This window comes from Triticum dicoccoides, chromosome 4A (assembly GCF_002162155.2).
Source record: "Triticum dicoccoides isolate Atlit2015 ecotype Zavitan chromosome 4A, WEW_v2.0, whole genome shotgun sequence".
Lineage (NCBI taxonomy): Eukaryota > Viridiplantae > Streptophyta > Magnoliopsida > Poales > Poaceae > Triticum > Triticum dicoccoides.
The window spans coordinates 563,153,821-563,207,231 of NC_041386.1; the positions used below are offsets into that span (position 1 = coordinate 563,153,821).

The following is a 53,411-nucleotide window of genomic DNA, read 5'->3' on the forward strand; positions in this document are numbered from 1 at the left end:
CTGACGCTACTTGCGGACGCCCGACTGTCGGAATCCGCGGACCTGATCTCGTGGAGACTTGCGAGCTCCGGCAAATTCTCTGTCAAATCCATGTACAGAGAGCTATGCCACGGTCAGATCCCGGCGGCGGCCACGGGGCTTTGGAAGGCAAAGATCCCGCTCAAAATTAAGGTCTTCCTTTGGCAACTTTGTCAAGATCGCCTTCCTACCTCTATTAACCTCGCTAAACGCAACAGCCCCGCCTCCGGCCCCTGTGCGCTATGTGGGGTCCCGGAAGACGCTGACCACACCTTCTTCCTTTGCTCCCTGGCTCGTTTCGCTTGGAGCGCGGTCCGGGAGGCCGCGGGAGTGGATTGGGATCCACGCTCCCGACCTGAGCTCGTATCTTCCTTATCTGGGTTTCAAGGCGCGTCTCGTAGGATCATGTGGACTTGTGCGGCAGCTATGCTATGGGCTATTTGGAATACCCGTAACAAGTATACTATTGAGGGGGTGTTTCCCTCGCATCCCGCTGACGTTATCTTCAAATGCATCGTTTTCTTGCAGCAATGGGCATCGCTGGGAAGACAACAGGACTCTGATCTCCACCGCCAAGCTATCTGTCGTCTCCACGCCGTCTACTCTGAGGCTCGAGCTCCGTCGCCTGCTCAACTGGGTGCCGCATAGGGATGGGCAACCCCCTTTTTGGTCTTAGTACCTTCCGAGCCTGCGTGCTCGTTGCTTTTGGGCCGTTCTCCGCCTTGTAACGCAACTGTGCGCTCATTTAGCGGCCTATCCTCTTATCAGTCGTGTTAGCTTATGTTGTTTCGATCAGTGGTTGTGCTACTCTGCCTAAGTTTGGGGGCTTTATTAATTTAAAGCCGGACGTCTCTGACGTCTATGTTCTAAAAAAAAACAACAGAGTTGGCATTATTACACTTATAGCATAGGAGGTAAACACATAAATTGCAAAATCATATACTCCATATATTCTTGACTAAAACAATTTTCATGTATTTACCTCTAGTGACGCTTCTTGTTGGTGTAGTGTTTATATTTGGCGATGTTCATGTTGGTACGGGAATAATTGCACCTTATATACTTCACTATAACAACCTTGGTGTATTTACTTCCAGTGCCACGATTCTTATGTGTAAACTCTTCAAAAAAATCTTCTATATTAGCTCGGTGTCATTATTTTCAGCTCCTGCAGGTACCTCTTCACATGTACCGATATTTTGGAAGCTGGGTTATTTTCTATCTCTGAAGGTGTCATGATGGCATTACGATGGAGTAGTCTGAAAGCATTCTGAAAGCACGGCCAAGTGGATTGGCGAAAAGATGGACTATCTATTCAAGGTTCAGGATTGGTTGTTGCATCAAGGCAAGTCTTCCAAATAACAAGTTATCAAATATAATGAAAAAGAAATGATCTATCAAATCGATGAGCCGGGTGAGACAACAATGGACGGTAGGTCTTATGGTGGAGTTGCTTACGAGGTGCGCCTGAAAAACCGTTGGTGCCAGTGTGAGAGGCCACAGAAGTATCATTGGCCTTGCTCGCATTTGATGACCGCAACACGGGCGAGAAACTTGCCCGTATCCGATGGCACAACGGTGCGGTTGCACGAGTTCACATTGGAACGAACAAGGTTGATGTGGGTGCCTCGGTTCAATCCTTTCCTTGATGCCTCACAGTGGCCTGAGTATGTTGGGCCAGACATTGTGCCAGATCCCGCACTCATGGTGCCTATGAGGGGAAGAAGAAGAAAGAAGAGATTCCGGAGTGACATGGATGATCTAGCTGGATACACCGGAATGAAGCAATTTGGTGGTGGTCATTTCATGGAGGCACCGGAGAACAACAATTGTGGAGAATGCAACGACACAGGACACAACGTTAGGACATGCAAGAAACCTAGAACCAACACGGGCACTAGTCAAATACGTGGACGGAGGACTAGCCTTGGAGGTGGCCGTGGCCGTGGAGGAAGGACTAGCCTTGGAGGGGGCCGTGGCCGTGGAGGAAGGACTGGCCTTAGAGGGGGTCGAGGCCGTGGATCCGGTGGTTCTAGGACACGTCGGGTTGGTAGAGGAAGGCCTATCGGCGTGTTGCTCAATCCGGATGGTTGAAATAATGTGAATGGTACTACTTCTAATATGTTCATGTGTTGATATATTTGCCTCTTTACATGTCAATGTGTTCATATTTTGACTTAACATCTTTATTTGTTGTAGGCACGGCTTCATCCGGTTCCATGACGAGGCCATTGTGTGCTAACCAAGAAGGCATGCCGCACAAGTGGAACGACGCATCTTTGGAAAAGGTGAAGGAGAAAGATGTGAAGATTCCGCCATGTTGGTGTGGAGATGTTTGCAAGGTGAAGGAGTCCACCAACCGAAAGAAGTCATGGACGGACGGAAGGAGATATTTTGCTTTCCCCAATTATGCTTACGATTGTGCGCTTCCAACTAACGCCTATGACCTTCCACTGGTATGCTAGAGAACTAACATGTTACTCCAAAATGTGTGTCAACACTAACATCCGTTTTATATGCAGTCACCGCCTCCTCTATGCAAGTACTTCACCCGGATAGATCATGAAGTGCCAAAAGATGTCCAAAAGGACTAATATGAAGATTGTCTTAGGCGCCAGCGGCTGTTCGAAGAAAGGTTACAAAGAGGCTTGGAGGAAGAGCGTCGTCAGAAAGAGAGGATGGAGCGGAAGCAACGCGAGGAGGAGAGGGCACGCCAAGCGAAGCTTGCTCGTGAGGAGGAGAGGGCAAGAAAGCTTGCAAAAGCTCGCAATGCACAAGAGGAGGATGCAACAAGTGACAAGAAGGGGAAATGGCCATGTATGACTCAGTAAAGCCTTCGCTTCGGTGGACTCGTCATGTAATCGGATGAAGCCATGCCAAATTTATCATGAACTATTTAGTACTAAGGCAAGAAGCCATGTGTCGTGAACTTGTCGTAAATGAATTTGCCATTTGTATTGAATTTGGTGTGGAGATGTTTGCAAGGTGTCGTGAGAACTTCAGTTTGTCAGCATATTCTGTGATTTGTCATGATTCTTATTGAAAAACTGTTCTGTTGAGAAGAGGGATAGAACAGAGGATTGATTGCTCTGTTTCTAAGTTTTTAACCCTACCGCCACGGGACCTGGTGGTAGGTTGCTGGACCCTACCACCAGAGCCCGTGGCGGTAGGGGGGGGGGAAACTTGCTGTGATGAAGAAAATAAACCACCTGGCGGTAGGATCAAACCCTACCGCCACAGCCTCTGGCGGTAGGTTGCAAGATCCTACCGCCAGGGACCATGGCGGTAGGGGGTAAACTTTCTGTGACGAGAAAAAAGAGAACCTTGGCGGTGGGGTGAGAAGCCTACCGCCATAGTTGTGGCGGTAGGGTCAACCCCTCCGCCAGGGTGCTCGTTTTTCCCGTCACAAAAACCCCTATCGCCATGGCCCCTGGCGGTAGGATCCTGCAACCTACTGCCAGAGGCTGTGGCGGTAGGGTTTGAACCCTCTCCTCTCCCTCTCCAAAAGGACCAATATGAAGATTGTCTTAGAATACACTTCTATCAAATATTAGAATAATGATCATCTCGCAAGCACATACATAACTCAACTCAACATAGTTCATTACATCCATGAAGAACACATGTTCAAACTAATTAAAACATAACCCGGTTCGGATGACATCGGTTGAAACTAATAGCACAAGCTCAACGACACATCCTATCCTATATACTTAAAAAGTTCACCCCCACTATAGTATTTATCTTAACATGCAAGCTATCCACATTAGCATGTTGCCATGTCAACAATTCTCTCACACCTCATGCGTGTTGGCCTCATTTTTTTCCAGGGCACTGCTATGCGCCGGTGCGCCGGCGCAACGATTCAGCCGGTCAACCAATGACCGTACGATTTCTATGCGATACATTGACTGCTAGCCATCGGATGTGCTTCCTTGCTTCGTCCGTCTTCTTCATCCTCTTCCTGAAAATACTGCACGGCCGCACATCGAAGCGAGAGGAGGCTGCAGCGCCATTGACCCCGCCGTAATCTCCCGCAGGCGACCGAGTCCGAAGCACCGCTGCAGACCCCGAGCTCGCCGCTGCTCGCCGCCCTCACACAACCTACTCGCGCTCGAAAAAAATCGATCCATGGAGCTTGTAGCACGAATCCTCGCCGGTTCCAGCATGAAAAAGCCTCATCCACAGCATCGCAGCTGCCGCGGCGTCGTGGTCCTCGTCCCCGGGCAGCCGTTCGTCGCTGCAGCTGTGCTTTTGGAGTCGCCGCAGGTTGCAGCTCGCCATGAATGGACGTAGCAAAAAATATGGCCAGTCGTAGCAAAAATCTACGATGCTTGCAGCAAAATCATCGCTGTCGCCGTGAATGATCGCAGCTCCGCCGTGAATGGGCGTAGCAAAATAATTCGTTGTACGTAGCAAAAATCCATGATGGTTGCAACAGAATCTTGTCGCCGCCGTCGCGTGGTCGCAACTCAGCCGTGGATGAATGTAGCAAAAAAACCTTGCAGGTTGAAGCAAAAATATTAGTCGGTTCCAGTTAAAAGTAACGCCGGTTGCAGCAAAAAGTCATTAATCAAGCTAAAAATCTCATTACAAAAACCTCCAAATGGTCATTTGAAGCAAAATACTTGCCGGTTCCAGCTAAATTTAACAGTGGTTGCAATAAAAATGCCACAACAACAAACTTCAAAGAAAAAAGATAGTAGCAAATAGACTAGGTGGTTCCAGCAAAATATAATGCCGGTTGAGCGAAATTTATTGATGGTTCCAGTAAAAATCATTTTACGGGCTGCTAGATTGAAGCAAAAGGATTTGCCGGTTCCAGCAAAATTTACTGATGGTTTCAGCAAAAATCATCCTACGGGCTACTAGATTGAAAGCAAAAGGATTTGCTAGTTCCAGCAAAAATCATCCTACGGGCTACTAGATTGAAGCAAAAGGATTTGCCGGTTCCAGGAAAATTTACTGATGGTTTCAGCAAAAATCTCATCGGCAGAAAACTCCAACAATCTATTTGTAGCAAATAAATTAGCTAGTTTCAGCAAAAAGAAACACTGGTTCTAGCAAAATCAAATCTCAGCAGCAAACAAAAGCGCCAGTGCCGATCGCAGTTGTCCCCGTCGTCCACCGTTGAAGCTTCCTGGTGCACAACGGGGAGGAGGGGAGGAGTATGGCCTTGCCTATGGACCCCTGCCATGGCTGAAGAAAAGGTTGGGGGCGGACAGCACCACAACAGCGGAGGAGATAGGGGAACATGGGGAGCAGTTTCCAATCTAAAGCTTGCAGCGGTGGTGGTGCAGCAGCCCTGCGGTGCGCTTGGACATGAGCAGAGCACAGCACCCCGGTGGAATCTGAGAAGAAAAGACGAGAGAGATGGGAAGCAGCTAGCTCAGGGTAGAAGAAAAAAAAACGAGTAGACAGGAAGCTACGCGGTGTAGATAAGAAACGCCGAAAGCGGTGCGCGCGGAGCCCACAGTAGCATGACGTGGCACAAATCGGTGGCGTTAAATCGTGAAGGATCCAGTGACGCACGCGCAACCGGCGCATCGCTTCAGCCGGTCCGCCGGCACGCAACGATTCCCTTTTTTCCATCGAACCGTTTCCTTTCATAGCGCCTCTTCTGCATGCATCCTTGCTTGCTTCTCTACGGGCTCTCCGTTCACATTCCACCGCACGCGGCTGCATGGTTCACTCGCCAGCCACCACGTACGCGCGTAGCAGGAAAATAGAAGAACGCACATTGTATTCCATGCATTTCTTTCCATTGGATTTAAGCCATACAATTTTCAACTGGGCTCGCCCAATAGTTGGTACGCAGCCAGGATTAATAGGACAAAGAATTGGTCATTATATATGCTAGGCCACAACGAACTAACGCAGGCTACAACTCGCTTGGTCGTTCATGCTAACGCACGCTACAACTTAATTGGTCATTATGTTAGCCCATGTAATGCATTAGGTCTCTCACGCTTCATCATCTTCCCCTCTGCGAGTTAATCGCGGCCGCTCTCTATTCCGCTCGCTGCCGCTACAACCGGCACTCTTTCGATTCATCGCCATGAAACAGCAGTAATATTAATCACCCCTCATTACCTTGCAAATCTGAGTGGCCGCACCTTCGTCTCTTTTAAAAGACGTGGTCAACCACCCACATGCTGCTTGCATCCTACTCCCTCCGTTCGAAAATACTTGTCATCAAAATGGATAAAAAAAAGATGTATCTAGAACTAAAATACGTCTAGATACATTCCCTTTTATTCATTTTGATGACAAGTATTTCCGGATGGAGGGAGTACTATCTAGACGCTCTTTATGTTCATCGGCTCCCATTTTCCTATCCCGGAGTTTATGCTTTTCTAATCAATAGGCATGATTCCCCTGTGAACTCATTCTCGCTACAATTTCTTCAGCAGGATAGAGAAAGTATTATCTATTTCATTCGCAAAACGAATTTCTTCTTTTATTCTTATTGTTTGCCCTAATGTTTTGTTTTCTGTCATTGCAAGATTTGATCCGAAATGTGAGAGTTGTGGAATGGCGAGCAACTGGCATTTGATAAGGTGAGAGATCATGTCAGTTATTGTGAAGAGGTTGTGCGTTCAAAAATTCCGTCGTGCGGCTATTGATTTGGAAATTCTGGTAATTGTGCTTGCTTCGTTGCTTGTGTCAATATAACAATGACCTGCACATCCGATTATCTTATTAACATGGTTTGGGTGTGTGATCTCTTCATTGTTTGTTTCAGAGGATGTGGAGAGGAAGCAACAACGATGGCAAGAATAATTTCTAGGATTAATAGGACGATGGATCCCGTACAGTACTCATTTTTATGCTGCACACTTGATATTGCTATGGTAAATCACCATGACTCACTAATTCCTTTACACATTAGGCCATCGAGTATGATTCAGTATGATGTGAAGGCTTACATTTCACTCGGGAGAGGCTCTGAAGGAGATAATGGCAGGTCAGTTAATTTATTTCCTTTCATGAATCTATATAGTGATTTTACTAGAGATTTAGCGTTATTTTCTTTCAAGTTTTATGGTATCCACGTCGGACTGTAGGCTGAATTTCTTCTTCCAATATTCCAGTGTTAATGTGTCAAAGTGTTTCCTCTATCACTCGTGGCAGAATAGTTGGCATCCACATTTGAATACCATATCTACTGATATTTCTTTACAATTTCTTTTTTCCATTAGGCAAAATTAGCATACGCAACGTATGGACTTGGTTATCTTGCTATAATTTTCTGCACCTTTTTGTAGGGATCCATGAGGGGAGATCAATGCCATGTTTGAGCTGCCTAATATGTGCAACAGATGCAAAACATGTCTTGATTTGCCACCATGTTGCAATTACAAGAGTAGTAACTGATTTAGTACTATGTTAATGCCACAATTCCACGTTTTGAACAGGACAAGGTGACACTGAACAGTACACACTCAAATGTAGATTAACTTCGGCCATCTCATGCAGTCATGCTTTGTATACACACACACACACACGTAGTCTAATGAATAAGTACCAGGGCTTTGGAAAAAATAATTTACGTTATACGCTAAGGTTCTGGAGTCGTGCGTATGCTAATTTTGCCTAATGCATACGCACGACTGCATTGAACGGTGTCGCTCCGACATGAGCTTCTCACACGCTATGTTTATAGTCATGGATCGAATGTTCATCCTACATGAATAAATGGGTTTAAGATGACATAGAACAAAACAGAAAATAAATTCAGTAGAGTACAACACTTGGTTAGTTCAGTTGGATGTGCGCATGTGGCTGTTGCTGCTGTGCATGTGTGCGTGGTATGCCCCTGCCGCTGTGTATCGATGTGTGCTTGCTGCCGCTGATCAGTGTGTGTGTGCGGTTGCTGCCGCGTTCTCTGTTAAAACCGCCATGCACTTCTTTTTCTTGTGCTAAACAATTCATGATCACCACACTACTGAATTCTTTCCTGAACAGAAGCCACATGAACTTAGTTTGAGCTCTTATGTTGTTAAATGAAGCATGCTTTTTAGTAAACTGAACAATAGTCCTGATTTCGTAACTTAACAGGAAATTTTCAGTTATGTTTGTATTGTTCCAATCAGTTTTTTTTTACACTGCTATGTAATCAGCACGCTTATATATCAAGTGATTATAGCATCTTGATTATTTCTGTCATGACTATTTCCTTTTTCAGATTGCTGGTCCATGGTCTTCCTGCAGGAAATTTTTAGTTCTGTTTGTATTGTTCCAATCATTTTTTTACACTGCTATGTAATCAGCACGCTTATATGTCAAGTGATTATAGCATCTTGATTATTTCTGTCATGACTATTTCCTTTCTCAGATTGCTGGTCCATGGTCTTCCTGCAGGAAATTTTCAGTTCTGTTTGTATTGTTACAATCATTTTTCTTACACTGCTATGTAATCAGCACGCTTATATATCAAGTGATTATAGCATCTTGATTATTTCTGTCATGACTATTTCCTTTCTCAGATTGCTGGTCCATGGTCTTCCTGCAGATTTCAATGCTGACTTGAATCCTGTTAGGAGTTGATCAAGATAATCCGCTGTGTTGCGATGCAATCACTAATTAATTTGAGAGAGAACGGTGTGAAATCAGAAGAAACGAGATGTGACCATTAAGTTTGAGAGATGGCAAGAGAATGTGATATGTAGTGCTCTACATGCACCAATAATGCATTCACTTTTCACGCTTCTATGGTTGGCTCAGATGTGGTTATCGAAGAAGGAAAAGTTCTTGAGAAGGACTCTAATTGCTATGGACCACAAGACTTCAGATGTCACTCCCTATTGTATATTGCCGTACATTGGACTTGCTATCCTGTAAGAGGGAGATTGGGATCATTGTTCATCTAGAGGAGTCAATGCCAAATCAGAATACTGGGATGTTAATGATTGTAGGTGATGTTTTTCTCTTCCATGCCTCAATTGTCTTTAGTATATGTCCATATAAAGAAAATTGCAGTGTTCCAACTATTGAATCAAAATTGTTAAATTAATTGTTTTTATTTATATTATAGTTTGAGCTGAGGGCTTCTTACAATTTTTACTACTACTAATTTCCACTTCTACTAGATTCATTTGTCACATGAGTTTTTAGAGCAGGGTACTTGGTAGATCACTTTTCTATCTGAGAGTTGATTTTTTTGTTAGATGGATTGACAAGTATTCCCTCTGTAAACTAATATAAGAGCGTTTAGATCACTAAAGTAGTGATCTAAACCCTCGTATATTAGTTTACGGAGAGAGTACCAAAGTTTGATGCCAAGCAGAACTAAAACCTGCCCATGGATTACCTTCAGTCCCTCAATCCAATCAACAACATTGGGCAGAGAGCCCGAGGGACAGCCAGCGACCAGCGAGCGCGCAGGTGGCGCAAGAGGCAACAGGGAGCCGGTGGAGACTGAGTGGTGAGCGGCGATGGCAATCTCGAGCGATTGGCACCAGCAGCAAGCGGACGGGGTGAGTAGGTGCCACGATTGCATCACAATTGGTATCTTTCCTGATATACATGAGCCGGTGAATGAGCAACACCCAGGTGGCCCGTTCTCACAATGCAGGCAAGTGACCAACTTGTTAGGTTGATCTCTCCACCGAGTGGGCCCAACGGCCCATCGGGCCCTGATCTATTCGCGTCCTGATCAGGGGCGCCCAACCCTTTTATGGTTTGTGGGCCCCTGTGACCTGCGATATATAGAGAGGTGGGGGCCGGGGCACATGGTACGAGGTTCACCATGCCGTCAGTCTCCTCATCGAAATCCCCTTCCGATCTAGGGCAATCGCAGTGCTCACGGGAAGCACCACTGCCACCTCTCCATCTCAATCTCTCTGCCATCACCGGCCCCTACTTCACCATGGCCGGCGCTGGATCGAGCTCATCCGCACCCAAAGAAGGTAGGTTCACCGGAAAGATCTAGCCTACACGATCCAAGTGGGTCTATCAATGGTATCAGGCCATCTTGGTTAGATGATTTTCGGTAAAAAGATAAAACAGAGAAAGAAAAAGAGATCCCCTCCCCAAGAACCCTAATCAGAGGGCAAAGGAAAGTTCACCGGCAGAGGGCCTCGGGCCTCACCGGCAAAGTGCGCCGCCACTTCGGCCGCGCCATTCCTCTCGATCCCCACACGCATCGGCAAGCCGAGGTGCGGGGAAGAAGAACACAACCTCCCAAGGGGGCAAAAGGGCACCACCACCGCACCGCTTGACGGCGGCGCGCTCTCCAACGGGAGCTCGCACACACCGGCAAGGGGGGCAGAGGGGGAACCACTGCTTCACGTCGTCTTCGTCCTCGGTGACACAGAGAGGAGGCGGTGGTGGTTGGAGAGGGGTGAAACAAGAAAGGGAAAAGGGAGTCCGCTCGCGCGGCGCAGTGGTGGGCGGCCGGCGCAGCTGTGCCTCGCCCCTACTCCACAGAGAACGGCATCCACGTTTCAGCCTCACAGGGGAGCAGAGGAGGGCTCTGCCCGCGCCTCTCTCTCTCGCATGGAAAGAGAACGGGGAAGGGAGAGAGATAGGCACGGCGCCGCACGGTGGCAGCCGTCGCCGGAGACCAGGGCCGGCGGCCGGGCCGTCGCAGCCGCCCTGACGGGAGAGCTGCGGGGACAGGACAGAGGCGAGCGGCGCGATGGGAGACGAGGGGGAAAGAATCGGGCGAACCGATTAGGTTTTCGTCTCGAACGGAGCGTTGGGCAGGTTTTGTTCGGGCGCAAAGCCCGCTTGACCGTCCGATCAAAACCGACGCCGCCGATTGAAACCCTAGGGCAGAAGCGGGCTAGCTGGGGCAGTGGGCCGAAAGTGGAGGCCGGGCGCAGTCGCCGCTGGGCCGTGGCCAGCCGCCGCGGGCGCGCTGGGTCCAGGCTGGCTAGGGCGCGCGCTAGGCCGAGGCCGCAGCCGCACGCCGTTCCTGCTGCAGTTATTGTTCCTTTTAATAGTTTCTGTCCAGTTTTTTGGGCAGTTTTCTAATAGATTTTCTATGAAATTTTTTCCAACGAAATTTTTTGCTTAGAGATATGAAAAGTTAACAGAAAAGTTCTGAAAATGAAAATAAATAATTTTCAAAAGAAATGTTCATGAATTTTTATAAAGAAAATAATAAAGTTCATGAATTTTTTAAGGAAAAGTTTTTGTAAAGAATTAAAAGTTCATGAATATTTTTCCGCTGCGTAAATAATTAATGCTCTTTTACACAGAAAATAAAAGTTTATACAGTATTAAGTTTGTAAGAGCATGTTAAAGTGATTATTAAAATGAATATGATTATGTTATTTTTTATGACCAACGTTGTTTAATAACATGATCATGTTTTATTATTGAAATTTAAAGGTGCATTTATTTCTAATATTTTGCCCAATGGTAATATAGATTTAATTGCATACACAATTATATGTTTAATTTGACCAATGTTAGATTAATGCATATGATTGTTATATTGATGTCACTTAAATTGTGATTTCAGGAGGCTTTCACTTGATGAGTTGCCTAAAAGAAGTTCCGACACTCAGAGGTGACAATCACACTGAGTGGAGGAAGAAAGTTGAACTGGCATTTGTTTGTGCTGATCTGGACTGGGTTCTGGATGAACCACAGCCGGTCAGACCTACAGAACCAGTAAGAGAGACAACTGATGATGATGCTGCATGGGCTAAAAAGAGGGGGGGATTATGCTCCTTTGGAGATGTCCTATATCATAGACAACCAAAAGTGGGTCAATGCAAATAAAAAATGCATGGCCTTTATAAAGAATACAATTGAGAGCATCATTATGGGCTCCATTGCAGAGTGCTCTTCCGCAGGGGAGTTGCTGACAAAGATAAAGAGCCAGTTCACTGGCTCTTCAAAGATATATGCCACCCAGGTGTTAAAACAACTTGTGACAGAACAATACACAGGTGGTGGAATAAGAGAGCACATCCTCAGAATGAGGAATATGGCAGCAGAGCTAAAGCCCATGGATGAGGATCTGGAGATCAAACCAAAGCTTCTGGTCCACCTGGTCATGGCTTCACTGCCAAAGGAGTTTGAAACTTTTGTTGTGAACTATAATATGTCACCTAGAACATGGGATATTGAAAAGACAATTGCAATGTGTGTCCAAAAAGAGGACAGACTAAAAGCCTCACATGGTGGTACACTCAACTATGTGAAGGATCACAAGAAAAAGAACTACAATCAAAACAACAAAAGTTCTCCTTCAAAGCCATAAGGAAAAGCTCCCTATCAGCATTAGCGTCAGCAACAGTCTTTCCCAGTGGACAAAGACACTTGTCTCCACTGTAAGCAGATCGGGCATTACAAGAAAGACTGCCCTGTTTGGCTGAAGTCCTTAATGGCAAAGCAAGGTAACTACATTGTTTCCTTAGTTAATGAATCCTTGTACACACAGTTTTCGAAATCTACTTGGTGGATTGACTCAGGGGCAACTATTCATATTGCAAATTGTTTACAGGGATTCCATTCGACATGGACTACGCTAAGAAGAGAAGGAGGCATTGAAGTAACCAATGGAATAAAAGCGGAAGTTGAAGCTGTCATGGGAGCGCTTCCGGGAACTCTGTCTCCTCCGGTTCAGGCCTCCTATCCGCGGGAGCCGACTGGCGGCCCTCGGCCGCTTACCCTTCACATCCACGGTGCAGGACTACGCCGACCGCTTCCAGGCCCTGGCGTGCCACGCGCCGGGCGTCTCCGCAACTCAGCGCGCCGAGTTATTTGTGGGCGGTCTACCGGACCATATCCGCGTGGACGTGGAGCTTCGGGGACCCCAGGATCTCCAGTTGGCCATGTATTACGCCCGCGCATTCGAGCACTGCGCGGTGGCCATCCAGCAGGAATCACCGTCCCAGACTGCTGGGTCGCTACCCGGACCGGATTCCGCGCAGGGTCGGCCTGTGCAGGCTTCTGCGGCACCCCTCGCCGCGACCGCAGGGCGCCCGTTCCGCCGGCTCACCCCAGCTGAGATACTCGAGCGTCGCCGCCAAGGGTTGTGCTTTAACTGCGACGAACCCTACAAGCCCGGCCACGCCTGCCCGCGACTCTTCTACCTCGAGGTGGCAGACTACATTCCGGAGGACGCCGTCGCCGCCGACCTGGCCGCCCCAGATGTCGAGAAGGTGTTTGACGCTGGTTGATTACCTCGAAGAGTTCAAGCAAGCGCTTCCCCACCTTACAGCTCGAGGACGAGCTGTTTGTGCAGGCGGGGAGAAGTGTTATGGCCGGCCGGCTTAGGCCCGCAAGTTACCTTAGTTTTTATTTTCAGATTAGGCAAGTTATCTTAGGTTGATTCTTCTACAAGTTATCTAGGATATAAATATAGGTTGTAAGACTCTTTTTGAAGGCAAGCAATAAGAAGAATATTATCTCCTATTGCCCGGCTCTCTGAGGAGCCGGAACCCTAGCCGCCAACAGCCCTAGCTGCCGCCCTTCTCCTAGCCGCGACGGCGCCCTGCCGCCGGCGCGCCCGATCCTCGCCACGTCTCCCTCCATCCTTTCCTTACCACCTACGCCCTAGACCTGGTAGAGTACTTGATCCTACCAACCAGTCTAGAGCACCGGCAGGGAGAGGGGCAGAGGCACGACCTTGTGTAGGAAGTAGTCGAGGTCAAGATCACGACGATCTCCTCATCAAGCTCATCGGCTTGCGCTTGGGTCCCGTCCACCCAATCAGTAGAGGTGAGGGTCAAAGCTCGAGAGAAGTAGAGATGAGGAGGGAGGGAGGGATGAACTCACCGGTGCAAAGAAGGCATGGCCCAATGCACCGCGTGCACCTCATGGCCATCGGGCGTGGGAGGACCGTCCATGAGGCGGACTGAAAATTCTGAGATTCTAAAAGGTTCCGCATCAAAAACTAATCGTACAGACTGAAAATTAAGATAGTTTCACTGCTTGGTGCTGAAATAACAGCGGCAAATTAAGAAACTCGCATGCCTTTTCTGAGTAGAACAGCACCAACTGCAAAAAGAAAATAAATCCAGAGAAACAGAAGAAGCTACTAGCCTGAGTTAATTTGTCCACGCCGGACACCACCGGTAGCTGTGCTCCTTCACCAGCAAAGTAAAAATTAGATAAGGGTCCAATTAACATTTCACGGCCAAATAAAATAATCAGATATGTGGATCATACCTCCCCATGGTAGCTAGGGAGACCTTACTATTGAGCAACATCATGGCACGAAGGCGTCTCCAGTTTCTACACACTGCATGGCAATCAATTGGCAGAACACTGATGTACGGATTTATCAACTTTACTCTCAAGACATGAAGCGACTATAATACAACTACTTGTTGCCGATTAGAATCCAAAGTTCAGGTATCAGGCAGTAGTAAGCTAAGATGAACATCTAGGAAGAAAAAAAAAGGTCTCTCCACAAAGTAGGCACATCAAAGTAATTCATGAAGCAAATCATGCAAAACATATTAAGGTGTAGTAGTAAGACGCCAGAGACGTTCCTGATTTAGAGAGGATGTGCCTAGGGATATATAGAGAGAAGACATAAGAAGGGAGTGAGGGCATCCGCCAACGCCACTGTTCCTCGTTGTTGCTATGCCTGTGCCGATCTGGTGGCCGCACGCCCAGGCCTGCTCCGCCACCGCTCAACCAGACGAGCCCCGCTTGGGAGGAAGTGACAGAGCTCGAGCAGCAGCACGCGGAGGACAAAACCCTAGCAGCGGGGGAGGGTTGCTCGCCAGTGGGAGGAAGTGACAGAGCTCGAGCAGCAGCACGCGGAGGACAAAACCCTAGCAGCGGGGGAGGGTTGCTCGCCAGTGCTAGTTGCCCCAAGCTGAGACGAGCCGTCGGATGCTGCCTGAGCCTCACCGGCGACGAAGGGGACGCCGCACCTGAAACCCTAGCCACGGCTGACGGTCGGGAGCGAGCGTGGAAGGCTTGTAGCGACGGATTTGGATGGATGGAGGAAGGAGCGGCGCGAGGGGAAGTCGTTGGTGTGTCACCCGCCATCGGGACTCGCCGGAATCGGCTGGCGTGGGTGGCGGCAGCGGCGAGGGGTCGTGGGGGAGAGAGAGCTCACGAGAGAGGAGACGAGGGGAGGCTTGCGTGTGAGCGATGAAAAGAGCAGGGATCGATGGGCATCACATTTAACACTTTTTTTTCCTTCGGCACAGTAGAATCGATGTGGCATAGCCCAGAGGACGCTCTTTACGCGGCTGTTATTGGGTTGTACTAGGGGTTGGGGCGCCACCTTGTGGCACCTTCTGAAAGAAAGCTGCGGCGGTGTCAGGTTGGTTGTCGCCCATTGCAGTTGCTTTTTTGCAATCTTGGTAACACATGAAAATGACATGATATAAAAAGTTGCATTATAAATTTTGGAAGAGCTAAATAAATGACACTCAAATACAATACGATTAGGTCATCTCCAATGTGGATCAGTAAACGAATACCACCAACACGTTCGTGGACATCCGTTGAGTTTTGGTCATTCAATGCAATTTACAAAAGAAAAGACAGGACACCGATCATTAACAAAAACTAAAAACCAAAGAAAAAATAGGACACCGATCAAGGTCAATGACCCCCACGCCGGAGCCACCAGCCTCGTCATTGTTTGCATCGTCATCGTGCTGCTTCTGTGCCTCATCATCCTCAGCCTCAATCTCCTTGAAGAGTCACTCCCACCGCGCGAACATAAGTTGGTCGCTGCATGTGACGAAGATGGTGCAGGGATGGAGGCGGCCCTCGGAGCAAATCCATCACAACCCTTTGCGGATGCAGGGGAAACTGATTGACCTCCCAGCTTGTCGCTTGCCAACTAAAAGGGACTTGTTGATTTGTTCTACAAATAACTCAAACGAGCTTGCATAGAGGGCTTTAGCAAGAGTGAAGTTCAAATCCATCACATGCAAATATCGAAAAGATAAAACTCTAACACATGATAAATCAAAGGAAAAGCGGCAGGAAAATTCAACATATATTTTCATGTAAGCAAACGTCAAACACAATAGGCTGATGCGATTGAGTAACTTGAAGGTTGGTGCGTATCTAAAAAGTGTCAAAGTCACTATGCTAACTGATCCTCTTGTTCACCGGCTGATCCGCCAGATGCTTCGCAGCTGCCTGTGTGTCCCTGATGTCATTGATCTCCGTCAGATAAATCTGTCCATCTAACTGGAAGGTTGGTAGTCCACTTTATTATCTAGCAAGATATTTTTAGTCCTTTTCAAAGGAACCAAACCATATGCAGTTGACAGTTTATACAAATACATATCCATGATTATTAAGATGACATGTACACATTATTTTGTCTACCCAACAAGCAAATTTCCACGACAAGCAAACAAGGCAAGCACCAAATACTGCATGACCCATATCAGGAGAGGAGAGGGACCAAATAGCATCACATCCCTTTTATCTGCCAGCAACCATATTAGTCCTCGCACGCCACCATGGGGCGCCTCGTCAAAGGAAGCTGGGGCTGTGCCAGGTTGGCAGCCGCCCATTCCCATTGCTATTTTGCAATCTTGGTAACACATGAAAATGACATGTTATAAGAAGTCGCATTATAAATTTTGGAAGAGCTAAATAAATGACACTCAAATACAATGAGATTAAAACATCTTCAACGTGTATCAGCAAATGGATACTCATGGACATCCATCGAGCTTCTGTCGTTCATTGCAATTTATAAAAGAAAAAGCAGGACACTGGTCATAACAAAAACTAAAAACCAAAGAAAAAACAGTACACCGGTCAAGGTTGATGACTCCGCGCCTGTAACGCCCCGAGACCGACGCTCCAGAAGACTTCCAGCGACTCCGAGTTTCGTCGTGTGATTTGTTTTATTTGTTGCATTCATCCTTGCATCATGTGCATTGCATCATGTCATCATGCCATCATATCATTAATTTTTAAAACCTCAACTAAATAAATCGTATGGATTTTTTTTCGATCCATTTAAACCGAGGGAACTCACAGGGTGACTTCTCTTTATAACATATCCTCCAATATTAGGGAGCTATATTAAATATTCCACTATTTTGGAATCACCAAAACACACTTACAAAATAATTTCGTTCCTTTTCTGCTTCAAGTTTGGTCTCCAACCTTGCCAATATTTATTTCATCATTTTCCGGAGCTCCACCAAAAATCCAAACATTTTTGGACCTTCCCAAACCTCACTTCCTATTCAAATCATTTGAATTTAAATCAAATGAGTTTGAATTTAATCTTTCAATCATGGCCTTTCTATTTTTCTCGGAACAAACTCATTTTTGCGAGTCCGGAAAAATTATCCCCATGTCCCACTTCTTCCCCTAACCCCTCTTTCTTTTCTTTCCTATCTCTGTTTTGTTTTTATTTTCTTTAGAGAGGGAGAAGAGAGCCTTGCAGCCCAGCCGGCCTCTTAGGCCCGGCCAACCTAAGCCGGCCCAAGGCCCAGCCGGTGCCCCTCTAACCCTAGCCGCAGCGCCCGCACCCCATCTCTCCCCTCGTTCCCTGCCAGCGCCGCCTACACACGCATCGAGCAGGGAGACGAGCTCCCTGCGCCCGATCCTCTCGCGGCCGCTCCCCTTGATCCCCTCTCCTCCCTCCTTGCCCGATCTCATCTCCCTCGCTCTCTCCCTCCGCACGCAGCGCCCAGCGCGCAGCTCTCCCTCCTCCCTCATCTCCCTCGCAGCCTCTCTTCCTCCCTAGCGCCGCGGCCTCGCCCTTCCTCCTCCTGCATCGAGCGCCCCCGCTCCTCCTCGCCCTTCTCCTCGCTCCGCCTCATCCCTTCCCTGCGCCCGTGCCCCTCCTTTGCCAGCCTCCGCCTGCAGGAGCAGAGCCCCGAGGTCGCGTCCCCGCCGGCGACCTCTCCTGTTTCGCCGTCGCTCAGGCCCGTTGCGGTGCCCTGCGTCGCCGGAGCCCTGCGCCAAGACCTCCCCCGCCTCGGTTCGATCCTCCCCGCGCCTAGTCCCTCTGCTGCCCCCTGCTTCGTGCCTGCAGAAGTCGTCCTCCACGCCCGCAGGAGCGCCAATGCCACCAGGACGCCGTCCCGCGCCCAAGGCCCGGGCGTTCTAACCCTTGCACATCACTGTTGACCCGAGGAGACCACCGCCAAGTTCCACCAAGCCGATCGTGTACGTCTACCGTCACCGTGGGTTTTCATCAAGTTCGGCTACAGCACAAAGATACATGCAACTACGTGGATTCGCCGAGTACGACTACTCATGGGACCCGTCAAGTTCATCTACGGGAGCCCGAACGACTACATTCGATGTGGATTTCGTCAAGTACCCCTTCGGATATGCCAAGTTCGACTACATGATGCGTCAAGTACCTCTACCGTCGACCCCGTGGGCGTCAAGTTCCTCTCCGAACGTGTACCACGACTTCCACTACGTCGTGTACGACTACTTCCCACGACGACCCGTGAACAACTACTTCCACTACGCCCGAATACCGTGGATGCGACAAGTTCCTCTCCGGACATGTACGACTACCGTTGCCAAGATCGCGAGTACCTCTACCGTCGCCGTGAACAACTACTTCCCTCGACGACTCGAACCGCTCCGAAAACGCACGCTTCGAAGGTATAACCCCGAGACGCCGTCCGTGGACCGAATGTATGTGTTGTATGAGATGCACCCTATGTTGCACCGTGCCCGTTTGCTTCATGCACGTTCCTCCTCGTTCGCCATGCCGATGAACCGTGGGAACCCGGTAACCGGGATCACCCCACCATCTCTAGCATGTTCCGCACATCCGCACGCCTCCTTTTGCACCGGTATCTCCATGAGTTACCGGGGCCGGAATGTTGCCGTGGCACCATTTTTGTTTCGCCGCCGTGGCACCCTTTTTGTTCCGCCATGGTGACCAAATGCTTCATAACATGCTCATGTCAACATTTTCATAAAATTGCATAAAACTTGTATATGTCATCCGCATCATGATAACAACATTTAAAATGTTTAAACTTGTTGTTGCATTAAATTGCTAAATGCATATGGGGATTTATCGGATTTGTTGTTCTTATATCCGGCCTCATTTAAATTGTTTAGATGGTATAGTTTATATTATGCTTCACCTCTTGCCATGTTTAACAACAGTTAATATTGTTGGGTAGCTTAAACGAGAGATAACTAAATAATTGATGTGGTGTTTCGTCAACATGCACCTCGTTGCATATTGAGCTCCACTTAACTTGTAGTATTGTTTGTTGCACTTTGCCATGTCATGCCTCATTAAACCGGACATGCATCATACTTGTTTGTGCATCATGACTTGTTTATGCTTGTGTGTTTACTATGTTGTTTGTTTCTTTCCGGGTTGCTTCTCTCGTTAGCTTCGGTTTCGTTCCGGAGTTGTTAGGATTTGTTCGTCTACGACCGTTTGTCTTCTTCTTGGATTCGTTCTTCTTCCTTGCAGGATCTCAGGCAAGATGATCATACCCTCGAAATCACTACTATCTTTTCTATGCTAGTTTGCTCGCTCTTTTGCCATGCCAATGCTACGATGCCTACCATTTGCTTGTCAGCCTCCCAAATTGCCATGTCAACCTCTAACCCACCATGTCCTAGCAAACCGTTGATTGGCTATGTTACCGCTTTGCTCAGCCCCTCTTATAGCGTTGTTAGTTGCAGGTGAAGATTGAAGTTTGTTCCTTGTTGGAACATGGAGATGTTGTTCCTTGTTGGAACATGTTTACTGGTTGGGATATCACAATATATCTTATTTAATTAATACATCTATATACTTGGTAAAGGGTGGAAGGCTCGGCCTTATGCCTGGTGTTTTGTTCCACTCTTGCCGCCCTAGTTTCCGTCATATCGGTGTTATGTTCCCGGATTTTGCGTTCCTTACACGGTTGGGCTATAATGGGAACCCCTTGACAGTTCGCCTTAAGTAAAGCTCTTCCAGCAATGCCCAACATTGGTTTTACCATTTGCACTAACAACCTACCACCTTCCCTTGGGTTCTGCAGACTCAAGGGTCATCTTTATTCTAACCCCCCCAGGCCAGTGCTCCTCTGAGTGTTGGTCCGAACTAGAGCCCTGTGCAGCGCCCCCTCGGGGAAACTCGAGGTTTGGTTTTAGTTGTACGGATTGCTCATCTGAGTGTGCCCTGAGAAAGAGATATGTGCAGCTCCTATCGGGATTTGTCGGCACATTCGGGCGGTGTTGCTGGTTTAGTTTTACCCTGTCGAAATGTCTTGTTGTACCGGGATACCGAGTCTGATCGGAACATCTCGGGTGGAGGTCTATTCCTTCGTTGACCGTGAGAGCTTGTGATGGGCTAAGTTGGGACACCCCTGCAGGGTATTATCTTTCGAAAGCCGTGCCCGCGGTTATGGGCAGATGGGAATTTGTTAACGTCCGGTTGTAGAAAACCCGAAGTTGACCTTATTTAAAATACATCAACCGCGTGTGTAACCGTGATGGTCTCTTCTCGGCGGAGTCCGGGAAGTGAACACGGTGTTGGAGTTATGCTTGACGTAGGTTGCTATAGGATCACTTCTTGATCATACTTTTATCGACCGTGCTTTGCCCTCTCTTCTCGCTCTCTTTTGCGATTGTTAGCCACCATATATGCTAGTCGCTTGCTGCAGCTCCACCTCATTACTCCATCCTTCCTATAAGCTTAAATAGTCTTGATCTCGCGGGTGCGAGATTGCTGAGTCCCCGTGGCTCACAGTTACTTCCAAAACCAGTTTGCAGGTGCCTATGTTACCAGGCAGGTGACGCAACCAAGCTCAAGGAGGAGCTCGATGAAGATCTTGCCCTTTGTGTTGTTTCGTTCTAGTTGATCAGTAGTGGAGCCCAGTTGGGGTCGATCGGGGACCTTTGTCGCATTTGGGGTTCTTCTTTTATTTTGGTTCCGTAGTCGGACCTTGATTGTATCTGGATGATGTAATGCTTTATTCATGTAATTGTGTGAAGTGGCGATTGTAAGCCAACTATGTATCTCTTTCCCTTATGTATTACATGGGTTGTGTGAAGATTACCTCACTTGCGACATTGCTTTCAATGCGGTTATGCCTCTAAGTCGTGCTTCTACACGTGGGAGATATAGCCGCATCGAGGGCGTTACAGCGCCCAAGCCGCCAGCCTCGTCGTTGTTGGCGGCCAATGCCAATCCGTGAAGCACGACAATATAACTACAGCAGGAAGAGTGTCCATTCATAAAGCAAATCAAGCCTAATAGTTCCATAGATACTGATAGGTTTATATATAAACATAGAAGGGCCAGTCTTACAAGGTGGATCAATATATTCTGATAATGGAAGTCTTACAAGGTGGATCAATATATTCTGATAATGGAAGTCTTACAAGGTGGATCATTTTTCTCAAATCAGCTGAGAGGAAAGAAGAATATGTCAAACATGAGCAAATTATGAATAAAACCAGTCAATTTGAAGCATGATAGTTGTAGATTCATTCCATAATATTCGTTCCAGTTATCCGACATTATAACTATCAGAATCATGGGTCAGTTTTACAGCTAGAAGATTGTGATGCAGGAAAGGCAGTTATCCGATATTATCAATTTCAGTTAGAAGAACAGATAGATGGAATGAATATTCATGGAAAATGATAAGTAACAAAGAAGAAAAGGGTTAATTTCATGGGAACATAATAATTGTTACCACACAAGTATTACCCACCACGTTTTATCCAACAAGCTAACCAAAAGAGTATTTTGACAATGAACATAGGCAAAAAAAAGGAAGTATGTGACTTTAGGAACTCAGAGAGTAGGCTAGGAGCCTCATGGGCCACCAATATATACAGTGAAGTGGCTCAGTTCAGCTGATACATCTGATAGAATTAGACATGAGGCTGACCAAGCGTCTGAAAAACATGAACAAAAGCCAAATGAGTTCACAATGCTTGATACTAGTTCACAATAAAGCTTCTTCCAGCACGCATTGAATAATCATCTTGGGGCAACTTTAAGATAGTTAAACAATTCCAGGTTCACTTGTTGAAAATAAAGTAGCACAAAAGCTCAGTTCATGATCTAGCCTCTTTCACATAAAAGCCACAATGGAATCTAGAGGAGGGAGCCAGAGGAGGAGATTGGAGAGAAACATAACCTGTGCCGGTCGTCGTGGCACGCTACAGGTACATGTGGCGCTCAGAGTACGCTCAACTCGTACGGTAATTTCTTAGAGTATTCCAAACTCCTAAAATAGGTTCTCAAAACAATCCAAACTCCTACTGAACAATACATAAATCATTTGCTTCAGCATATTATGCATTCAGTTTGAGAAGAATTCAAAATTGTCATACAAAGTCTTGCAATTCTTCCTACTCTACTGAGTATATAAAATCAGTGATATTATTAGAAGTATTTTATTCTCTTTCTTTAGCTAGAAATTCCAATCAAGATCATCTCATTCCACTATGGATAATATATGTTGTGTTGTTTCCTTAAAGCAAAACAGAATGATTTAAATAACATTCTATTAGGTGAAATTCTAGTTCTTGCATTGCTATTGTTTGACTTACACTTGTGAACCAAGCAAGGAAGGAAGCTAGCTCATGGTGTTGGTCTCTTGCAACCAAGGCTAGTGTGCTTGACGAAGGCTCACCATGTATTGACCAGCTCAGCACATGCACAAAAGAATACAAGAAACAAATGACACTGCATGCCTTGGGAGTCTAGGTACAGTTACAGAATAAAGGACCGCACAACCAACAGTCAAGCAAACTTGGCCTACCCAGGAAGTAAGGCTTGGCCGGATCCCCAATGCTCATGGTGACATAATAATGCCTGCAGAAACAACACAGAAATTTGTGAACAAGCAAATCTTGAAAGAACTGTGAAAAAGCAGAGGACGCAAACTGAAACATAGTTCAGTGGATCACTGTCTTCGGATCAATAAACAAAAAGATAGACAAAAAGTATTTCATGAGCGCAAAGTCAAAAGAATTCTTGGACTTTGTGCCGGCTACTTCGACGAGATTAACATCAACGCCCGCAGAGCTACGCAGGCAACGATCGACGACTCGCATTTGTAAGAAACCAACTAACCAAAGCTGCAAATAAACCCCAAAGATCTGTGTATATACGCGCACAGAACAGAACCCGGGAATATCCTAAGAACAAACCCAATCTGATCAGGGGGGAGCAGACCGCGTACCCGGTGGGATAGACAGCACTCTGGAGCTGGAACACGACAGTGGACGAGGACGATGGGGACTTCACCAGCGTGGACGTGCGTGCTGGGCCGGGCGCGAACGGGAGCAGGAGGAGGAGTGCGAAGAAGGCGGTCGGGGGTCGGCGTCCGGACGCCTGTGCCGCACGTGCAAAAAAGCACGGACATCAGACTTCAACAGGTTTAAGTCAGCAGATCGCCCAGGGCAGATCGCCCAGGGCACAACCGGTGGCGACGGCGCGCTCCACCTAGCCTCTGTTAGAATAAATCCGAGGTACGTGATTGATCCATCGAGTAACAAGTAATCACAGACAATGAGGACACCGAGATTTGTTAACGAGGTTCGGCAAACTCGCCTACTCCCCGGGACAATGACTACGGGCGCTCCTTCCCGAGATACCGCAACACCGGCCACCCGGGCGCCGGCACAAGCCGCCGGCACCCCCTTGCGAGCCTGTCGCTATCTAGTCGTCATGGGTTACAACATGGGGTGCCTCCTCATATATAAGAGGCCAAGGGTACAACGTGTCCGACTCCGACACTACACGTATCCTACCCACACTACAACACCAAGTCTAAGCGTAACCCAACTAGTACAAAATATTCGACACAAACACAACAAACTCCACCTTGGCGAATATTCTCCACCACCTTGAATTTGTCCATGCATCAAACTTTCATGTACTCCGGACTTGTGTTGTCTTCTTCGTAGCTTACTGAGAGCTACTCGACGAGTCTGCCCCAGAACCGCCGCCGCCCTGAGACCCCGCTGCTACTCCCGCAACTCTAGTCTCCGTGACTCCACCTGTAACAGTGCTCCCTTGCAACATGTAAATATGCGAAGCCGTCCTCCATCCAATCATCATGGTCACCTCATCTTCAATGATTCTCATGGTTTTCCTATCCCGATCACAACGGAATACCATACCACCATCATGAAGAACACCAAGCGAAATTAGATTCCTCCTTAGCCCGGGCACATGCCTGACTCCCTGAAGAATCCGCTCAACTCCGTCAAACATCTTGATTTTGATGTCACCTACTTCAGCAACACGATAACCTGTGTCATCGCCCACATAGGCTAAACCAAACTCACCAGACTTGTACGAAGAGAACCGCATGAAAAGAGCAAGCTGAATCCAACATCCACGCTTCACCTTTGGTTGACCGCCTGTTTGATACTATGAGAACATCACTACGGTTGTCTGAGTCATCACCATGAGTTGCCTTATTAGCACTTGCCCCACCATTGAGTTCTGGACAGTCCTTTCTCATATGTCCCCACTGCTTACACTTGTGACACTGTATATTCTTTTTCTTTTTCTTGTTCTTCCCTGCCTCATATCCCTTCCGCCACTCCTCTCCCTTGACTAGCAAACCTTCACCATGAGAGACTTCCACCGCGTTCTTCTTTCTCATATCATAAGATAGCAATGCCGCAGTAATATCCTCATTCTTGACGATCTCCTTGCCGTGCGTCAAAGTAGTGACCAAATGGTCATAGGATGATGGCAATGAACAAAGAAGCAGAATTGCCCTATCCTCGTCGTCAACCGTCGCACCCAAACGTGCTAGATCCGTCACGACTTGATTAAAGGCGTTCATATATTCCACAAGATCCGACCCTTCCTGCATCCTCATCCCATACAACTTTTGCTTTAGATACACCTTGGTCGTCGCAGTCTTGGACATAAACTGACTTTCCAGCTTCTCCCAGATCTTCTTCGGCGAATTCTCATCCATCACATGATAAATAACCTGGTCCGACAGACACAACCGTATAGTCTCAGCTGCTTTTAACTGTAACTCCTCCCAGTCATCAGCCTCCATCTTAGCTGGCTTGGCTTCTTGCAACAACGCCTTCAAGCATCCCTGTTGTGCCAACAAATCTTTCATCCTTGTCTGCCATAACCCAAAGCTTCCAGTTCCGTTGAATTTCTCCACCTCAAACCTGATACCCGATGGCGCCATGGTTCTTTGTACAGCTGACTCCATGAAAAATAACCGAGCAGTCTTCCTGTAATCCCCAAGTACACGAATAGAACGTCCGCGTACTGCTGCAATCAACTAACCAGTTGGTCTTCACGTGAAGTGCTCCCTTGGCTCAACTCCAATACTAGCGCAACTTGCTTTGCCTTAGCCCTTGCTAATTCCGATGGTTGCCACAACCAGCAATGGCCTTTTCCTTCCTCCGATTGGATCTGTATCTTTTGCCTCGTCTTGTCCCTAGCCCGGCTGCCTTCTTTTATACTGCGCATGCAAGGCTCCAGCAGTCCGGCTCGGCTATGACTTCTCCTGGGACTCGGTCCCTTTTGCTTCCAAAACAAACTCGGTAACTTGTGGCCTGCAGGCAACGCGCTGCACCGCTGCACGCCTTGCTCAAGCCCGTGCGCACGTCTTGGAGTCCCTGGGCCGCATGCATGCGCCCGACTCGGTCGGCTCGGCTAGCCCCGTTGGCCTCATGCGCATCTATGCCTTGGACTTCCATCGCTGCACGGCTCCACGTGTTTCCGGTCCGAGCCGCTCCTGCTGCCACCGCTTGACGCTTTCGATCTCGTCGATATCCCATCGAATTAGTCGACCGCGGAATATGCTAACTCTTCGACGAGCTCAACAATGGCCTTCCTCTGGATCAACGCACAATAACCTTTTCATAACCTTGCTCATGATACCACTTGTTAGGATAAATCCGAAGTACGCGGTCGATTCACCGAGTAACAAGCAATCACAGACAATGACGACACCGAGATTTGTTAACGAGGTTCGGTGAACTCGCCTACTCCCCGGGGCAATGACTACGGGCGCTCCTTCCCGAGATACCACAACACCGGCCACCCGGGCGCCGGCACCCCCTTGCGAGCCTGTCGCTATCTAGTCGTCATGGGTTACAACGTGGGGTACCTCCTCATATATAAGAGGCCAAGGGTACAACGTGTCCGACTCCGACACTACATGATGTAGAGTAGAACCCTAATCGCCCGATCTTTCACGAAAGGAGCGGATCCCGCGAAGAACGCGAAGAACACGAGGGAAATCACGAGTGGAAACACGGAAGAATCACTCAACCAAAAAGAAATAGTCACACATATGCTAGATCCTCAAGTACATAAAGTAAGATACACGATCCACAATCAACTAGGGACGGTACATAGGTAGCCGGTTCTTCTCCGTGAGGAGGTCTTGAATCCACGAGGGTATCTTCCCTTATAAAGGGGGCTTGAATCCAAAGGGATCTTCTCCAAAGAGGCCACGGTCTCTCGCACGGAGGAGATCCGATATGGATGAGTGTAGCTCTATCTCTCAAATGAGCTAAACCAACGCTAACCCTAACTAGGAGGAGGGGGAGTAGTATATATAGTCTAAGCCACGAAGGGGTAAGTGGGAAAGGGATACATGGGCCTCTGGCCCAACTCTGCGCGCAGGCAGGCGCCGGATGTCCGAGCTGGGGGCCGGATGTCTGGCGGTTCGTGAGACGCCAGATGTCCGGCCTAGAACAGGCCATTTTGCTCTTCTCTGGATAGCCGTTGTCCGGATTTCCGGGGCGATGCCGGATGTCTGGCCTGTTGAAAGGCGCTGGATGTCCGGGGGTCGGCCGGATGTCTGGCTGCTGAAGCTCTTCGGCGTATGCGCCGGATGTCCGGCCTCTGGCCCGGATATCCGGCCACTGTAGCTTCCAGCAACTTCGTTTCTTCCGTCTCCGCTTCCAGGCTTCCCTCGCGGATGGTGTAGTTGTTCCTTGGCGCTTGCTCTCCTCCTCGTCGTCTGTAGTATTCCGACAATACCTATGCATGCACACGAGTGGAGTATCAAGTAGTATACCATCCTCGAAGGTGTCAAGTGAGCACGTGTAAAGGAGATGATTCACCTTTGGGTATGTGAAGTAGATGTCGCACGTGTCACTCACCGAACGGACTCTTGACATGGTGATGTCCATAGGATGCTCCACATCATCTCCCCTCCCTTGGTAAAGATCCAACCTCGGATCGAAATCCAAATCACCATGGGAAAGAGATGGTGTCGCCGTGTAGGAGTGGTCGATCACCAAGTTCTTGTCATCTTGAAGCTCGAAATGGGCACTCTCCAATGTTGCACCATCTTGGGATTCTCTCAAAAGTAGCAAAGACAACAAACACTTGGAAAAACAAATGTGGTTAGCTTTAGTGCAAACCAAGCATTTGATAGGTGAGTCACCAAATAAGTTTCATCATCATGCAAAGCATATGGTGTGACAAAGGGTTGTGACATGGCATATAAGCATATAAATTGAGCGCAATCAAAGATATCATGCGGACAAGCATGTAAATGTGAGGTAGTGATGCAAATATGTGTAACAAGAGAATAAGCATCTACCTCAAGATCATAGCAAGCATGGGCAAATTGCTCAATGAAAGGTCTATGGTAGGCATAGGAAGCATTCACAACACCAAATAAAATGAAGTGTCTAAACACATGGGTCAAGTGCAAGACATTCCAAGCATAATGTGCATTGAGTGTAGTGAATATCGTGTGGCACTCAACACAATGGAAAGAGCAATTGTTCATCATGTGTGAGGCAATCAAGGCAAGCATGTAGCAGTCAATGGGACATGGCATATGTGAAGTGATGACATTGTTACAACCAAACATATGAGAGGAGCAAGTAATCCAAGAATTGGATGCAACACACAAGGCATATATATCATGATGCATGGAATTGTGAAAATGACAAGTGGAAGCAAGATCTCTAACATGTGCGCAAGCAAGGGGTCCAAGATGACAAATAAGTCGCATGGTGCAAGCAACACAAGTAGTATGATCCACAATATGCATGCTCATGGTTTGGGGGTTCTCAAAAGAGAAGGATATCACCTTGAAAGCATGTTCTTGTGCGTACTTCACAATGCCGAAGTACAAGCAAGTGCGATGTAGAATCGTCATGGCAGAAGGTGGTTCGCTCTCAAGAGCTCGGATTGTCAACTCACGTGACGTAGAAGTTGACACGAAGTCCAAGTATCCTACACATGCACACAACAAAAGAAAGAATGTATGCGCATGGTAGATAAACACATCATCCATCATGATGGTTCTCTTCTCTTGCACATAACCATTAGAAGCACAAGTGCATGAAGAATATGATGCAACAATGGCAATATTCATGGCACTATGTATATGGTGCAAAGAGGGAAGACAAGCATGCTTCATAAGGAATATGTCAAAATCTCCAAATAGATGTGAGAATGCTATGGGGGAAATCTCATGAGCAAGGCGAAAAATGCATCGTTGCACTCAATACATGGCAAATCTAGCATGAGGGAGGCAACATATGGAGATATATGACAAGAAGGAATAACAATCATGAGCAAAGCATGTAGATGGTTGTCATCAACCGCATGAAATGAGCAAGTATGAATCATCGGTGATGCAACATAAGCAATCATAGTAATCAAGTTGTGCAAGCTAGTAGTGCGAAGATGCAACATACTAGAGGAAATCATTGCAATCATGTCATGTGAGAAAATAATAGGCATAGACAATGCACATGACATATCGCAAGCACGAACACAAAGCAAGATCAGAGTATCATCATAGGCATGGGGCACAAAGCAAACATGGCAATAACAAGTGATATCTCCACCAAGCTTGCAAATACACATAGAAGTACTAGAATCAATCAACATGTGTAATGCAAAGCATGGGTCACAAATGCATGGCAAAGACATAGGAATGAGCATATCATGCAAAGTGAACATGGCAAGATGGGCATATAATATGTAATGGACAATAACCCATAGCCAAGTGAGAGCCAAGTAGAAGAAATGCGCGAAGTCTTTGCGCAAAGAGAGCGGTGGGAAAGATAATCCATGGAATCCCAAGTCATCATTGCTCTCTAGAGCTCGTTTTGTCAACTCGTGGGATTGCGAGGTTGACAAGTATTCAAGGGTACCTACACAAAAGAAACACAAACAAAAGAAATTATGCGTGTGGTAAATGTACACATCATCCATCATGATGTGTATGTGCACGTGAGAGTTAGCACAAGATAAGCATCGCTCAAAGAAATTTGAAGCATGGTACAAGAACATGTCATCCATCATGAAAGAATAGTTATTGTGTATGACACGATGGGGATGCAAATTGAGCATACAAGTATAAGGATCATGCAATGGATGGGATGAATCAAAATCTCCTAAAATGTATGAGGAAACTATGTGGGTCTCCTCATGAGAAATATTGTAAACATCACATGGAGAAAATGGACAACATCCAAAACAATGCATATCCGAAGTTAGGTGGTCATGGCATGGCATATGAGATAAAGGATGCAAAGGGAGCATATCAATATCATCACAAGAAAAACAAATGCCAATAACCATGGGCTTGTCATTTATGCCATATGTGCAAATTAGGTTAATTTTAATGGCATATGCATAGTCACTATGAAGAGATTGCAAATATGACATATTGTTGATCTCATGCATAACATATGACAAGTCAAGTGAATTGGCAAACATGATGTGATCGAGAGAATTAGCACAAGAAATCCTATGTAACATGGCATCACAACTAATAGACTCCACATGGCAATCATCATACTCATCATAAATGGGTAAATCATCGCATGGGAAAGTCACACTAGCATGAAGCATGGAAATAGGTTGATCAACATCATGCAAGCAATCAATGTCATGATAGTCCACTAGTGGGACAAGAGCATCACCTTCACCTATGTTACCTTTTTCATTCCACTCAAATGGTGTAGGTGAGGTGGGAAAGACCAAATGGTGGTCATCTTCATCTTGATGGAACCATGTGGGGGGTGCATCATATTCCACCATGGCCATCGTCTTGTCCAAGGGGAGGACGAAGTCATCACGAATCGGCGCATCATCATATAAGGGACCTAGAACCAAATAAGAAGGCACAATAGAGGTAGAGGTCAACTCGTTAGTGTTGAAAATGGCCTCACATGACCTATCAACTATCTCACTCTCTCTATGTGGTGGTTCACTCCCTCAAAATAGGTGCACCCAAACTCACATATGGTGGAGTCACTCATCTCACTCAAGTGGTGGGAGTTGTGACTCTCTTCACATGGGAATTGTGGCAACACATATATGTGGCTAGTGGTGAAGTCACTCTCACTCTCAATATGGTGGCACAAGTCACTTAAGTCATCATACGTTGCCGTGGTCAAAGGGAAAATCCCATGCTCAACCATCTCGTTGTTGTCGCCATGGATGAAGGCCGAAGATGGCACATCATCACTCTCGCCTCCTAAGATGGAAGCATCCTCCGTGCTTGTCACCATGTCGCATGCCTCCCAAGCATGTTGGAGCTCGTAGGGCTTGGACATCTTGGTGGTACTATCCTCATGCTCGTTCTCATGAAGTTTGGTCGTCGCGAAGTGAGCTTGGGGTGGAGAAGCTTTGGCCTTCATGAGTTCTTGTTCCGCCTTGAGAGCACCAATGTAGTTGTCGTCGAGGGACTTGTAGTTCTCGAGGAAGATTGTCTTGGAGATGTCGTTGTGTAATCCCATCATGAAGTGGAACTTCATCGAAATGGGGTCGTCCATGCCGGCTCGTCGCAAGGCAATCTTCATCTCCTTGAAGTACTTGTCGATGGACTTGGATCCTTGGATGGTGGTCTCCAATTGGCGTTGAAGTTGTTCCGTGTAGGTTGGAGGCACGAACTCTCGCTGCAAAGCTCTCTTCATCTTGGACCAACTCATGTCGTAGCTCTCCGAAGGTGTGTGAAGCCACCATGTAGACGCGTAGTCGTGGAAGTTCCTTGTGACGCACTTCACTTGATCTTCGGGAGGAACTTGATGTAGCTTGAGGTAGTCGTCCATCAAACGCTCCCACTCGAGATACTCCTCGGGTTCTAGAGTCCCATAGAAAGGAATCTCATGGTCGGTGTCGAGGTCGTAGTAGCTCATGGAAGTCGCGGACTTGAGCTTGGGGAGCTTCTCTTGAGCATAGTCTTGAGGTGCTTGTTGGCGAAGATGCCGTATATCTGAAGGCGAAGATGCCTTGAAGTCGCTTGGTGAAGATGCCAAGGGCGATGGTGAGGTCGTTGAGCGGTTGTTGGTGCTGAGCTCTTGACCTTCACGTTCATGGTGGTGATGGTGTCGATGCCGATGTGACCTTGCCAGAGATGGTAGCTCGGAGGCATGTGTTCCTGAGCGTCTTCTCGAAGATGAGGAAGACCGCTTGTAGGACTTGATGAGGGCTTTGATCTCCTCCATTTGAGCTTGCATCTTGGCGTTGGTGGAGTTTTGCGTGGCATCGAACTCGTCGTTGTTGTTGTAGACCGAAGATGAAATGCCTTGCCTATCCATCACTCCAAGAGAAAAATGTGAGTGGTAGAAAGAGAAGAACGAATACCAAATGTACCTTGACCGAAGTTGAAAGTGGATCAATGATCACTCCAATGTGGACAAGGAAATAACACAATTGATACCAATTCTTGTCGGTTTCTCACACCTACACAAATAAGGCTTATGGTGGAGCTCGGTGAGGATAGTGGCACAAAAATTTAATGTAAAATGTTAGCAAGAGTCAATAATGTTGAAAGAGATTCACAAATTCGCAAGTGTAACAAGTAGACCAATAGCAATATGGGTGGCACACGGAAACGCACACACAGATAGATAAATGGGGTCATGCAACCAAGGATGAGCACAAAATGTGGAATCCACGGAAAACGCTCATGTTGCACAACTCAAGAGAGACGCTAGCACGATTGCTCAATAGGCGGATACGACACTTGTGCACAACCTATAAGATGCAAAATGGATAACTTTCTATCCCAAGTATGCTATGTATGTATGGTTCCCGGTGTTTCTCACAAGGTGATCCAAGATGATCTTATATGCAATGTGGTATGATGCTATGGCTATTGCTTACAAGCTTCTTTGCTCTTTCTCTTTTGCTTAAAAGCTTTATTCCTTTTTTTCGTATGACCACTTTGCGAAATACACAAACCAAGATAGCTATTGTGTATATGCGGGAACAAACTTGAGGCACAAGGGATGATATGATACCGATATGATATGGTGTAGATCACTAATGTGCACAAGTAACATTGCCGGCAATACTCAAATGGCCACTCTCGATAGGCAAGTAACACAAAATGGGCTAGGGGTTATCAATGCAATGGCAAGGAAATATACAATGGAGGGATACCATGATACCAAGATGATATGGAGGTTACCGTCCTTGGCGATGATGGGTGGCGGTGATCTTGATGGAGATACCAAGATGATGGAGACTCGTCCCTAAGTAGCCAAAACACCTTAGGAAACGAAAAAACCGCGAACCCAAAATTTCAAATGTCAAATGGTGGTAGCGGGAATGCGGTGGTGGTTGCGGAAGCTCAATGGGATTGCGGAAATGGCAATGATGGGTTGTGGAGTACGCAATGCGGAATTCGAGAGTCAGGTGGTGGACTATACACGGTGTCGGAGTTGGAAGCACGGTCCCTAAGTAGCCGAAACATCTTAGGAGACACAACTCACAACACAAACAAAATTGGATTAAATTGGGATGGTGGAAGTGTATGGTGGTCAAGCCTATGCGGTAGTGGTGGTGGTGGTTGATGAAGAAGCAACCGTCCGTAAGTAGCCTAGACACCTTAGGAGACTCAAATCACTCCTCAAGCAACCACTAATGCGATGGGGAACAAAATTGGTTAGGTTGCGGAAGTAGGTGGTAGTTATGCGGAGGTTGTGGTGGAAGCCCTAGACAAAGATGCCAAAGTTCCAAAAATTTGATGGAGTCAAATGGTGTTGGTAGTATTTTTGTTGTAAGGGGGATGTCAAGAGCATTTCAACGATCCAAAGAACGCGAAAATCGGACTCCGAATGAATTAGTTATGGACAAAACAGTGAAACGGGAAAGCTGAAATGTACACGAGCCGAACATTCGGGGCTCGGGCCAGATTTCCGGGGGTGTATGTCCGGAACCATGCGGATTTTGCATTCCAGGTGCCGGATGTCCGGCCTTTGGCCCGAATGTCCGGCCCGACGAATCCAGATCTCGTTTGGGGCGGAAATTTTCGAATTGGGGGTGGAAATTGATGATTCCAAAGGCAAAATTTGATGGATTTCGTGGATGGAAAGTGGGGAAACTTGGGGATATGCTAGATCCACTCGAAACCAAGCAAATCCATGGATCAAAATCAACAAAACCTCATCAAACCAACAAATCACAAAAAAATTGGGGCTATTTTTGGTGGGGATTTTCGAATTTAGGACGAAATCAAGCAAAAGAAGGTTAGAAAAAGAGGGGTGGGGGCTCCAAATTCGTGATCAACCTTGCTCTGATCCAAGATGATGTAGAGTAGAACCCTAATCGCCCGATCTTTCACGAAAGGAGCAGATCCCGCGAAGAACGCGAGGGAAAAATGAGGGAAATCATGAGGGGAAACACGAGAGAATCACTCAACCAACAAGAAATAGTCACACATGTGCTAGATCCTCGAGTACATAAAGTAAGATACACAATACACAATCAACTAGGGACGATACATAGGTAGCCGGTTCTTCTCCGTGAGGAGGTCTTGAATCCACGGGGGGACCTTCCCTTAGAAAGGGGGCTTGAATCCAAAGGGATCTTCCCCGAAGAGGCCACGGTCTCTCGCACGGAGGAGATCCGATATGGATGAGCGTAGCTCTATCTCTCAAATGAGCTAAACCAACGCTAACCCTAACTAGGAGGAGGGGGAGTAGTATATATAGTCTAAGCCACGAAGGGGTAAGTGGGGAAGGGATACATGGGCCTCTGGCCCAACTCTGCGCGCAGGCAGGCGCCGGATGTCCGGGCTGGGGGCCGGATGTCCGGCCGTTCGTGAGACACCGGATGTCCGGGGCACTGGCCGGATGTCCGACCTAGAACAGGCCGTTTTGCTCTTCTATGGATAGCCGTTGTCCGGATTTCCGGGGCGATGCCGGATGTCCGGCCTGTTGACAGGCGCCGGATGTCCGGGGGTCGGCCGGATGTCCGGCTACTGAAGCTCTTCGGCGCATGCGCCGGATGTCCGGCCTCTGGCCCAGATATCCGGCCACTGTAGCTTCCAGCAGCTCCATTTATTCCGTCTCCGCTTCCAGGCTTCCCTCACGGATGGTGTAGTTGTTCCTTGACGCTTGCACTCTTCCTAGTCGTCCGTAGTGTTCCGACAATACCTATGCATACACATGAGTGGAGTGTCAAGTAGTATACCATCCTCGAAGGTGTCAAGTGAGCACGTGTAAAGGAGATGATTCACCTTTGGGTATGTGAAGTAGATGCCGCCCGTGTCACTCGCCGAACGGACTCTTGACATGGTGATGTCCATAGGATGCTCCGCATCACTACACGTATCCTACCCAAACTACACCACCAAGTCCAAACGTAACCCAACTAGTAGAAAATATTCGACACAAACACAACAGCCTCTTCCTGTCGATGGCGCAATGACGCACGTCTTCTCCTTGATATCTTGTTTACGAATTAGCAGAGAGTAGGAATGAGATATTATAATTCATAAAAACAATAATTGAAGTAATATGCTGGTTATGGCAGCTGCAGTTTCATGGTACTATGTTACCCTCGCATCTGTAACCTACACCAATCTCCTAGCCGACAGTAATCATTCTCAAAAAAAAAATTGAGAGCAACCCATAGTAGCGAGTAGAGATATTACGACGGGATGCAGTATTCTCACATGCTTCTCGCCGGGTAGGCGATCGGTGGGCGGCCGGAGGCAGACGACGGGGCCGTCATAGCCCTCGGTGGCCGGCAGCGAGAAGAGGGCGTTGGTGACGACCTGCGCCAGCTCCATGGCCTTCCGCTTTCGCCCACCTTGGTTATGGTCAGCGACTCAGTGTTGATCGGCATGCTGCCCGCCGTTGCGGTGGCCATCACTATATGTGTCGAAGACACACATTAATCCTTCCACTGCCGCAGAAATAAGTTTACTCTGTTGGTTTGATGCAAATCGAACCTGTCCAACAAAGAGTGATAAATCAACACAACAATAACCGGTAACCACCCAATCTAGAACCTGTACTGAATAAATATCATCTCGCTGAAATGAAGTCAATACAAAAGTATAAATATTTTAGACAGTAATGCCAGCAAAAAATTTAACAAAACAAAAGTATGCGATAACACTAATTTCCACTGTAAAACCACATGCACATGTAAAACTCTATAGAATGCGCATACCTGTGTTACATCATCCATGTGGGATTCCTCTTAAGCAAGCTATCTGTTTTGAATTTGTCCAGGCCCATAATTAGAACCTAAAATCAAGCAACTTGAGTGGGACTCAACCTGAATAACCTCATGTTTTTTGCTCTAACAGATGACATTGAACTAAAACCACAAATTCTGATAGAAATGATATTGTAAGGGAAAATCTGAACTATGTTGGCAATTAGTCCCTCCGTAACTTAATATAAAACATTGGAGAAAGCTGGTAGTGATCTGGAGGTTATAGAAAAGGATATCGCAGCAACCACTGACAAGATACATGATTGCGAAGGGCTTATTGTGCCGAGGGAAAAGAGTCAGCCATGGCAAGTTACAAAAGGCTCCGGCTGGACTCCTGTGCTGCTAGAGCAAAATTGATTGCTGCAACTGAAACAGATGACAGTAAGGAAGTGGAGATCTTACACAAAGAAGCTGGAACTGTTAAACGTACGTGACAAGAAGGCCTTGACCTCTTGGTGTACGACAGCTAGCTAGGTTGTTAGGATTTGATCTTATCTCTCTGTAACCTCCTAGTCTATCCCTTGCACTACAAGTTGTAATTTGAACCACCTCATGTACGCAATCAGGGAGTCGCGACCCTGCTATATAACACGAAGCCGTAGCCCAGAACAGGGTACGATGTTCCAACCATTGTGTTTCACATGGTATACAGAGCCTAACTCCTCCATCACATCTAGCCACCAGAAAGCTTCCGCCATGGCCTCATCCTCCACCACCAACCCTGGTCTCTCTGGCCAGATCACCGAGAAGCTTACCCGCACCAACTTCATCCTCTGGCGGACCCAGATCACGCCTCAGCTTCGTGGTGCCGGCATCTTCGGCTATGTGGATGGCAGCACGCCGGAGCCGCCCAAGGTCGTCGTCAACAAGGACAAAGACGAGAAGGAGGTCACCACACCCAATCCCCTTCACCCGATCTAGTTCCGGGAAGACCAACAGGTACTAGGATACCTTCTGAATAACCTTTCCAAGGAGGTGCTCGTGCAGGTGACCTCGATCGCCCATGCCCACGAGCCGTGGACAGCGGTGGCGAACATGTTTTCGTCCCAGTCGCTGTCACGCATCAACAACATCCGCGTCGCGCTGTCCAACGCTCAGAAGGGCACTCAATCCGTCGCGGCGTTCTTCACGCACATGCGCTCCCTCGCCGACGAACTGACCGCGGCGGGCAAGCCCCTTGATGAGGACGAGCTCATCTCCTACATCCTCGCCGGCCTGGACATGGAGTACCAGCCCCTCGTCTCCGCCCTCGACGCCCGCACCTCACCTGTCACCCTTAACGAACTATTTGCTTAGATGAGTAACTTCGATCAGAGGGTGGCCTTGTTCCAGGGTGCCAACGGCGGCTTCAAGTCGTCTGCTAACGCCGCCATGCGCGGCCGCGGTGGTGGCTCACGCTACCGCGGGCCGCCGCGCGGGAAGGGCAAGAGTGCAGGAGGCACCAACTACAGCAACTCTCGCAGCGATGCACGCGGGAACAACAGCAACGGCGGTAGTCGTCCCTCCTCCAACAACAACAGGGGCCACCGCAACAACTCCACCAAGCGCCCTGACGCCATCCGTTGTCAGATCTGCGGCAAGCATGGCCATTCAGCCAAGGACTGCTGGTACGTGTTTGATGAAGATGAGGATTCAGAACAAGATGAGAAGATGGCGGGTGCAACAGATGGATCATATGGCGTGGACATAAACTGGTATGTGGATAGTGGAGCTATGAACCACATCACCGGTGAACTCGAGAAGGTGACCATGCGGGAAAAATACCGCGGGCAAGATCACATCCACACTGCTAGTGGAGAAGGTATGAAGATCAGTCACATTGGTCATTCAATTATTAAAACCCCTCGTAGGAAAATTCATCTTAGGAAATTTTTGCATGTTCCTAGTGCCTCAATGAACCTACTCTCCATTCATCGCATTGCCATTGATAACCATGTATTCCATGAGTTTCACCCCTTCTTCTTTTTTATCAAGGATCAGACAACGAGGAAGGTGTTGTATCGAGGTAGATGCGTTCGTGGACTCTACCCGTTGATTCCGGAGATTCGAAGATTCAATAAACAAGTTTTTAGTGCCACCAAACTTTCATCTACACGATGGCATGATCGTTTAGGACATGCATCTTTTTCTTTAGTTGAGAAATTGCTTAGGAAAAATAAGCTCCCATTTGTTCGAGAGCACAATGTCGAAACAATTTGTGATTCATGTCAGCGAGCTAAGAGTCATCAACTACCTTATCCTGTGTCTACTAGTATTTCTACCAAACCTTTGCAACTTTTTTTCCTGATGTTTGGGGCCCTGCACCCTCCTCTGTTGGTAGACTTACATACTACGTTAGCTTCATTGATGACTATAGCAAATACTCATGGATCTATCTTCTAAAGAAAAGATCCGAAGTGTTCCAAGTCTTCAAAAACTTTCAAGCTCTCGTTGAACGGAAATTCGATAGCAAAATCATAGCCGTCCAGTCCGACGGGGGCGGGGAGTATGAAAAACTCAACTCCTTCTTTCAAGAACTTGGCATATCTCACCATGTCTCTTGTCCTCACGCTCACCAACAAAACGGGTCTGCAGAATGCAAACACAGACACATCGTAGAGGTTGGTCTTGCTCTTCTAGCCGGCGCACCTATGCCCCTCAAATTTTGGGATGAGGCATTCCTCACCGCCGTCCATCTTATCAACATACTGCCTAGTCGTGTCATTAATGATGAAACACCCACTAAACGGCTTCTTCAAGTTAAACCAGACTACACAACTCTTCGTGTATTTAGATGCGCCTGTTGGCCTAACCTCAGGCCATACAACAATCTCAAGCTCATGGTTCACTCAAAACAGTGTGCTTTTATCGGATATAGTGCTCAACACAAAGGGGTGAAGTGTCTTGACATATCCACCGGACGTGTCTATATCTCCCGTGATGTCGTGTTCGACGAAACAAAATTCCCCTTTGCCGACCTCCATCCAAACGCCGGTGCTCTACTTCGCAAAGAAATATTACTCTTACCGTCCCATCTTACCGACCTTAAGCATGGGGAAAATAATTGTGATGATCCTTTGTTGACTAATCCTCATAACCGTGTGCATGAGTATATGATGATACAGATACATCTTAGGAAAAAGATGGACAAGAAACTACTGAAATTGGTGAAGAAACAGCCCTCAACAGGCATGATTTCATGTGTCCTGCATTTGGGGGCATATCTCCCTCGGGATCAGGGCTACAGCAGCTCAACAGCCAATCTTCCCCGGGATCGGTGCGGCTGCAGAATGCCAGCGCCACAGAAACTGCGTCGCCCGCGTCGCCTTCTGCCAGGCACGGTGCTGTCGACTCGGCGGCTGGCACGCGGCCTGGTGTGGCTGGCTCCGACACGACACCTGGCCCGTACCAATCATCCACACCCACGCGGCCCATTGCGGCTCGCTGGCCTGCTGGTGGGCCGTGCCACTACACCAGGCGCCCGCGGTCCAGTGCGGATCCGACAGGAGGTCGATCTGATGCTGCTACGGACGCAGGCGTGCGATCCAGCGCTGATCTACTCAGGCCCGCGCCATCATTACAGCATGATGGGCCGGTTGCCCCTTCGGGATGCGGCGTGGGATCTTCTGTGCCGCCCCTCTCCACTCCGTTTGCTTCAGAAGCCGCGGAAAATCCTGCTGCACTGGGGGAATCTGCCTCGGGATTGCTGGGATCGTCAGCTGTCGGATCTTCTGCGCCAGCTCCTCCTCCGCCATGTACATGCCTTCAGAAAGGGGTAATCCAACCTATTAACTACAAACGTGTAACCAAATTTGGTCTAGCGTGTTCTACAGGAGAACCAAACTGTCTAGATGAAGCACTTGGAGATGCTCGTTGGAAGAGGGCTATGGAAGAAGAATATATGGCACTTCAGAAAAATAAAACTTGGCACCTGGTTCCGACACCATGAGGTAAAAATTTAATTGACTGTAAGTGGGTCTACAGGATTAAGAGAAAATCTGATGGAACCATAGACCGTTATAAAGCAAGACTAGTAGAAAAAAGTTTTAAGCAACGGTATGGCATAGACTATGAGGACACCTTTAGTCCCGTTGTTAAAGCTGCTACTATCCGTCTTGTCCTATCTATTGCTGTTTCCAGGGGGTGAAGCCTTAGACAGCTAGATGTTCAGAACGCGTCTCTTCATGGTGTTCTGGAGGAGGAAGTGTACATGAAACAACCTCCTGGGTTCGTAAAAAAAACTCACCCTTCCACGTATGTAAGCTTGATAAAGCTCTTTATGGATTGAAGCAGGCTCCTAGGGCGTGGTATTCACGCCTTAGTCAGAAACTGCAAGCACTTGGTTTTGTTTCTTCCAAGTCTGACACGTCACTGTTTATTTACAACAAGTTCAATACATCCATATTTGTGCTCATTTATGTTGATGATATTATTGTCACAAGTTCATCTGATGAGGCAGTGACAGGACTGTTGAAGGATTTGAGTGCTGAGTTTGCTCTCAAGGATCTGGGAGATTTGCACTTCTTCTTAGGCATTGAAGTGAAGAAGCTTGGAGACAGTCTGCATCTCTCTCAGGAAAAATATGCTGCTGATTTGGTAAGAAGAGTTGGTCTGAAAGATTGCAAACCTTCACCAACTCCCTTATCTAGCACAGAAAAATTGTCCCTTGTAGAAGGCGATCCATTGAGTCAGGATGACAGCACCAGGTACAAAAATTTAGTTGGAGCACTTCAATACCTCACTCTAACAAGGTCTGATATCTCATTTGCTGTCAACAAAGTGTGCCAATTCCTTCATGCACCCACCACAGTTCACTGGACTGCTGCCAAGCGTATAGTGAGATATATCAAAAACACCACGAGTGTTGGTCTCACCTTTAGCAAATCTTCATCTACTCTTGTCAGTGCGTTTTCTGACTCTGATTGGGCAGGTTGTTTGGATGACAGACGCTCTACTGTTGGGTTTGCTGTGTTCTTTGGACCCAATCTCATATCTTGGTGTGCTAAGAAACAAGCTACTGTATCAAGATCAAGTATAGAAGCTGAATACAAGGCAGTTGCCAATGCCACAACAGAGATCATTTGGGTTCAGTCCATGTTAAAGGAACTTGGTGTGAAATGCACTCAGGCTCCATGCTTATGGTGTGACAATCTGGGTCCAACATATTTATCTGCTAATCCTGTCTTTCATGCACGACCAAAACACATTGAGATAGATTTCCATTTTGTTAGAGAAAGAGTTGCTAACAGACAATTGGAGATTCGTTTTGTGCATTCCAGAGACCAGGTTGCAGATGGCTTCACAAAGGCGCTGCCTACAAGGAACTTTGAAGAATTCAGGCGTAATCTCAACTTGCAAACTTGTGATTAAGGGAGGGTGTGAAACGTACGTGACAAGAAGGCCTTGACCTCTTGGCGTACGACAGCTAGCTAGGTTGTTAGGATTTGATCTTATCTCTCTGTAACCTCCTAGTCTATCCCTTGCACTACAAGTTATAATCTGAACCACCTCATGTACGCGATCAGGGAGTCGCGACCCTGCTATATAACACGAAGCCGTCGCCCAGAACAGGGTACAACGTTCCAACCATTGTGTTTCACAGGAACCACAGAATCTGAAGCGCTAGAAATCGAAACATTATAGAACCTTCAGCTAGATAGCGACGAATATATATTTCAGTATGTAGTTCCTAAGTCGGTATTATTTCAAAGGATAGCGACGGAATATATATTTCAGCCTGTATTTCATAACAAATTCAACATGGCAGCACTTGTTCTACTTTTACAATATATACTTCGTATAGCATATATAAGTTGATGAATCAAATTTCTACTTGTTCTACTTCTACAATATATACTTCATATTGCATATATAAGTTGATGAATCAAATTTCTGCTTGTTCTACTTCTACAATATATACTTCACATCGCATCAACCGGGTGACATTCTCACAACCAAGCGTACTATGTACTATTTGTTGTTTGAGTTGAAGCTTTGGGTAAAAATAACCGGAGTATCATCCTAAACTTTGATGGACCCTGAACATGCCATTTGATCAATTTCAGACGGGAGCAAGATGAAAACCTGAACGGAGCCTTGGTTAGTCCCTACAGATAGGTGGGTGCCACGCTGCGCCCAACTCACTAAACAAACAGTGTGGTCCGCCCCCAAATCGCAAAGCTTGGTGACCATGTGGAGTTAAAAATTTGTTTAGGATCCCTCTTAGAGTTTCAAAATAGAAATCGGATAACATTGGTTGCACACACCTTGCTGTTGCATTCCACCGATAGATGCAATTCCCCAATCCGACCGAGAGGGCATTGTTCGAAGACCAATCCACGAAGTTGAGGTAGAAGTCGTCCTGCAATTCGGGCGCATACAAAACACCCAGAAGGAGAATTCCATTGCCGTGATATTTTCTATTTGAGCATGAATTTGAATATAATAACAGATACTCTTGGAATACCAATGGGCATGAAAAACAAACAATAACCATAAGAGTAATGTGTAACAGCAGCAACAGAGTATTCATGGCGTGGAAGCAAGCACAACCCTACTATATATCCCCAAGATTTAGAATGCACAAATCTGTTCCCTGAAGAAGCACAACCAGGACACAAGATCAAACTGAAACTAAATCTGGTCTATCATCCATATCTTGTTCAACCATGCATAAGAAATCATTCTCAGCTTGCTCAACAGCAGAAGTGAGGCAATTCAGCACACCAGCTCGAAAACTTTCAGAAAGTTTTACATCTTCATTCTCTGCAATTTCCATGGCTAATGCGAATTAACTTTTAACCCCATTAAGGGAGTCCTCTGATGTGCTATATAGGACATCTTGTTGCTTGATACGACACTCTAACAAGTACAGGTAATATACTATGTTATCATATAGAGTTACTGCTAGAAAATCAGCTGCATCACGTCCATTAAATCTACCATAAATTCCACAAATCAACCATCCATTTTTCTCAGAGCACACAGCTTGACTCTGTCCTCTCCATCTGCTCCACCAGCAATCTTTACCTTGGTACCGGTCAGAAAATTGGATGATAGAGTTGTTGGAGCACTGGACCTCTAAAGATTTTTACTGATTTCAAATATGGAGCTCTCAGTTAATGCAAGGCTGCCTTGTGAGGTGGATAGCAAATCCAACCTTGATATCGATGGAGAAGTGATGATTTGGGGGCTTACCTCGGGTCGATTTCCTCGTCGGACCCTCCGGCAGCGCCCTGGGAGTCGCCATATCACGGGTCCTGCCGGTCGTTGGAGGTGGACGCGAATCACAATGGAGGCGATTTGGGCGCGGTCCTCTTCCTCGCCCGCCAATCGACGGTCGCACTTGGGGTCGCCGCTAGCGGCAGTAGGGGAAGAAGGGAAGGTCCTGCATCACACCTTGATCAGCGCCTAAGAGAGCACGAAGAAGAGAAGGGTGGGGGCTAACTGCGGGGCAAATCGGCGGCGGGAGCCGAGGATGCGGGCGCCGGTGACGACCTCCTCCGAGCACGACTGTCAAAGGCGCAAGGAAGACGGCGGAGAAAAGGTGTTGTGAGGGAAGGGGAGAGGAGGCGGTGGCTCAGCAGGGGAGTTGCCTCCCCATGAAGGAATAGATGGCGTGTTGATCCGCTGTGTTGTCTTCTTTTTTCCTTTTTTTTGCTCGCACCGAGGAAAATGATGTGGCATAGCCCAGCGACCGCACTTTGCGCGACTATTAATGGGTTTAATTAGCGATGGTTTATATGATATTCCCGGACAATGTTAATATTGAAGACTCTTACCCATTATTTTTCACTAGCGGTTTTAGTTCTCTGTTCGCCAATTAATACAAATAACATATAAATTATCAACTAATAGGCTAACTATGCATGTATTGTTGGAATTTTGTTAGTAGGCCTTGGCCCAAAGCCCAACTAAAATTCTGAAATTCTCTTGGCCATTCATGCACATATGTGAGTGAAGTGAGTGAGGCTAAAGTTTAGTCCCACCTCATAAGTTGAGAGAGAGTTGCATCTTTTTATAAGGTGAGTTCTTCTACCACTTGTATGAGCATGAGAAGAAGAGACCTACACGTGCGCTCCTCCTCCTCGCTCGCCACGCCACGCCGCGGGTTGCGGGATTGAGCTGAGCCGAGGACAGAGCTATGCACGTTGTCTATATTTTTGCTTCCGATTCTTTTGGATCGTGACGCCTGGGACGCGGGGTTTACTCCCACGACCTGCCCGGCCCGCACTATATAGTCAGGCAGACGTCTGACGACTGGGACGTGGGGTTTACTCCCACGACCTGCCCGACCCGCACTATATAGTCAGGCAGAGTTCGTATGGTTTCTCATTCCAGATCATTGCGCCGCCAAACAAGTCTTCTCCATCCCTTCTTTTGGCGTGCACCGACAGAAGGGACAGCAGCCTCCGGAACCCCGCCTCTCGTGATCTGTACAGGAGAGGGGCGATCAGGTTTTTGGGGAGCGCACTCGCGCGACTGCTGGCAGCGACGACTTCTTCCTCGACCTCGGCAACCTCATCCTCGACGACATGGGCGACAACGTCAACGCCGGTGGTGCTGCTCCCGCTGCACCGTATGTGATTCTATCCTTCCTGTTCGAGATCGTGGTAGAATTCATGTTTCTAGTATGTGCTCTAGATGTGATCTGTTCATCTGCTATGCTAGTTTGCATGACTAGTTTAATCTCTGCTATTGTAGTCATGATTTATCTTCTGTTTATTCGGATTAAATATCGTAGTAATTTGCTCATATTTCCAACACGTATTTGATTCTTTCTTTCAATTGTCTCCTACACTGATATATTTAGGCTTCACATTTTGTAGTTTTCTGCAGGTTGTCAGATAAATTCTTCTCGGCATCTTATATTCTATATCTTATACAGGTGCGTCGGTCGTCCCAACATTGTAAGTGACATTCTAGGATTTTAGTTTGACATAAAATCTGTATTATTTCTACAATGTCTCGAGACTCAACAAATCTGGGGTGAATATGCTGCAACTATGTGCTGGACAATGTCACCACCGCCGAATTCGCCGGAAGTTCATCCGCCGTCTGAACATGCTCCACCTGAGCTTTTCCCAAATTATTCTGTCAAATTTTCATCTACAATCATAAAAAGTACAGTTATAGGCTAATACCGTATGTACTACTTTTGTTCAGGTATAGGCTAATGTGCCCAGAAATTAGACAACAGGGGGAATTAGCAAGTCACCGGCTCTGAAAGCATAAAAAACAATTCAGTATTTAAGCGACAACTCAATTTTACCTTATAGGGGGACAGGGAGTGTCCCGACCAGTATGCAGTTAACTGGATTGGTGTTTGATTGTTCCTCGTCAGATCTTATGCTAATTGCTATAGAACCGTCTGGAATGGTTTGAGAGACAAATGCTTCTTCTTCTTTTTGAACATCCCCCAAACCCTTTTCACTGTGCAACTGCAGTCTAGTCCCATAAGTGTCCAGAATGGTTTGAGGGCCAAATGCTGCTTCTTCCTTTTGAACATCCCCCAAGCCCTTTTCATTGTGCAACTGCAGTTTAGCCCCATAAAAGTTGATAATGCAAGCACACAAATAGAATGTGCCTTGGAAGATCACAAACCAGTAAAAAAGATGTAGCGTAGGCAATAAATTTTTGCTTCCTGGAGTGGGATACGATTTAACAAGCTGGCAACTCTCCCCGGGTCATGTAAGCCAAGAACGGCACTGTCCAATCTGGGATGACATGAAGAGCCGCCACCAACTGCGCCTCCGGGTCAGGAACAGCTAAATCTTCTTCTTTGGGCAACTTGACAGATGGGTTATGCAAAACATCCAAAAATGTGTTAGGTGGTACCGGCTTGTGCTAAGACCCCAACCGGCTTAAAGCATCAGCCGCTTTGTTCTTCCTTCGGTCAATGTGCTCCACCTGATAACCTTTAAAATGCCCTGCAACAACATCAACCTCCCGGCGATAAGCCGCCATGAGAGGATCCTTGGAATCCCACTTGCCTGATACCTGTTGAGCCACTAAATCTGTGTCGCCAAGACATCTGACCCGGCTCAAACTCATCTCTTTTGCCACTCGAAGACCATGGAGCAAGGCTTCATACTCCACTGCATTGTTAGTGCAAGGAAACATCAGCCGTAACACATAACAAAATTTGTCACCTCGAGGAGAGGTTAAAACAACTCCAGCCCCGAGCCTTCCAACTATCTGGACCCATCAAAATGAATAGTCCAATACGTGTTGTCTGGTTTCTCTTCTGGCATCTGCATCTCTGTCCAGTCATTAATGAAGTCAACCTGTGCTTGAGATTTGATCGCAGTACGTGGTACATACTTCAACCCATGAGACCCAAGCTCAATGGCCCACTTGGCGACTCGTCTAGTGGCTTCTCTGTTTTGAATGATGTCTCCCAAAGGAGCAGAGCTGACCACAGTGATTGGATGACCCTGAAAATAATGTTTAAGCTTCCGGCTCGCCATGAACACCCCATATACGAGCTTCTGCCAATGTGGATATCGTTGTTTGGACTCAATTAACACCTCACTGACATAGTAAACCGGTCATTGAACCAGGTGTTCCTTGCCAACCTCTTTGCGCTCCACCACAATCGCCACACTAATAGCTCGTGAGTTGGCGGCCACGTATAACAACAGCGGCTCTTTCTCAACTTGAGTAGCAAGGACCGGCGGCTCAGCAAGCTGTGTCTTCAGATCTTCAAAAGCAGAGTCTGCCGCATCGCTCCAAACAAAATCATCTGTTTTCTTCATCATCTGATACAAAGGCAACACCTTCTCCCCTAGTCGGCTTATGAACCGGCTCAAGGCAGCAACATAACCCGCCAGCCGTTGAACATCATTGATGCATGTTGGCTTGGCCAGGGATGTAATTGCTTTGATTTTCTCCGGGTTAGCTTCAATACCTCAGTTGGACACCAAAAAACCCAAGAGCTTGCCGGCTGGGACTCCAAAAACACACTTAGCCGGGTTAAGCATCATTTTGTAGACCCGGAGATTATCGAAGGTCTCCTTTAGATCTGTGACCAAGGTTTCCTCTTTCCTGGATTTTACCACTATATCATCCACATAAGCATGAACATTACGCCCAATCTGATCATGAAGCCAATTCTGCACACACCGTTGGTAAGTCGTCTGGGCACTCTTAAGCCCAAAAGGCATAGGCACATAGCAGAAAGCTCCAAAAGGAGTGATAAAAGCCGTCTTCTCCGGATCTTTGACTGCCATCTTGATCTGATGATAACCTGAATAAGCATCCAAGAAACTCAAATGTGCACAACTCGCCGTAGCATCGATGATCTGATCAATACGGGGGAGGGAAAAAGGATCAGCCGGACAATCTTTATTCAGATCGGTGTAATCCACACACATACGCCAGGTGCCATTCTTTTTTAGTACAAGTACCGGGTTGGCTAACCACTCTGGGTGAAAGATTTCTACAATGAACCCGGCCGCCAAGAGCCGGGCCACCTCTTCTCCAATGGCCTTGCGCCTTTCTTCATTGAACCGTTGGAGAAACTGTCTGACAGGTTTAAACTTTGGATCAATATTGAGAGTGTGCTCAGCGAGTTCCCTCGGGACACCTGGCATGTCTGAAGGTTTCCATGCAAAGATGTCCCGATTCTCACGGATGAACTCAATGGGCGCGCTTTCCTATTTTGGATCCAAGTTTGCACTGATGATGAACTACTTGGATGAGTCGCCAGGCACAAAGTCAACCATCTTGGTGTCATCAGCTGATTTGAATTTCAACACCGGCTCATGCCCTGTTGTTGGTTTCTTTAATGATCCTTGTAAAACTTTAACTCCTCTATTGCACAAACAGACTCAACATAGGCAACATCACCTTCTTCACACTCCAAGGCTATTTTCCGGCTCCCATGCACTGTAATGGTGCCCTTATAACCCGGCATCTTGAGCTGCAAATACACATAACACGGCCGGGCCATGAACTTGGCATAAGCCGGCCGTCCAAACAGAGCATGATATGGGCTTTTGATCTTAACCACCTGAAAGGTTAATTTTTCTACTCTGGAATCATACTCATCTCCAAAGGCTACTTCCAGTTAAATCTTACCGACTGGGTACGCTGATTTGCTAGGTACCACACCATGAAAAGCAGTGTTGGAATGTTTAAGACTCTTATCAGTCAATCCCATCCGGTGGAACGTCTCATAATAGAGGATGTTGATGCTGCTACCTCCATCCATGAGTACCTTAGTGAATTTATATCCACCAACCTGAGGCGCCACTACCAAGGCCAAGTGACCCGGATTATCAACCCGGGGCGGGTGATCCTCTCTGCTCCACACGATAGGCTGCTCTGACCAACGCAAGTAACATGGGATCGCCGGTACAACAGCATTGACGGCCCTCTTGTGAAGCTTCTAGTCCCTCTTACATAAACTAGTGGTGAATACATGGTATTGACCACTATTTAGTTGTTTTGGGTTGCTCTGATATCCGGACTGTTGCTGCTGATTACCTTGGTCGGGTTGTGGATTATATCCTCCTTGGTTACCAGGATGGCCCTAACCGTGAAATCCTCCTCCACCTGAACCGTCTCCCGGGCCTTGGAAACTGCCTCCACCTGAACCGCCACCTGGGCTGTGACCTCCATCAAACGCGTTTGAATTTTTAAATGCCTTCATGATCGTACAATCTTTCCACAGGTGGGTGGCTGGCTTCTCCCGGGTGTCGTGCCTTGGACAAGGTTCATTCAATAGTTGCTCAAGGGTGGGACCTAACCCGCCCGACTGAGGGGGTTGTCTGCCCTTGCGCCATTGATTTCCGCCCTATGCATTGGTGTTAGCAATAAACTCATCAGCCTTACATTTATTACCTCCTTGATTTGTCGGGTTATGCTGGTGACCCTTGCCGTTGCCGTTCTTCTTTCCCTTCACTGTCTTTTCTTCGTCAGACACCGGGTCTTTGGTACTATCAGAATCAGCATACTTGACGAGAGCCACCATCAACTGGCCCATTTCATTACAGTCACGCTTGAGCCGCCCCAACTTCTGCTCCAGAGGTTCAAAACGGCAATTTTTCTCCAACATCAAAACTGCTGAGCTGGCATCCATCTTATCAGACGAATGTATTATCTCCTTGACCCAGCGCACCCAATGGGTTGTAGACTCACCGTCCTCTTGCTTACAATTAGTTAGGTCCACAATCGACATAGGCTGCTTACACGTGTCCTTGAAGTTCTGGATGAACCGGGCTTTTAACTCCGCCCATAAGCCGATAGAATTAGGCGGCAACCCCTTCAACCAAGTACGAGCGGTTCCAACCAACATCATAGTGAAATACTTGGCCATTGCTATGTTGCTGACCTCAACAACTCCATAGCCATCTCATAACTCTCAATCCAAGCCCCGGGCTGTAAGTCAACCGTGTAATTAGGCACCTTACGAGGCCCCTTAAAGTCCTTTGGCAAACGCTCATTACGTATGGCCGACACCAAGCAAGGGACGCTTCCGGTTCTTGTGGCCACTCCTGCCTCGACTGAGGTTGCTGGATAAGCCGGAAAAGTTTGATGAACTACCTGATCTGCTGCCATTTGAACTACTCATTCCGCCTCTTGTCGAATCCTCTCATAATCCGCCAAGTTAAGGGCTCCGGACCGCACCGGCTCATGCCTGTGTGGCCGGTTGCGGCGTTGAGCATTGCTTGACATGTCTGCGGATTCCATATGCCTACTGTAGCTCAGGCCCCGGCTTCCGCAAGGAGTTGAGTGGATTCTGTCTCGACTATAGGAGTACGCATCCTGCTGTGCTAGAGCTATTTGAAGAAGTTCTCTTACCCTCCACGTTTGGACCACCACCGGTGAGTCACCTTCCATTGGGAGAGCCGCCAAACGAGCCAACGTTGCGATGAGGTTTTCCAAGGGGTTGGAGAAGTGACCCGGCGGTGTTGGTACGTAGTGAGGCGGAGCGGTAATGATACGAGGTGGTTCCATGGCACGCGGCTGGACCCCAGCCTTCGTCGTCGATGTAGAGCTTGCCACGACGACTCTTGGTCATCCGACCCACAACGTATCCCTTGAGCCCTTTGAAGTTGCCCTTCAAGAACTCAAATCCACCGTGCGCTGGCCCCATGATGGGTGCCAACTTTCATGGAATTGTCACGGCAGATGTCCTAGAGAAAGGACTTAGTCGTAGGGCCATCGCAACTAGGAAGCTTAAAGTGGTTAATCGGGAAAAAGGACACGAGAGGTTTTATACTAGTTCGGCCCCTTACGATGAAGGTAAAAGCCTACCTCTAGTTGTGTTGGTATTGCTGGGGGTTTCGATCACCAAGAGGCTTAACTCGCCGGCTTGGTTATCGATCTCTTGTTACCTACCCTAAGCCGCCACCGGGTCGTCCCCTTATATACACAGGTTGACGCCTGGTGGTCTACAGAGTCCCAGCCGGCTCATAATCGTGTCTGGCTCGGTGACTTCTTTTACATGCCTTTCTTTACAAGCCGTCTCCAGGCCTTTGGGCCTTCTATAAGATTTAACAAACTATCGTCTTTAAGGTTTACTGGGCTTCTTGTGTAACCCACCATTGGGGCTGACCCGGCCCCTCCTGGGCGGGCCATAACGGATAGTTATATCCCCAACAGTTTGTGATTGGGTAATCCTTACCACTTATTTGTTCATATCCGTACTGTAACACCCACGATGCGGCTATATCTCCCACGTGCCGGAGCATGACTTAGAGGCATAACCACATAGTAGGCATGTCGCAAGAGGGGTAATCTTTACACATCCCATGTACTGAATAAGAAAGAGATAAAGAGTTGGCTTACAATCGCCACTTCACACAATACATAAATATAGCATTACATCATCCAGAATACAATCAAGGTCCGACTACGGAACCAAAATAAAGACAACCCAAAATGCATAGGTCCTCGATCACCCCAACTGGGCTCCACTACTAATCGTCTGGAAAGGAAACATAGTAACCTCCTGAATCCTCGTCGAACTCCCACTTGAGTTTGGTCGCATCCCCTGGACTGACATCGTCGGCACCTGCATCTGGTTTTGGAAGTAATCTGTGAGTCACGGGGACTCAGCAATCTCACACCCTCGTGATCAAGACTATTTAAGCTTATGGGTAGGAAAAGGTAGTGAGGTGGAGCTGCAGCAAGCACTAGCATATATAGTGGCTAACTTACGCAAATGAGAGCGAGAAGAGAAGCAAAGCACGGTCGAGAAGCTACAAAGATCAAGAAGTGATCCTGAAACTACTTACGTTCAAGCATAACACGAGACCGTGTTCTCTTCCCAGACTCCGGCGAAAAGAGACCATCACGGCTACACACGCTGTTGACTCGTTTTAATTAAGTTAAGTGTCAGGTTTTCTACAACCGGATATTAACAAATTCCCATCTGCCCATAACCGCGGGCACGGCTTTTGAAAGGTCAAAACCCTGCAGGGGTGTCCCGACTTAGCCCATCACAAGCTCTCACGGTCAACGAAGGATATTCCTTCTAGCGAGAAGGCCCGATCAGTCTCGGAATCCCGGTTACAAGACATTTCGACAATGGTAAAACAAGACCAGCAAAGCCACCCGATGTGCCGACAAATCCCGATAGGAGTGGCACGTATCTCATTCTCAGGGCAACACCGGATGAGACAGGCTACGAGTAAAACCAAACCTCGAGTTTCCCCGATGTGGCCCCGCAGGCGGCTCGGTTCGGACCAACACTCAGAGGAGCACTGGCCCGGGGGGGGGGGTAAAATAAGATGACCCTTGAGTCTGCAGAACCCAAGGGAAGGTATATGGTGGTAGGTAGGCAAATGGTAAAACCAAGGTTGGGCCTTGCTAGAGGAGTTTAATTCAAAGCAAACTGTCAAGGGGTTCCCATAACATCCAACCGCGTAAGGAACGCAAAATCAAGGAAAATAACACCGGTACAATGGAAAACTAGGGCGGCAAGAGTGGAACAAAACACTAGGCATAAGGCTGAGCCTTCCACCCTTTACCAAGTATATAGGTGCATTAAAGTAAACAAGATATAATAATGATATCCCAAAAATAATCATGTTCCAACAAGGAACAAACTCCATCTTCACCTGCAACTAGCAACGCTATAAGAGGGGCTGAGCAAAGCGGTAACATAGCCAAACAACGGTTTGCTAGGAAAGGAGGGTTAGAGGCTTGATATGGCAATATGGGAGGCATGATATAGCAAGTAGTAGGTATCACAGCATAGCAAAAGAGCGAGCAACTAGCAAGCAAAGATAGAAGTGATTTTGAGGGTATGGTCATCTTGCCTGCAAAGTTCTCCAAGTTGGCGTAAGCTTGATCCTCGTAAGCGTACTCAACGGGTTCCTCAACCATGAACTCGTCTCCCGGCTCTACCCAAGGCAAGAACACAAGCAAAGGAAACCACAATCAACCATGGTGCAATGCGCAAGCAACATGATGCAAAACATGGCATGATATGCAGGATGTGATATGCAAAGCATATGCGAGCTCCGGAAGGAAAAGATTGAACCAGGCCTCAACTTGGCAAACCAAGTGCACCGCTGGAAAAATGATTTGATTTCGGTTGAAATCGATATAAAGGTCACTGGAATCGGATGCACGGTTTGCAAATGGCAAGCAAAACAATAATGGCACGATTCTGCGATTAACAACACGATGTCATCTAAAATGCAACAAGAAACTATGCTACTGCACTCTAACATAGCAACAAAGCACATTGCAGTGATCTACTCAAGATGCTTGACAAAATATAAACACTGAGCTACGGCTAAATCACAAAAGAGCAGGTTCAAACAAGCATGGAAAAAGTGCAAAAGATATCAGCTTCACAGACTTAGTGTAAATACTAACATGTCAGGAATTATCATCAGGAAGCAATGTTAGGAGCAAGCAAACAACATGCTACAGGAACAGGACATAGCAAAGCAAGGCATGGCATGAATCTACTAAAAGCATATAACAAAAGTCCCTTACTGACCATAAGCCAAAAAGGATCAGAAGATATGATGGCACCCATCTAAACATAGCAAGTTTCGTTAACAGATTCAGACTTAGCAGAAAACTGGACATGGCATAAACAGAGCTCGATGCACTCAACACAAGGCATTGCATGACAAGCTAAGCATACTACTAGCAAGAAGACATGTTCAAGAAGCTAACCATGGCAAGAACAATCTCATAGCATGCATGGATCAACTACAACAACCTTGGCAAAATTGATTAACACGTAAACAATCTGCCAGGAACATTTTATAGCAAAAGTAGAGCAAGATTGAGTCATGCTAGGTTACTCCATAAATGCAAACAAGGGCATGGATGGATATAGCACAACCATATGCCGAAATCATCCTTACTGAACATACTCAAAAGAAGCATGGATCTCACTGTAGCAACATGAACACATGGCATTAAAATAACATCAGGGAAATGACTTGGTGAAATTTCAAGTCCCTGAAATCAGCAACATCACGAGAGCTACTTTGCATGCTTGTGCTAGTCACCACATTGATCACAAAAATACATGGCATACACCCCTGTAAATATGGCATGGCATAGCCCAAAACACATGTAGAGCTCATGCTCATATGCAGCACACAATAATCATGGCAAAAATGACAAATGCTCATAATCTGACAAGAAACAGGAACTAACATTTTATAGCACTCTTGCATCAACAATTTGGGCATCAAGATGGACTCAAACAAGCATGGAACAATGGAGCAAAATGAAGAGCACACCATGATGAACATTTTGATATATCATGCATGCAAAATGGAGCTACAATGATGAATTTATGATGCAATGAACATGGCCTGAAAACATCCCAGATCTGGGGACATAGAGAAAAACAACCTTCGGAAAAGTCAACGGGACGAGGTTGTGCGGGACGAGGAGATCCAAGACGCAGCGGGGTTGTTTGGTTCGTTGAAGTGGTGGATCTGGTCCACCTTTTCTAGATCCACCGGAGAGAGAACTCCGGCGAGCTTGGGGCGGTCGCCGGCGAGATTCCGGCGAGCAAAGCAGCGGCGGCGAGCTGGAGTCGGCGGGCACGCTAGCTTGCAGGCGGCGGCCGGAGCGGGCGGCGGCGAAGGCT

At 47.2% G+C, this 53,411-nt stretch overlaps 1 protein-coding gene, 1 long non-coding RNA gene and 1 pseudogene across 9 annotated transcripts; 2 read left to right on the forward strand and 1 right to left on the reverse strand.

Annotated features, from left to right (window-relative positions):
* The first annotated feature begins 6,775 nt into the window (after nucleotides 1-6,775).
* LOC119289148 lies at nucleotides 6,776-7,503 on the forward strand. Its single transcript, XR_005141438.1, has 3 exons — nucleotides 6,776-6,830; nucleotides 6,911-6,985; nucleotides 7,287-7,503. It is a non-coding gene; the product is annotated as an uncharacterized LOC119289148 (long non-coding RNA).
* Nucleotides 7,504-33,823: 26,320 nt separating this feature from the next.
* LOC119286768 lies at nucleotides 33,824-42,965 on the reverse strand. 8 transcript variants are annotated; one of them, XR_005140651.1, is made up of 7 exons: nucleotides 42,780-42,965; nucleotides 42,530-42,719; nucleotides 41,599-41,693; nucleotides 41,417-41,512; nucleotides 35,306-35,719; nucleotides 34,803-35,081; nucleotides 33,824-34,576 (listed from the first exon to the last, which is right to left on the reverse strand). XR_005140651.1 is itself a non-coding variant. In XM_037566216.1 (5 exons), the coding sequence occupies exons 2-5, from the start codon at nucleotides 42,579-42,581 to the stop codon at nucleotides 34,959-34,961; spliced, it is 366 nt and encodes a 121-aa protein (XP_037422113.1). In that variant the 5' UTR covers nucleotides 42,582-42,719; nucleotides 42,780-42,961; the 3' UTR covers nucleotides 34,613-34,958. The 8 variants fall into 8 exon arrangements, 1 of the variants encoding a protein (XP_037422113.1); XR_005140655.1 differs by having other exon boundaries at nucleotides 35,306-35,348; nucleotides 42,780-42,962; XR_005140652.1 differs by having other exon boundaries at nucleotides 35,306-35,382; nucleotides 42,780-42,962.
* Nucleotides 36,527-36,665, forward strand: LOC119290337 (annotated as a pseudogene).
* Nucleotides 42,966-53,411: the final 10,446 nt, after the last annotated feature.

Excerpts from the sequence above, each read along its gene's own strand:
- LOC119286768 (XM_037566216.1), bottom strand. The coding sequence starts at position 42,581 with ATGGCGACTCCCAGGGCGCTGCCGGAGGGTCCGACGAGGAAATCGACC. Across the intron at positions 41,513-41,598 it reads CGGTGGAATGCAACAGCAAG|CTTTGCGATTTGGGGGCGGA; the intron begins GTGTGTGCAACC and ends ATGGTCACCAAG. Across the intron at positions 35,082-41,416 it reads CTAACCAAGGCTCCGTTCAG|GTTCGATTTGCATCAAACCA; the intron begins GTTTTCATCTTG and ends TTTGTTGGACAG.